Source organism: Paramormyrops kingsleyae, chromosome 6 (genome assembly GCF_048594095.1).
Source record: "Paramormyrops kingsleyae isolate MSU_618 chromosome 6, PKINGS_0.4, whole genome shotgun sequence".
Lineage (NCBI taxonomy): Eukaryota > Metazoa > Chordata > Actinopteri > Osteoglossiformes > Mormyridae > Paramormyrops > Paramormyrops kingsleyae.
Genome location: NC_132802.1, coordinates 3,589,276 through 3,659,206, shown reverse-complemented (window position 1 = coordinate 3,659,206; position 69,931 = coordinate 3,589,276). Strand labels below are relative to the sequence as shown.

Genomic DNA, 69,931 nt, shown 5'->3' with positions numbered 1-69,931 from the left:
GAGGCACCCACAGTAGCTCCTCTCATACAGCACGTCCTGGATTTCGAGCTTCGGGGGGTAAACCAAGGCCACCCCGGACGACTGTGGCTTGGTGAGAAGATTCGCAGGGAATTCCGTGGAGGGGTGGCCTTTTTCAGTGTGGTGGGATGTGGAACTGGCCCAGAGAACGCAGGGCTGCTGGCAGAGATGGCAGCACCTGTGCAACAGCGTGGAACCTTTGTACGGAAAGAGTGTAAAAGGCTCTGCTGGCTGGACAAACCGTGCAGCTGCGTGGAACCTTAGTGTGGAAAGAACGTGAGAGGCTCAGCTGGCAGGCCCAAACCGTGCCTGCTTGGAACCTTAGCACGGAAAGAACGTAAAAGGTTCTGCTGATGGGACAAATCGCGCAACTGTGTGGAACCTTAGTGTGGAAAGAACGTGAGAGGTTTTGCCGGCGGGACAAGGCCGTTCGGGCCTGGCCGACCAAAGCTTAACACAGGCACAGGTTGTGATTGTGACGCACCCCATGTCAGATTCACGTAGCGGCACACGGCTTATTGGCAATGTAGCCCGATGTGTCAGATACCTGCAGCCACTTCAGTTATCCAGCCATTACAACAGAGAGCGAAGCCAGGCTGTCCACACTGACTGCTGACCGCGTTATGGTATCCGCTGATCAGTGGTGTAGGAGAGAGTTAAATGTATTTATTAATTTTCAGTTCAATTTATTCAATTTATTTTTATATAGCATGTTTCACATCAGAGTCGCCCCAAGGTGCTTTACATGGGTGTGTTGTGATACAGTACAGCATTAAGACAGAATAATACAAAAATTGGGGGAAGGGAAGACCAAGAAATGAAAGAGTGCCAGATGACAACGGAGGAACCAAAAACTCCCAAGTAGGGAGAAAAGAATCCTCTGGGGGTCTGAGGTCAATTGGCTGCCCCCCCCCCCAGGCATGCTAACATTATTGAAAAAATTTAAAATTTAATTTAACTTATTTTGTTTATCTAGCATGAACAATGCTTACTGATCAACAGAAAACAAGATTGTAAATGAGCCAGAGTTCGCTTCATAAACTCATTTCAATCTGTTCTCCTGGGCCAGCTCTTAAAAAGGCAGCCTAGAATCAGAATCAAATAGCTTATCATAAATGTCACAATAATTTACATATATACTAATACCCAAACCTGATATTGAGGGGGACACGACTTAATCATTTAAATACAAAGATGTATTTATTATGCAGAAGAATGAATCCAAATGTAAGTACATGTCAGTGGCACTGCTTATGTGTGCCGCCTCTGTTCTCTGTAGGCTTCATCCTGATGCCATCTGGATTGTTATTAAGTGCCACAAGGAATGTGATATCTAAAGAATGAAACATATGATTCACTGTACTCTTTATGAGCGACAAGACCTAATCAGCTCTTCACTCAGTCATTTTCTCAGCTGTTCATCGGTATAGACCTTGGTGCTCCTGCAGGATAGTGATCAGGAGCTTGCACATTAACGTTATGCTACATTCGGCGTGTAATGAGCGTGATGTAAAATACTTGTGCAGGCTGTTGGTCTTGGCCAGTCTCACGGGAAAGCTTCCAGGAGTACCCAAGAAAGCTCATACCAGCTTTAATTGCAGTGAGAGGTCTTTCTACAACACACAAGTTTTAAGCATCAGTTTATAGTTTTGCTATCGTAAGCTGCTGGTAGTGCGTTTGAGCCGAGGAGCATTATTCTGTTATTTCACATTTCAAGCAAGAATTAATTTGTATTCATTTTTGCTTTTCATTCTGACATTACACGTGTGCATCCATGTTCACAGCCAATTTGATGTTTCCGTTTAAGATTAAAAATGCTAACATTTTAGTAGAAAGTCTTACTGTGATTTCCCACTATGGCTCATTAAATATGTCATGAGGATAATAAAAGGAGACATTGGACCACACAGCATTATGGGAAAAGGCATAAGGGAATAATCATTTATTCTTTATAGTCGCACAGGGAATTTTAATTGATCAGATAAATCATATTAGTATCCCAGGAATTTATGTTTATTATTCCAAGTTTATTTTTTTATAACAAGGGGTCTCGAGCAGAACCAATATAGTTTATGTCCAGGTTTTATGGCTCAGCAGTTTATGGTTGCAAAGTATTCTTTATTTTTCAAACATTTTGTGTAAGAAACAAAAACAAAGAGGCACCCAGCTTCTGACATGATTATTTTTCAACATTCCGACATGCAGGATGAGATGGGTCTATGACACAGAACCCCCCCACTTGACCCTGTAAATTTATGAACACACATATGCCTTCCTTACACTTACACTCTCTTCTGTACTCCTAACACTGAAATATTGTTGAGTTTACTGCCTATTTCAACCCCAGATTTGCTGTTATCCATTTTACATTCTAAGTACAATTTTCTCATTAAAACCAGTATACAAGTAACACGGAAATAGCATGCAGTGTGGATATCAATTAAACAACATAGTTTATGGTTATCAACGAGATAACATACTGTATGGTTATCAACGAGATAACATACTTTATGGTTATCAATGAGATAACATACTTTATGATTATCAATGAGATAACATACTTTATGATTATCAATGACATAACATACTTTATGGGTATGAATGAGATAACAAACTTTATGGTTATCAACGAGATAACATACTTTAAGGTTATCAACGAGATAACATACTTTAAGGTTATCAATGAGATAACATACTTTATGGTTATCAATGAGATAACATACTTTAAGGTTATCAATGAGATAACATACTTTATGATTATCAATGACATAACATACTTTATGGGTATGAATGAGATAACAAACTTTATGGTTATCAACGAGATAACATACTTTAAGGTTATCAACGAGATAACATACTTTAAGGTTATCAATGAGATAACATACTTTATGGTTATCAACGAGATAACATACTTTAAGGTTATCAATGAGATAACATACTTTATGGTTATCAATGAGATAACATACTTTAAGGTTATCAATGAGATAACATACTTTATGGTTATCAACGAGATAACATACTTTAAGGTTATCAACGAGATAACATACTTTAAGGTTATCAATGAGATAACATACTTTATGGTTATCAATGAGATAACATACTTTAAGGTTATCAATGAGATAACATACTTTATGATTATCAATGAGATAACATACTTTATGGTTAACAATGAGATATACTTCTCATTGTGTACAATTTACTTTATACATTATAATATATATAATATTACTGTACACAAAATAATACATTATATTATGCAGTAATGCTTTCAAATTAAAGTATGACTCTTTAAAACTGATGTGTACTGCAGGGTTTAGGTAACCAATCAAACTACCTCAATCACTAGCTACCTTACCTTGATGCTAATCAAAACTGGGCTTCGGATATATGCAAAAAGGTGTATCCAGGTTACATTCGTGTTGCGTCTACTTTGACCAATATGCACAGATGCAGAGGTAAATGGCAAGATCGACGGGAATGGACTGGATCTGGGGTTGGGGCAGGAAACGAGAGCAGGAGCCCTCAGCATGGCTTTCATATCTCTGGTAGAATCCACACGAGGTTGCAGAGATGGTGACAGGACTATTTTAAGAGGGAAAAGTGTGTTTCTCCAGTGCTTCTTAACCAAAGGGAAAAAGGTTTTGGATTCGAATGGGCTTGACTATAAGACTTAGTACATGTCTGTGTCATTGCTTTATTTTCATATGAAACAGCATGGTGTAAACCAGAGTGACTCTGGTTCTGTTCAGCTGGAAATGGTTTGACTCTGGAGCGACACTAGTTGTGACAGAGGACAAAAGGAGCCACATGATTCCATTTCTAAGTTGAAAGATGTATGGAAACAATCAGGCAAGGCCAAACAGGCTTTTAGTAGAGTTAACATAAATGTTGAAATATATAATAAAAAATTAAGGATCATGTTATGTCAGCTAACAATAGCTATCAGGGAGAGAGGAGCAATGCTTCTGTTGAACGGGGAGTATATCTGGTTGGTTGGTGTTATATAATATTTATTGAGCAATCAGGCACTCCATGCTTCATTTGTGAGTAAAATCACGAAAGCTTTTAACTGTGACTTTGGTGGTGAATAAAGCCCCGCCTTATTGCTTCATTGCAGTGGTTTGTTTTAGCTTTTGTCTTAACTTGCGTTTACTGTACCTGAACTTGGCAAGCTCCCCCCGTAGGGGCGGGTCCCTCTCCTTTCCACCTCGCTTCCCATTTACCACGCATGGCTCTTCCTCCAGCTGGGACGCGTCTCTGTCACGAGGCCGGGGTGTCCCAGCTTGTCTCGCTCAACTCAGGGCACCCTGCAAGGGGGACCTCTAGGTCAGCGTGTGTACTCCATCCACTGCCTTTTTAAAACACTGGCCTCGTTCAGATCTTTTCAAAGATAAATGTTTAAAAACCAAAGATATTTTTGGCTTGCCGTGGTTATTAGGAAGGCAATCTGACTTCAGTGTTTGAAAATGCACTTTCTGTAGTATTCTGTTATTATTATCGCTATCTATTAGCCTTCCAGACGTCTCTCTCCAACCTACTATATACTGTAGTCCCTTAAGAAAACAAAACTATTATGTTGATGTGACAGAAAAATAGACAGTGAAAGTGTTTATGAGCAGTCTGTAATTAGCCCAATTCATAAATCCTATGACCACATACCAGTCATTTGAAAGATACATTTGACCTTTCATAAATAGTGTTTAATTGCTGTTTGCTGATTATCAGTTAGTGTGTGTCATCAGTCTGAGTGAGTTTAGGGGATATTGCTCTCTACTGGAATGACTGACTACTGAAAAATCTATTTTTTTAAGGATTTAAGACTGTTTGCAGGCCTCGATTGAACCTGGTTATCTGAAAATGTTTTTGCAAAGTCTGGGCAGCTCTCTCAGCTGCACTGTGTCCATTGAGGTGGACTGCTCACAATCAATGTAGGAAAAATAGTATCATTTAGTCTGGGTAAAATAATTCTTGTAGTTAGGTCAGTTTTACTTTGTGCTTGAACAAGGGCAAAAACATTAACACGAAAGCACATACGCAAACACCAACATATTTACACACCCTTCCCATTGTACATAGCATGCATCCTCTGTAAGAAACACCAACATATCCCCTGTACAATTAGGTCAGTTTCATACTAAGATCTGCTGTCAGTCATAGTCTCTGTGATTGTTTAGCCTGCCTGTGTATGCAAACAGTTGTTTAACCAAACATACATAATCCATCCATCCATCTTCTAACTGCATATCCTGGTTAGGGTCGTAGGGGCATTTAGAGGGTATCTGGGGCAACTCAGGGCACAAGGCAGGGTAAGACACTACTTGTTTTTTTAATTAAAAGCTTTGGCATATAGGAAGATGCATCTTTAATATAGAAACTTTTTAAATATAAGTAAGTATTGCATGAATTTTAATACACTTTAGTAATGCATTTTAAAAGTTCAGCAGAAGTTTGAACGTTTGAAATTACGAAAAGACTGCCATCTAGTGGAAGAGAGTGAACCTGCGCCATGAGCGCCACTTAAGACAAGCTCTGCATTGAGGTCTTTGTCACGCAAAATCACCATTATTTAGAGTGTTCTGAGGAAGATTATTGCTATATGACTGGATCTCTGTATGAGGTCATCTAGGGGCACAGTGGTGCAGTGGTTTGCACTGCTTCCTCTCGCTGCTGGAGTCTGGGTTTGAGTCTTTATTTACACATGTGCAGTTTGCATGCTCTCCTTGTGTCGTCATGGGGTTTCCTCCAGTATCTCAGGTTCACCTCCTCTTCACACAGTACAAAAGCATGTTAAGGTGAATTGGAGTCACCAAATTGTCTGTAAGCGTGAACGGTGTGCTGTTCCCTGCCTTGTGCCTACAGCTTGTGGGATAGACTCCGGGATAGACTCCGCACCCCTGTGACCCTGCATAGGACAAGCGGTGTGGAAAATGGATGGATGAGTGAGGTCAACTAAGGCTTTCCTTTATTCCCCAGTTATTGATACATTTAAGCTAGAGAAAGGCTAGAAAGCAACTTCCTTAACATAAGTCAACGTCTTCAACTGAAAATATTAAAATGACAATGACCATAAGAATGACCATAAGACTCTTATGTGGAAATGAATACTTTTTCTAAGACGTATGAGAGGTGACCTTCGCTTGAGCGCCCTGCCCTGTGATGGACTGTCATCCTGGTCACGGTGTCCCCTGCCTTGTGCCCTCTGCTTCCGTGGAAAAGCTCCAGGCCCCGGGCAGGTTTTGGAAAAAAGACAGATGGATGGATGGATGGATGGAAGGACAGATGTTTTCTGGGTAACCCTACTTCTGTGGACCGTATCTCACACCGTGAACTGTACTACGATGTGCAGCAGATATAAGGCCTGTGTTGAGCATGTCAGGCCACCGGTTACAGCTGCAGTGGGGATTTGCTGCAGACCCACAAATCACAGGCTCCGAATGTATTTAGCGATGCTTCATCTTGGCGCAGGGAATCCGTTGTTTGAAGCCGGTTCTTTGAGCGCTGCTGTGAGGTTATTAGTGGCGGTACAGTTTGCTGTGAGCAGGTGATCATTACTGCAGTGCTTGTGTAATGCTTGTGTAATGCTTGTGTAATGATACATTCTGTTAAAAAGCTTATTCATGAACTTCATGTTTGGAAAGCCCCATATGTACAGCATGTGTGTACTGCTATATGCTATATGTGGTTCATGGATATGAGCCAAGAGGTGGTCAAGCAGTAATTGACTGGTAATCTGTAGGAAGCTGATTTAAGTATAAGCCGTAGTCTTCTGTAGGGCACTTAAGCTGAATCACAGAAGTAAGATGTCAAGCCTTATTAAAGGGTAACTATGGATGAATGGGTAGCATTTGGCTAAAAAAAGTCAGTGTTACAACAGAGAATATTCCTTTGGGAAGCATGAGAACCTGCGCAGAAGAGAGGACGTTCTAGAGAATAATGTCACTGTGGTCAGCAGGAGTCAAGATTGACTTCATGGCAACTAATAATAAGAAAACAATATTTAAAAAATAATAATAATAATAATGTTATAAGGAGCGGGCAGCGTTCTGGCAGCAAGACCTAATTCTGAGGGGGGGACGTTAATAGCTCGGCTCCTCGGCAGGTACCTGGCCAAGCTGTCGTCTTCGGGCAGCATCTCGGAGGAGGAGGCGTGCGAGAGGCTCAGGGGTCTGGCCCAGCGCCAGGTGCAGATCTGCAAGCGCAACCTGGAGGTGATGGAGGCCGTGCGCGGAGGGGCCCGCCTGGCCATCCACGAGTGCCAGCACCAGTTCCGGAACCGACGCTGGAACTGCTCCACGCTGGAGACGCAGCACATCCTTGGGAGGGTGGTGACTCAGGGTGAGCCCACAGCGCCCCCTTCAGCTAGATGGGAACATGCCGACCAACTAGCATGACCGGATATGTGTGATGAAGAATAGTGCAAGTAGATGTTATATGAAAGTGGAGTAGTAATATCACAATAGTGATTCTAATCATCATCATCATCGTCCTCACTGTCATCAAAATAAATATAAATTAAGTTTTGCGCATCATTGCAGGCTTGTAGTCCGCAGCATCAGTTCCCCTGTGTGTGTGTGTGTGTGTGTGTGTGTGTATTTCAGGCACCAGGGAGGCCGCCTTCGTCTACGCCATTTCGTCGGCGAGCGTGGCGTTCGAGGTGACGCGAGCCTGCAGCAGCGGCGACTTGCAGAAGTGCGGTTGCGACCGGAACGTGCACGGACCCGGCCCTGACGGTGAGTCACGTTCTCTCTGGATTACCCATCATGCTTTTCCATAGCATGTCACAGGTCTGCTACTATGGCCACTGCAGCAATTGGGTTTCCAAGGCGTCACTCGTTGGCCCTGTAACCTGTTGCTCACAACCCGTCTCTCTATCAGAAAGCGGCGCTGCATGTGATCTGGTAACGGACATGATATCTATTTCCATCTATCCATTTTCCATGACCGCTTCTCCAGAGCATGGTTGTGGTGAACCTCGAGCCTATTTCAGGAAACACGGGGCGCAGAGGACACCAAGAACAGGATGCCAGTCCATCTCAGGCCACACACTCACACAGAATGCAGGGTTGCTTTTATGTGGATTCAGCTGATGAGTAATTTGGCCTGTACAGCTAACCGCACTGCCTTCGCCACTCACACCAAGGGCAGCTTAGAGACCCCAGTCCAGATCACTGCATGTTCTCACAATACAGGAGGAAACCCACACAAATGTTGGAGGAACATGCAAACGCCACACACACAGAGCTGGGTCAGGGGATTAAACCACTGCACCACCTCACTTCCGTCCAACCTCCTGCACAGTCACAGGGAGCATGGAGCCCATCCAAAGCAGCAAAGGGCACAAGCCAGAAGCCAGCGGTGGATAGTTCAGGTCCAGAAAGTAAAAATCCAAACTATCTACCTGTGTCAGCGGTACATCCCAGATGGACACATACCCACACACTTCACACACTATGGATAAGTTAGAGACGTCTGTCACCCTAACTGTATGTCTTTGGACTGTGGGAGGAAACTGAAGTGCCCAGATGGAACTCTGCATGACACAGGAAGGACATGCAAACTCCACACACACACACACACACACACACACAGACAGACAGACAGACAGACATGCACACACAGACAGACATGCACACACACACACACACACAGACAGACAGACAGACACACACGCACACACAGACAGACAGACAGACAGACACAGACAGACAGACATGCACACACACACACACACACACACACAGACACACATGCACATGCACACACAAAGACAGACAGACACACATGCACACACACACACACAGACAGACAGACACACACGCACACACATGGACAGACACACACACACACAGACAGACACACACACACAGACAGACACACACACACACACAGACACACATACACAGTTGGCGTGTCATAAAAAGCTTCTGACTCCACACCTCCACACAAAACACACAAGACAAATGCAATCACATGAAACATATACGATGCTATTGTACCTGTTGACTTATTGTATACTAACAAAAACAAACAGTATATGATGCCTGATTTGCTGACAAATACTGCCCTACGAAGGCAAAACACGGTAACTACACCCTGAACCTGAGAAAGAGGGCCTCACAGTTTTTAGACTGTCCACCCGTATGTGTGGTAGGTAGATAATTAATAGTGTTTTATTCAAAACTGAGCATAGAACTAAGATATTTTGGCATAGCATAACAGAGACTAAGGCACCAGATTTCCATCATCACTCAGTTTTGGTAAAATATGCAGTTACAAAGTTTTGCCTTAGTGTGGCAGTATATATGCATGACAGTGACCGTGGTGTGGCTAAGTCTTATAAAGTAGCTGAGTGGAAGTAACAGCATAACGATGCAGCCTGATAACGACGATAATGGCTGCACGACAGGCTTCCAGTGGTCCGGCTGCTCCGACAACATCGCCTACGGCGTGGCCTTCTCCGCCTCATTTGTGGATGTTCGAGAGAGGGGCAAGGGCTCGTCCTCCAGCAGGGCACTAATGAACCTCCACAACAATGAAGCTGGGAGGAAGGTATGGTGTCGCCAGCTGAAGCACAGGACCCGGTAATGCGCCTGCTTCAGCGTGAGTGCAGGCCTGCACCCAGAGATCAAAAGCGTGAAACTCTTTCATGAAAGCTATAGGTTCTTTAGAACATAGTAAGACAATGACTGGCAACACTCAACCAAAATGGATTAATAAGCCGTAAAAACAATAATTTTTTTCTCAAATTATTTCCAGTGAGTGTAAAAATATATCAAGTAGAGATAATGGTGAGAAACAGGGCTTTTGAGATGAACTTTTAGTGTTAATTACTGTTGACAAATAAATCAACCAATTAGAAAAAGACTAAAATTGTTGGACAGATTGACAGCTACTGTAATTTCTTCACTAGCCATAAATACATAATCATGGGCGTTAGGTCCGATCGCTCCCGGGTATTTTAAGGCCGAGTATTTCAGCGCTGATGCCAATCTTCCTTCAAAAACAAAAGAAGTCAAGCCCCAGGTAAAGCTGATCTTTTCAATAGCTAGAAACTCCCTCGTACATAATTATGTGGAAAGTTAAACTAAATAATCCATCTTGTGTCCAGAAGAATATATAAACAGGTAGTGATGTATGACCTCCTACACCGAATGTATGTTTGTGTCTGCTTGTGTCGCCCCCCTCCCCGCAGGCCATCCTGAACAACATGCGGGTGGAGTGTAAGTGCCACGGGGTGTCGGGCAGCTGCGAGGTGAAGACCTGCTGGAAGGCCATGCCCCAGTTCCGCAAGGTGGGCAACATCCTCAAGGAGAAGTTTGACGGTGCCACTGAGGTGGAGCAGCGCAAGGTGGGCACCTCCCGTGTGCTGATGCCTCGGAACCCCCAGTTCAAGCCTCACACGGACGAGGACCTGGTCTACCTGGACCCCAGCCCGGACTTCTGCGACCGCGATGCGAGGAGCGGGGTGCTGGGCACGGCCGGCCGGCTCTGCAACAGGACGTCCAAGGCCATCGACGGCTGCGAGCTGATGTGCTGCGGCCGCGGCTTCCGTACGGAGCAAGTGGAGGTGGTGGACCGCTGTAGCTGCCGCTTCCACTGGTGCTGCTACGTCAGGTGCAAGCAGTGCCGCAGGACAGCGGAGACGCACGCCTGCCGGTGACTACCCCCCCCCCCTCCTGATGACCACACCCAGTATCAGTGGCCCCGCCTCCTGTGGATGGCTCCACCCTCAGCCCCCATAATATTTTGGTGAGGCTCCACCCAAATGACCACCTGCAAGCAAATGAACCAATCAGAGACATTCATGAGAAATAATGAGCCAATAAGGACACTGGAATGGTCCCATGTATGTTTCTTTGAACTTCTGTTTTTCTCAATACATCCTGGCTTTTTTTTCATTTCTTATTTATTGTTACTCATACTGAAAGAGGTACCTGAGAAATTATGTCTCCTGGAAACCTACTGACAGGAAAACAGGAAGTTATGCCTTATCATGGTGCCGTAGTCTGAGATCGGGGGGGTGGACAGGGGTGGTGTTAGATCATTAGATTTTACTGCTGCTTTACAGACTCTTTCAAATGGACAGATACACAGAAGATGACCAGGAATTTTCAATGGATTTGAGTTTTTTCTTTTTGCTAGTCACAAGTGTATCTGTGCAAAGTGTCCCGTGTGTATACGCCTGTTTGTTCGTGTACAGCAGTGTGCTGTTCAGCTACGATCCCAAACTATGGAATCACAAACAGTGAAAACAAAGCTCTGCTGAAGTGTTAAAAAAAAGGTTCCTCTTCTCCCCTACTGAGCACATTTTATTCACTTCCTGGGGTGTTATGTCACACTAAGGTGTCCCAGTAAAGAGAAGTACAAAAAACAAAAAACACTGGAACGCGACAGGTCAGGTGGGATGTGATCGTACCGGCTCGTATTTCCAGTCGAAATTACGCTGAGCTTGACAGCAAGGGTGTTTGGAAGGATCTGGAAAATCCCTCAACACTACCAGCTTGGTTGGAATAAGGCTGAGAAGCTTCGTCATTCATTACAAATGTGTGACACAGTCGTAAGCACAAGCTCTACGTCAGAAATGCCATCCAGAACTCTGTAAAATCAGATCAGCAAATACTCATGTGACGATACACTGCGGCATACCGTATTATTTGAATATATGTCAAACTTAAAATGTCGAAATATAATAAATACAGACTATTTTTTCCTACTTAGACTGAAGGTGGGTGTTACTCATTTGGGAAGGATTTAAGCTCAGCTGTCTGCTTGTCTTGCAATTCTATTCACAAAATTTCTATGTGAAAATTCTCTGAGGTAGAAGGACTACACCATGTTAATGCAGCTGGGGCTTACAGGTGTAGGGCAAAAACGGCACCGATGTAGCGTGGAAGCAACACTGATGTATCTGGGTATGAAGGGCTATTAAGGGAGTGTTATTTTACACTTATTCCAGGGGAGGTACATAGGAATTCTCTGGCCTTCTCGTGTCGCATCCTGCTCTCCCATGAGGGCGAGGCTTCGGTTCCGAGCTCAGAGTCAGCCGCTCGGGGAAAAGGGCCTTATTAAAGGCCCGAAAGTGACCCCTCTCCCGGGCGTAAGATTCAAAACAGCAACCTTCTGGACACAAGTAAAGCTTCTTAACCCACAGACTTGCACACAAATGGAGGCAGTGGGATGTGGTTACCTTCAGGCTATGAGCTTTAAAGGATGGAATACACATAAGGCAGTAAAAGTTATCTGCTTACTAACGTTAAGTTAAACTGAAGGATTTTTTTTGTGTCTTGATACATTACCAGCATAGGGAAAACATAACCCAAGGCCGAGGTGGAGGGGGGGGCATGTCACTGTGGACCACATGAGCTGTTGACCTCGACAGGCCACCAGTTCGGCCTGTGTGCAAACCAGGAAACTTTCCGTACGGCCAGTAATAATAATTACTCACAGATGCATGAGGTTAATGGAAGCTGTGCAGTTTACCCCATGTTCCTACCTTGTCACTCACATGAAATATGTGTGGTTTGTGGCAGTTTAATGGCCAAAATATCCCAGAATCCTCAAGTTAGCTCAATAGCCTTCTGTTCATCATGAAGTATGAGCTACCCGGGAGGAGTGGGGGGGAGGACGACAGGACACTCATCACAGTAAAGTCATTTTTAACAATGGCGAAGACGTTAGTGATGAGGCCTTTGCATCAAAACTCACAGATGATCAGGGAGATAAATTAGTTCTCTCATGGCCTTGGGTCTCTGGTTCCTCGTTCCATCAGCATTTTGTAATTAATGAATTGGGCCAGAGGATTCTTCGGAACAGACTGAGCGTTATTCACATTGCTATAGATACACTTTGAAGGTACAATACTCAAGTCACACACACCCAGACCTGTAGAGTTTAACGCCTCGCTGACACCTTGTTACTCATCATTTTCTGCCATTATTATTATTTTACTAATTTTTATTTTAAAATTGGTTTTTTTTTATAAGGTATCAGCTCATCTTAAGTATCAGAATGTGAGTAAAATATGAACTTGGCTCCAATAAAATTCACAAACCTCATGCCTGGCTAAAGTCTCTAGACCCCAGAGTACAAACAGCACTTCCTGACCAGCATTTCTGGGGTCTTCAGCTCCCCTCGGGGTTTTTTCTAGGGTCTGTTCATTTTCTGAAGTCTCCCCCAGAGCAGCAGAAGCTCCACCCAAACATTAATCCAAACAGCAAGTCAGCTGACCGAACTTACACACAACTACAGGGGTTTGTGCTATTTAACTGTCAGGGTAGATTTGCTGCTCTTCACTGCTGTTTACACTGAATGTGTTGAAATTTTTCCACCATTAGAATTCGGTTCATATATTTATTTTTAAATTTTTTTTACAAGGTACCTCTATTGTCAGTTCCATCTGAAGATTTATCTTCCTGCAATCTAGAAGGCCATACCTGGACCGTGGTGGGACTGCGACTGGGGCAGTAAATGAAAAGCAGGATCAGAACCCGGGGGCCCCTCCATTGCGCTCTTTCTGAAAGGGCTGCGGGGCCAAACCTTCCCAGGAATGTCATCGCGGGTGTTTTCTTTGGGCGGGACGCAGCTGCACCGAGACGAGGAGAGCCGACGGGAGACGAGTCCAGGGCTGGGATGCCTGTGACGATCCATCATGTCACCTGGGTGATTAACGGCAGTGCGGCTTCGCAGGGTGTACAGCACATTCCCCCCAGGAGGGGGAGCCAGAACAAGCCTGAGAGTGGAGCAGAAAGGCCTTTACTGCAAATGCGCATTTCACATTTAATTAGCCAATTACTGTCTTCTGCTTAAGTCTGAAGGAACCTGACATTTTCAGAAAAACCACAGAACTCTTCTTCATTTTTGCTATTCCTATAATGGGCTTGCCTTCCTTTAAAACAACAGGCTAAAAACCACCACATTTCTCCCAAGCCAGCTACAGCTACTAGTATGTTAAATATCTTGACATTCACTAGGCTGTGAGCACAAACAGGGCATGTATCTCCAGCAACATCTGAAGGGTTCTGTGGGTTCTCTCTGCACAGCTCCTGGTCCAGGCTCAGCTCAGCACATGCATGTACCACAGCACAGACCTGCCCATCTGTAGCGCAGACCTGCCCATCTGTAGCACAGACCTGTCCATCTGTAGCGCAGACCTGCCCATCTCCTCACCAGCTGCTGTACATGGCTTAGAGTCAGGCTCAGCACATGCTTAATTCAATATTATTTGTTGCTAATATGAGTAATGAATTTGCCTGTTACTACCACCTTGGATAAGATCATCTCCTACGTGGTCCACCTGGTCCACTAGTAGGAGCAGAAATGTAGAATGTCTGGCAGGGAGCTGGGAGAGAGCAAAAATGCGGACCACCTGTGGGTCCCCCAAGGACCGGGTTGGGAAACACTGCCCTATGTTAATAAAATACAAATGCCACATGCCGTAATGCAGTTTAACTAATTTGGTGAACATGCATAAGTATCAGAGTTACCTGGCCACCATATAAGGACAAGCAGTTAGGCTAATCGGTGTCTGTAAATTGTCCATAGTGTGCGAGTGGATGTGGACTGGCATTCCATCCAAGTTGCACCCCTGCCTCATGTCACGTTCTGCCAAAGTAGGCAGTTGGAAGATGGATGATTGAATGAATGCATGTGCATTTGCTTTAAATACTCACTTTTGAAATTTCTCCAATCACAGAAAGCAAGATTATGTACTAAAGCAAGGGGATCATCAATTCACAAGGGGGCGCTGTATGTACAGATGTTTTTACCCTTTGAGTCATCAGAGATATCCAGTGCTGTGGGATTGTCTGTTTCGCATGTTGCTGTTATTGTGGTTAATTTGGGGTGTTTGCAGGAGTGAACACAGGCATGGGCACAGCGTCTATCAAACTCAAACATTAACACACAGGAAATGTAACTATAATGTAAACGTTAGTTTAATATCACAAAACAAAGATTCCAAATGCAGAAAACAAGAACGAAACATTTGGTTTTGCACAAAATGGTTACAGTATATGTTGTAAATCTAAGAAAGGTTTTAAACACTCCATAATACAACCAAAACACATTTAAATAATAAAAAATAAAAAATGGTTGGAAGACATATGACACAACGCAGTGCACCATATTACTCACAATCTTGCTGTATATTGCATAAATTAATGGCAACAAATAGAGACTTGTAAACCCAGGCCAATCCTGACTCCATTTCATATAGTTTATTAATTATTTTAAACATCACTTTTAAAATACTTAAGTTCCACAGCATACTCATACAAAGGGTAATTTAGGTGAAGGCGACATATTAATCTGCTGTTAGGAATGCTTACATCGCTGCTCCATAAATCATAACGTGAGCCCTCTAGGGTCGCTAATCAGTTAGGGGAGGACATCGACAATGCTACCATTCATAAATAAAAAGAACTCCTTCAAAGAGGAATCTTTTGTTGAAATGCTAGCTGGCTTCTGAGCACTGTATGCCCACGGCAAGGACCGCAAAGAAGGCCATTAGCCGGGAAAATCACTGAGTGATATGATCTAACTCATCCTCTCATCCTAACTACCCAACTAGAGCTACTGCATGTTGCTCCTGACCAGCGTGGGGTCCAGAAGCTTCTCTACAAATCTATTACAATGAGCCAGTCATTTGTAGCAATTTTTTAAATGGATATCAATGTAACCAGGACTTTATCAATTTAAGGCAGGTCTCTCGAGGGCCCCTGGAATCTCCGGCATTCGACCCCACTGAGCTTGCATTCAATTGACCTTGATTGAGCTGATGGTTGATTCAATAATTTCATCCAAAAAAAAAATCAAGGTGATACATAATGCTGATTTGTAATTTGCGTCTAACCAAACATGACTGGGCCTATACATTCTTCATTATTTTATGGATAAATGCTTATTTAGAAAAACAGATTATGGCCTGATCAATCTTGGCTCATTAACTATTCCTACACTTATTTATATGGGTTTGCTTAAATTTTCAAAGAAATGAAACAAGAGGGTCCCATCCTCCACTTTCACCATCATAAGCCTCCCCAACTGTAACGGATCTGGCCCAGTGAAAATGTCCATAGCTAAACCGCTTGGCTTTAATTTAAACTATTAAAATAATTCCTTTTATCAACAGCTAATCAGGGCTAATGAAAAGCTGAGGGGGACGGAAGACTGCCGCACCCGCCGGTGCCCCATGAACTGGGAGGTCACAGGCAGTAGATCACTAACCTTCCAGTACATTTCAGGACATGCCTCCCAATGCCTCATCGACCAGCTCTCTCCACTTTCATCCTCACTGCTACGTAATGAGTCATTTCCTGTCTTCAATGGGGTGCGATATCTAATATCTAAATTAAATGTGGGTTTGGAGAGCAATTCTCAGACTGCTCCTGTGGGATCCACTCTCTTTGCCGCTTAGAGTTTAACCGTTAATTAAAATTAAATGCGAGCTGGATATAGTAGCTAAGAGAAGCAGGATACACATCCGTAAAAAAATAATTGTTTCAGTATTACAGATACAACTGAGTGAATAAAACTGTTGAAATAGTAAATATTTTATTCTGATTCATTGGGGTAAATTTCAGCACCAATGAAGGATTAAATGAATTACAAAATAAATGAGCAGTTCACAAATTACATTATATTATAATACCAACTTGAAATGAATTAATTGTTGTTTAATATTTCTTAGTAATGCTACATTCCACGCAATGAAGCCCCCCAGGACTGGGAATCAGCGGTTTAAAGAGGTCTCCCCATCATAATGCTAAAAGGCTGGAAATGTACAGGTTTTTAAGATCTCTTCTAATCCACTAACCATGCTTCTACAGAGAGGAGAGGCTAAATGACCTCAGTTAAGGAATTAATTGCTTCAAAGTCTAATGTGCTGAAAACCAGCCCACCAGGCCCCACTATAGAGTATGAATATGGCCTTAGCCCTCAGAGGGAATGTTAGGAGAGACGATCAGAGCAGTGCACATCTGTGCAGAAGGATTTTCGGCTTCTTGGGCTCCGGAGGCTCCAGGGCAGCCAGAATCGCCTCATCAAACACATTCTTCAGTCCTTTCTGCAAACACAGGGCACAAGAGAAGCAAAAATCTCAACACGCATTGTGGCAACAGGAGACACAGGCACTTTTATTTTGGAAAACGCACACAATTGGACACACCCGAGTACAGTGTCACGTCAAAACATCTTCCGCTGAGCGAGAGCAGAAGGTATGGAACCTCGGGAAGGGCAGCTATGCCATTTTAACAATCAGGAACCAATAAGTATTTCGGAAGCAGAGCAGACTGGAGGGCAACATGAGATATGCGAGACATTTGAAGAGGCGATGTCACATAAAGCGAAACGTGACAGGCTGAGGGCATCATCCTCAGAACCTCCCTTCTGCCACACAGCATCAGTTTGAACTAACAGGCCATATAACTTTTCCCACGTGTACAGAAAATGCTTTTATTCCTTGAGTGCTGTAGTTGTACTTCTACAACTAAACTTTACTTTTGAGTTGTACATCATATTGAAAACACTTAAAGACAACAAAAGGGTCCGCAAATACTGTCAGTTCTCAATTGTGATGCAACAAATAATCGTAAATACATGCATACTAATAACTACCTTAGAATATGCAAGCCAAGTTGCTTGATATTTAATTCTGGTAACAGCGAACAGGATTGTTTAATGCATTTGGGCCCTGAGAGGGATGAAGAATGTTAGGACTACATTTGCTAATATTCACACGTTATCATTAAATCCATAATTGAAACAAGATGGTTTCTGAACCTGTTCACAACTATTGTATTTCAATTGGATCACAAATCTTAAAGCAAAGGGTTGATTCGGTCATACACTGCCAAAGGCCTAACATACACCCATAAAAGTATCAGATGGACAGAATATAAGTGATTTCAGTTTTCCTTTATTCAAGTCACATTGCACATGATCATACTTTTCATTTCCAAAATCTTGACACTTATCATCCACTGACCAATTGTAGCCATGGATTATATTAGAGATTTATTTTCTGATACAATAGTAAAAAACTGAAAATACACTAAAATAAGTTATGCAAAAATCTTAACAAAAAACAAACTTCACAATGCATTCATGAAGAAACGGCTTTCTTAAGGTTTGCCAAAATTCACACTGAGGTCACAAATAATGTCTTTTAAAAATAAAAATTTAAAAGTTAACTATCCACAAACTGCCTAGTCTACAACTTAATACTAAGTGCAGATATAGAGAAGGTATTTCCATGGGCAAAATGCACCCAGCTACCCCTACATCAGGTGATTCAGGAAACATGTGAATACTTAGAGTAAGGCCGAAGAAAGAAGAGGAACGGCAGCACACAATTACTAAAGGCAAGACGTTCTTAAAGGACAGGATAGAATGAATGCATTTTAAAAATAAACAAAACAAAAAAAACGCAGCAGCTTGGAAAAGTATACGATGGACCTTTTTACAGTAGTGGATTAAAAAAAACAGCAGCTGGGAGGAAAAGTGGAATTAAGAAATGGAACAAAAACGGCATTTTAGAATATACAGCACTTCCGCTTTCGCTGGGTTTCTGGTGGCTCAAGGGCAGCCAGGATGGCTTCATCAAACACATTCTTCAGACCTCTCTAAAAAAAAAAAAGGACAGGGAAAGGGAGAAGTTAGTGGCCAGTGATCAAAGCAAGCAAGGCGGAGCCATTGCACCAAGAAAAACAAGTGCTGTTAAATCAGTAGGTAGCGTAGCTGGTTAAAGATGTAGCCTTGAGACCCAAAGGCTGTCGGTTTGTGTCCAAGGTGGGGTCCTGCTGTAGGACCTTAAGGTGAGGTACAGAACCCCAATGACTGTCTAAATGGGTAAGAGTCAAGCCATGCAAACATACTACACAGTAAGCTGGAACTAGCATGTCGACAGTGCAACTGTCAGACCAAGCGTCTTCGGAGCTCTCAGGATGAGAAGTGTGCACACTGGAGGAAAGGCACCTGTTTGATAATTATTCTACAAAATGCAAAATGGAGAACAAGATGTGCAGGAAAGTGCTTTGGCTTGGAATTAAAAAGTATTGTTAAGTGGTAAAACACAAACATCTATGATCAAAGTTTTTTTTTTTTTTTTTTAAAAAAAAGGATAATAGAATAAAAAGTATAATCTTAATGGTACAAACAGTCTTCTCTATACATGATATAGATGAACAAAAGGAGGCTATCATCTACACTTTATCACAATCTGGTTAAAACAATGGAATCCAAACTAATCTATAAATCACACTATCTGATGCTTACAATGCTATGCTGAAATGTGGGAAAAGTAATATCATTAGAATGAAAAAATCTTAATCAACAATGCATACGTTTAAAGAGCAATACAACTAGGATGCAGCCAGTCAGTTTATAGCTATATAGGTACATACCACCCACTCGCAGATTTGTGGTATTCTATTAATAAAATATGATTTTACACAATTGCTCCTAATGCCTGAAGACCCCTCATCAAAATTCCAAAGATTGTAAAAATGCCCAAAGAATGAGCACAGAAAGCACACTATATACGCAAACATAAAAATTTATCACTGCCCTTTGAACATCTGCCATCTGAAAGTACCAGCAGAAGACTTAGACTTAAGATCTTGTCCTCTTCGCCATCAAATATTTTCACAAATCAAAAATGGTAAACCAGGTGGTTTTAATATTTTCACCAACATTTCAAATCCACATATTTCTAGTGAAAAAAATGTCTTCAATTAAAATACGAATGATCATTTGAGAATACTGGTCTGTCAATGGAAGAGCGACATGCTAATATAGAATCCACCTATTTTTATACCACTTCTCTTGCCACAATGCAAGCTTTAAGTGCAAGTTCAGAAACTCACCAACAAGACAGCCCTCAGCCATTCTGGCACCCAGAGAAAATCAGCACGAACAATCACACACCTACTGATAACTCCATGTCTTTGCCATAAGCAAGTCAATGTCAACAAAGGCACTGAAGTGTTGTAAAGCTCAATTCAATTAATCATAGGCCTTGTGCCTTGGGAAGAATTGTGTAATTTTCATTTCAGAGAAGGTGTTTTCCCAAATTAATACACTCACATGTCAGTACACAAACCTTGGTATTTATTAGCTCTCATTCTGTGTGAAAAGTGCTGATTCAAAGTTGGGTTAATGGGTGTGGTGCATTGTTCCTCTTACCTGCGTGAGGGCAGAGCACTCAACGTATTTCACGGCCTTGAGGTCACGGGCCAGCTTCTCGGCTGTCTCGGGGGTGATGGGCTTCTGTTTGTTTTTGGCGAGCTTCTCGATTGTGGAGGGGTCATCCCTCAGGTCAATCTGCGTTCCCACCAGCAGAAACGGGGTCTTTGGACAGTGGTGAGTTATTTCAGGTACCCACTGTGAAAAAGCAAATTGGATGTCAGTACTGGCAAAAATGAAAAATGTATTAGGATTCTTCTGTACAAGACACCCTTCCTGTGCTTATGAAACAATAGGCACTTTCACAACAGAGGAACTTTTTTCCAGAACCAGGAACTTTTGTCAGATTCACACCAGAGAAATTCGGCCCGACTGCAGTTCCTCGGAGGCAGTTCCAGAACCCTTTTTAGTACCTGCTCCAGACTAGGTACTTCTTGTTTGAACACAAACTACTGGGGATGTTCTTACAGCAATAGCTTGCCGATTGGTTGACCACAAGCACTACTGTTAACTTGGAAGTTATGCTAAAAAAAAAAAAAAGTGTGGGGAAAATAGATCTAACTAGCAAAGCAAACAACTGGGCAGATGGAATTATTCTTGTACTTCATTTACATTTCATGAATACATTTTTTTGCTTCCGTCTCCATATTTCTGCATTGGAAAATTTGATCAATAACCAATATGCTTTGTTCATTATCGATGGTACCAGCAGTGAAACTTGCCAACACTTAGCAGAATACATTTCACTCAATTAAAAAATGGTGTAAATGGAAGATCAATCTGTGGGTCAGATTTAATAATGAAATATACACATCACTGGTCATATATGAAAATATTTAAATAAAAGGCCCATTTTGATCACAATTGTTCTTCAAAAACTAGCAATTTAACAAAACACTTGTTCATCCTCCATTGTTTTGGGGTCTTTGTGTAGTTTCGAACTGTGAGAAGGTTAACCTATGAGCTTTTTGTGTCTCAAATGCTTATTTAGTATTAAGGTCCCAGTTCTGTTGTGCAGTGTGAAAGTGACACACAAAAGTGGCCAAGAGCTACAAAAGTCCCTGGTCAAGACAGTCCGGGAACTTGTAACCAGGCACCAGGTTCTGGAACTTCGGTGTGAAAGTACCTGATGTACAGTAAATAATCCCTGAAAAACTTGTTACTAGATATTGTCTGATGTTCTGCTCTATACTGTAACTGCAGAGGTTCCTCCATAGTACAATAGCATAACTTGTCACCATTAACTTTAAACTCATACTGTTAATAATCGCTTTAATATCTACCATTGTAAAATGCGACAATTCAAAGAAACAGCTGACTTTTTCTATTTTAAAAAAAAGATAACTATCAACAGCACCACACACACCTTTTCCTTAACGTTTTCAAAGGAAGAGGGTGAAACGACTGAGAAGCAAACTAAGAAGACATCAGTCTGGGGATAGCTCAGAGGTCGTAACCTATCATAATCTTCCTGACCTGGGGAGAAAAAAAAAGAACCATGTTATTTCACACTACAGCCAGAGAATACTAGGGATGCACAAGTTAATCCTCAGATTTCAAAGGCAAATACAACCACAAAAGACAAACACTTATAGAACCTTATTTTACATTACCAACACTTAATAATTAGTAAGAAAGGGGTTGCACTATACCTGCAGTATCGAATAATCCTAAGGTGTAAGGTTCACCTCCAATCATAACCGTTACGGCATAATTATCAAAGACCTGAAAGCAAAAAAGGGTCAATAAGTATGCTGAAGCACAACTTAGTTTCCTTATTTTCTTCATTCTACAGGTGTCTATTTGAAATATTTAGCCTACATTTGACTTGACACTGTACTACTTGATTACTAGAGTTGTACTTGTATACAACAAAAGATGCACAATATTTCAGTTAATATATAACATCGGCCAAAGTTCGTTTAATATCAAGACATGTGTCCAATCGACCAATGTGTCTTGGTCGATACTGCTGTACCATATTTAGTCTTTAGTCAATCAAAACTAGCAGCACCAAGCTGAAGGATGAAGAGCTTTGTCAGCTCATTCACCACTTAGAACCTCGCTACAGTCTCCTAAGGTGGCACTTCTACCCTGGTGTCTCACTGCCTGATTATATGATGTGATTGCTACGCATTCACAGGATCCTAAAGAGGTCATATCATCAACATCACTTTCATTACACATTTACGGAGCTCAGAGGCTGGCCAGTTATCAGTAATTAGACAAAATATAAACATTTTGGCAAAAAAATCCATATTGGTGCACCATTACTAGATACATTTACACTCCTAATACAAATGAAAAAAATATATATACGCCATTCCATTTTAAGATATGATAAATGACTTACCGTCGGTACATACTCAGATGGAAACTTGTTCGTAGTGTATGAGATTAAAAGGCAGGTTTTACCAACAGCACCATCGCCTACTACAACACACTTAATAGTCTGCATAGCTGTATTCCTTCAGGATGCACACTTCTCATTCAATCTGCAAAACAATAAGATCAAATGAGCTCTGCAAAGAGCTGCCAGACAGAAACCCAGTCACTGCAGATTCCACTGCTGACCAATTCTTGTTCTACATAATTCACAATTTGTTTATTTGCCCTACATTTACAAAAATCTTGATACATAACAGCCTGGCTCAAGACTTTCTAGGACTGAACTAAAATTAAGAGCAAACATTTTAGATTTAATAAAAAAAATGAATGAAGTCATTTCCTCTATTACATTTAAATCACATTTGTTCTATATAAGATCAGTTTACAAAGCCAATATGGGAAAAAAAAAAACTTGTCCAACAAAAACCTTGCTCTGAGCTCTGAAACACGTCCACCAGATGGAAACGTGAAATAATGCACCCCATATAAAGACAACACTATAGTAATGAGATACCTAATGATGCCATACTGGGGGAAAAAAAACACCCTTCTAAAACAATTTACCTTGGTGTGAGCAGCCACAATCCTGAGGAGCCACATTCTGGTTGACTTTCAGCTTTTGTTACCATTTGGATTGCTAGTCACTTCAGCAGCTCTCGAAGGCATTTTTAAAAAGCGATATAAAAATGTTCGAGGCTGTGGCTCAAGAGGACTAAAGCTGCCAGTCTAATTTAATTTGTGAAAATGTGAAGGAAAAAAATGTTAGACTTATTTAACTTGAAAATGCCTCTATTTTACAAAGGAGGCAATTTAGTGTTTTTAAAAAGCAACACTCATAGGGCGCGGTAAAGTGTTGAAACCTTTGGGTACTGTTCCTGCTTACTGCGATCAATGAAAGACATACAGTACCATTTAAAATTCCATATGTCTGCCTGGTACATTAGAAGAAAAAGTTGGTGTGCAGTGATTCATACTTTCAGTATGTGTGCCTTTTTCCTGAAATTGGGAAAGTTGAAGCTTTAACTGTACATTTAAGGGGATACATACCAACAGGCCCAATTCCGGCATTACGCATTTACCAATTGTAGAAGCACAATTCCTTTCTGTATCAAAGCTCAGCTCACAGGAAATGCACTCAGAGGAGTTTGGCTATGACTGGCCTTGTCGGCCGCGCCGCACCCCACCCCCCCCCCGACACTCAGCTCGTTTCCTCACCCGGATTCACAGGTTTCCTCACAAATCTATACACGCCTTGCTATTCCTGACTGAATGACTTCCCACCGCCTACAGCTACATCTGCCTCGGAGCGAACCGATTTATCCGTCGGCTAACAGATCTCCCCTCCAAAGGCGTCCAACAGATGGCTGCTTACTATTCCCCGGCGTGAATGCATGGAAGCTACAACCCTGATGTGGTGGAATTAGTTTTAAGTAGTTTGCCCGAGGCGCGGAGACACCAATGCACACACCCAACTCCCTGCTCTACAACATTACGTATAATGTTACCATGATTAACTCACTCTCGACAAAACAGTTTGCAAACTTTCCAACTGACATACAAATACGTTGTTTTAAACGGCCCGGAATTCAGGTTTCCCATAATACAGGATACGAAAATTGTACATCCTTACAGCTTCCACTGCGCATAAAATGCCATACATTAACGAACAACCTCTTCCTCCAATCCATAAAATTTTCCATACACCGACTTCTAAACAGAATGCCTGCTCCATTATTAAACACCTTATTTACCTCGGACTGCCTGGATCTGATGACAGAGGCCGGTGTCCCACCGAGCCGCGCGCGAGCCAACGCAGTGCTGCATCCCGACAGGATCAGCGCGCTTCCGGAAGGGCATTTAACCAAACCTAATGCTAGGCGACTGTCCCTACAAAAGAAGGTTTCAACCCGATAACTAGGTATCTAGTTATAATATACAACGTAAAAGTCGTGGGCAGTAACTATTATTTTAGCTAAAACGCGAATCAATCCGTTTTTCGCTCAGTGCCGTGACATCACTGTACACCGCCTGACCGGCCATGGCAATTCGGATGAAAACGAGCCAAATACCGAGCTATTTTCCCAAGTGACATAAAATTTGGACGGTCATTACTAACAGCCAATTTACGTAACCGTTGGGTAGAAGAGAGATGTACATTTACCCTTAACCGGTCGAACACATCACCATTATAACGATAACTGCCCGATTCAGCGGACGCTAGCTCGGTAGCTAATTTCGTCGCCTATCACAAAATTTGCCAAAAACCAATACTTTTAGAACGCAATACATTGCTGCTTACTGTGAGAATACTACACGTAACAAAAATCACATCCGTCTGTTAAATATTTACAAAAAATAAAGGGAAGAAATTAGTATTTGCATAACATTCCTTACCGTTGGAAGCCTGACCGCTGACGGTTCTGCGCCGGGCGTTGGCAGCACGGGGTTTCCTTATCCCAACTGCAGGAGTGACTTGTATTTTTTTTTTCTTCTCCTTTTTTTCTTTTGGCGCATGGAGGTTTAACAGCTCTAAGCACGTTGTTGCCACCTACTGTACAGGATGGTCACAATCAGAAATTTAAAATACTTGCAAAATTTCAAAGAAAACGTCAGTTGACCAGGCAAAAATTTGAGGGAGACGTAATGTATTATGTATTAGTTAATAGACTAATCTGAATTCGTTTTACATAACATTTGCCTTTATTTATAATCCTGAAATAAGTTTACATTACACATCATTCTTCGTACAACCTACTGTTGTTTTATCCACGCTGTATTAAAAGGGACCTAGGCACACATATTTTGTAAACAAGTAAGATCATATAATAATTATACTTCTAATGGATGCGAAGACATCCTGTAAGAAATGAAGGGGTATTGTTTTTTAAGAATTTGAAGGAGAATGTGATTTACCCAAAAGTAACACATGGGGGCAGAAGTGAATCAAAAACACTCTTCCTATACATTTGTATGGTCCAATCCCCACAAGGAAATTTTTTTTTATTAAAATAAGGAATGTACTTATAATATTACAAAATTCTATTAACATTTCAAAAATAATCTAAATTTTATTCTCAGGGTGAATACTATGTATTGCTTCTACAAGAAATCATCAGTATTCATCAATGAGATGTCTACAAGCGAACATACTGTGTTTTTTCTAATACGGCTTGCTTTTCTCTAAAATGAGTTTAATGAGTAATATATTGCCCTTGTTTCACTCCCATCCTGTAAGCCACGCAGAAACGGAAATCGCTTCTGGGATTGTTCCATTGTGTCCACACATGTAGCCAAAATGTTTAAGGCTTCAGTACTTAACCTGTGAGCCAATGAGATGTAAACGAGATGCAAAGTTACACCGTTTTAGACCGCAGAGTTAAAGGTGTGACTTTTCCCCCTCCAAGTCATTGTCCTGGCGGTCAATAGCAAAGGGAAACTTTGTTTGAGTACCCGATGTATTGTTCCACGCGCTTATGACCAGCTAAAATATCGTTTTGCATTCAGATATGCGTATGTCACTATGTGTGAGTCTGTATGTGTATGTGAAATATGCATAAAAACCCTGTACATAACATAGTTATTAACATGTCCATGGTTCTCATTTATTATTTTATATATTTATTTATTATTTTTATTTTTGGAATTGTTAGGGATCTTTTGTAATTTATGTTTTTGTTGTGATATTCCCCTCTATGTCCATCATTAATTGAAGTTACGTTTTTAAAATCCCTCTATTCTGTTACCTTTGTTTATGGTTGAAAACCCTATAAAAGATATTAAATATTATTTACTCAAATTTACATTATGCTACTTATATACCAATTTATTGTACGTTTTTTGATTTGATTCCAGCTCTAGACCTCAGACCTCAAATGACTTGCTATTGCACTTTGTGGATTTTCTGAATTTTCTAGAGGGAGGGGCTTCACAGCTCCATTAGCCAATCATTCTTTTACCCCTATTATACTCTGCAGCTGTAAAACCCATCATGCATTTCTGTTACCAGTTTTTTTTTTTTTGCCATTGCTCCCCCCACGCACCAACCAGACCCTCTGGATCATGACAAGAGAGCCTCGCTGACTCTAAACAAACATCTCCTGATTCCTGTCAGCTGCTGCAGACACTATAAGAGCAATTTCTGTTGAAACCACAGCACCACCACATAGAAGACACACAGAAGACATAGATACCAAGGTGCCAGCACTTGTCGCTTGGAAGGGAAAAGCCTAGTGGTGTTTGAAATACACGGAAAAAAGTGGAGCTTCAAATGACAGTGTGCTCTGCTGATGGACAGCACTGGAAATTAGGCAGGGAGAAAGACACCATAAGGTGAAGTATTGGGCTTCTGTTTTCCGATCCTGTTTTGGCACCATTTTTTGGTGATTTCTGGTGTGGAAATGGGCAAGGAGACTCTGCAGATGTTTTAGCACTGGTTCATTTGTTTTTGCAGAAAAAGAAAAGACTTTATTTATGCTGTGCCTAGGTACTGAGTAACTTTTTGACGCCTGTTTTTGAAAAACCCCCCTCCCCCAAAAGAGGAAAAGAAGAATAAGACTTAAGTAGGCAGGCAATATGGCCAACTCTGGGTTCCAGATTCTGGGCTATTTCCTGGCATTGGGCGGATGGATCGGCATCATCTCAACCACCGCTCTCCCACAGTGGAAGCAGTCATCTTACGCCGGGGATGCCATCATCACAGCCGTGGGGCTCTACGAGGGGCTGTGGATGTCTTGTGCCTCGCAGAGTACCGGCCAGGTTCAGTGCAAGGTGTTTGACTCTCTGCTGTCCCTGGATGGTGAGTAGGGCAGGTGGGGGTCCCACACAAGCGGCCCTGATTCTAACCCTCTCTTGCTCACACATACACCGCTGCATAGTTATACTCACGTATTTTCCACAGGTAATTAGTGTAATTTCTACTTCCTCATCCTTCTAACCAACTTAATACTTCTCACAGTCTTTGCCTTCGGTTCTTTTAATCTGAAAATCATCTGAATGGTGGATCCATGACTTTGTTGGTGTGGTCAGAATTATTTTTCGGTAAAAGGAATAGAACATCAGGAACATAGATGTCATAAAAGTTGGACAGTTTCCTGCATGAATCGTTTGACCAACTGTAAAATCACTGGTATGCTTACAATAAAGTGTATCATAAGAGCATTTGGTCAAATGGCATGTGAATGTTAAACTGACAGAAATCAAAGCAAAGATTTAATATTTGTATTAAAATTTGTGATGAAAATCTGACTAAGTTCATTCATTTATAATAAACCACACCACTTTCTTGAAATTCTTCAAATAAGGAGACAACCAATGACAGCTGGTTGAAATTAAATTGATTTTTCTCTAGCTTACACAACTTGGCATTTCGGAGTATTATATAATCATTAATATAACCGTGAAATGAACTAGGAAAGATTAAACAAATAAAGTATTTGAGTAGCTCGTCCCCCATTCAAAATGATAATGAACTGGATGAAGTACAAAATGGAGGATCAGACGTTGACGGAGCAGCCCAGATTTCTGCGCCTCAAAGGACAGTAATTCCTTCCGTTCCCACTAGGTGGTGCCAAATTCAAACAACCGAGATTTAATGACAGTTGTGCATGTGGAACAGAGTTCCAAGAGATTAAAGGCAAAGCAAAAAAAAAAAACTAAATAAATCCACTACACATAAAAAGTTAAACATATAAACAAACAGAGACGTGAAGTGGGATAGATACGTGATAATTAGTGGAAGGTCTGGCGACGGGGGAATTCACCTCGGAGTCTGACAAAGACCGGCAGTATCCTGACACTTTCTTCAAATCTCTCTATTGTTGCCATGTTAAGTCATCAATGGGACAGTATCGTCAATGTTCTTCCCGCCAGCGTATAGAAAGCCATACAGGCCTGTATTGTTTACTTCCACTGGGGCTCCCTGGCCTTCCTCAGTGGTTATAATTCCTATTACTGTTGTAATTATGGCTGTCAGTGGAGATTTACACGATTCGACCACAGACTCCAGCACTGAACTGGCTACTAATTTTGACGCAGTGGTCTGCAAAGAATTTTAATATTTTATAATATTTATCAGACAACACATAGGGAATTTGGTCAGACCGGATTAGCAGGAACATAAGCTGTCGCCGATCGGATTCTCCCACTTTGCCTTTGAGAACAAACAGTCAGTGAAAATGGACACGCTCTCTGTAATCACATTTGTTATTGATTTAAACGGCAATAATATATATTAAACAGTTCAGCAAAATAGGTAAAATTAGGTTTATGCAAAACCTCTGTACCACACTTAAATATATTTCAGACTAGAGACAAAAACTAGTAATAGCATTTTATATCCATTTAAATTTACTCCCGTTCATTAATAAGTAAAATCATTCTTGATTTAATCACTGCCTTTCCATGTGCAAAGGAATTAAGAGTAAGACCATAAAAAGAGGAATAATCTAGTAGTTAAATGGATTTTTGAGCATTGCTGAGACAGTGATGTTGTACAGCTGTCAGTGCCTTCAGATTGTAAAAGAACACAATGAACAATGCCCTGTACAGTCCTCCAAGTCTCTGCCTGCTCACGGTCATAGATGTTTGCAGGCTCTTCCTTAACTTGCGCCTGGTACCACCAGCCGAACTGAAAGGCTGAAAAAGGAGATTGTAGAAATTATGAGAAGCTATTAATCTTCAGGGAACAGTGAGCATAGAAAATGAAAATGAGGATAATGACACTGTTAACCAGGTTATTCAATAACATAATAGGTTATTCATAGAATCAGAATACTAATATGCTGTTATGAGCCATTTACTATCCATTATAGGCTTGTAGCAATATAAATTAAATATAGCAACATTATTTCCTTAATTGTTTCTGTAAGCATACTATCATAATCAAACAAACACATGGTGACAACAAATGTTAATAAACAAATAGTGTAAAGTTGTTGATAAAACTATGCTATGGTCTGTAAAGATTAATAGTAAGTAGTTAAAAAACTACACAAACCCTTTACTACTGTTCTACTGGAAGTGAATATTACTCTGAAAAACCACCCAGTGTGAACTCTGGTGGAGAATGCTCTTTCATTAAAGTTCCTTGGTAAGGCCGTGTTCATTTTTGCAGGCACCTCAAACAGATACGTGAGGAAGCAGAGATGTTCCTTCAGCTTTGAAATCAACACATCCTTCTCTCACGGTCCCTCCTGTCTCCCACCACCCCCCCCCCCCCCCCCCTGCAGTGCACATCCAGACCTCCCGGGGCCTCATTGTTCTTTCTGTGCTGATGGGCTTCATCGCCATCATCATCAGCGTTGTGGGCATGAAGTGCACAAGAGTCGGAGACAATAACCCTCTCGTCAAGAGCAGGATTGCTATTTCTGGGGGGGTCCTCTTCCTCCTTTCAGGTGGGGTGTATCTTCAGTGCTCACAGAAAAGTCTTGGGAAACTTGCTTAATTCAGTAAAAATATTGCTTTATTTTACTTTCTTTGTATTTTATCACTTTATTGGGCAGTGGTGTGTTAATGGTCAGGGAAGCGACACTTGTAATTGAAAGGTTGCTGGTTCGAATCCCTGACCAGAAAGGCACCACGGAGGTACCCTGAGCAAGGTACCGCCCCCAAGCACTGCTCCCCGGGCGCTGAATTAGCTGCCCCCTGCTGTGTCACGACGTCACATATGGGTTAAATGCAGAGGACACATTTCGTTGTTGCGCACTGTGTGCTGTGGTGTGTCAACAATGACCACTGATCAACAAATTTATTCATTTGTTTATGAAAAATGTATATTGCGTTAGAAACAGCCTGTGGTTTTAAGTAAAACATTAATTTCAAGTAGGAATAAACTGACACCCAACTTATAGTTCGAAAAGAGCTGTTTCTGAGTTTAAAAGTTAATCGACAAGCATCACTGGGTGCTTTTTAATTAGTAACACCTCTGCAATAACATAAAACACCAAACATTTGTGTTTAGTATCCCTTTGGGAGTCAGTGACTACAGTAGTAATTGACAGTAAAATGGCAAGAAAAGAACTGAATGGGTCAGTCAAAAAAATTCTGATCTTAATAAAATTAATATGTACAGTTGGATATTTGGAGCAGCAGAAAACATTTTCATTTGATGAATATCAAGCTAAACTGCAGTTTGGGTCTCAAAATATGATACTACATGTTAATGTGAAACCACATTATTGACGTATATAGCAACAGCTGAGAAAACAGGAGCAAAGCGGCGATGTTGATTTGGAGATGCTGCTCTCTCCCGCAGGGCTGTGCACATTCGTCTCGGTCTCCTGGTATGCCACACAAGTGTCCCAGCAGTTCTTTAACCTCAACACACCCGTAAATGCAAGGTAAATCCTCAAATCTAAATGTAATTTTAAGGTAACAGAAATGTATATTGTCACAGTCATGAACAACTGAGTAGAATATAATGAGTTTGTTGTAATTTTTAAAGAGTCAACTAGACTAAAGAGTCTCTTTTTATTGTTCAGTGCCAAATCAGTCTATATATATTGCGACTGTATGTTGGTACGTTTGATGTATGAAAAGTACATGTAGTTTAAACCACCATCCTAATCTGAAGTGTAATATACATCATATGGACAGAAATATTGGAACACCTGGCCATTACACTTTTATGACATCACATTCTAAATCCACAGGCATCAATATGGAGTTGGTCCCCCCTTTGCAGCTATAACAGCTGCCAGTCTTCTGGGAAGGCTGTCCACAAGATTTTGGAGTGTGTCTGGGGGAGTTTTTGCCCATTCATCCTGGACAGCATTTGTGAGGTCAGGCACTGATGTCGGACGTGAAGGCCTGGCTCGCAATCTCCGTTCTAGTTCATCTGTTCCAGCACGACTGTGCCCTAATGTACAAAGCAAGGTCCATAAAGACATGGTTGAGTGAGTTTGGTGTGGAAGAACTTGACTGGCCTTCATAGAGCCCTGAACTCAATCCCATCAAACACCTTCGGGATGAATTAGAATGGAGATTGTAAGCCAGGTCAGTGCCTGACCTCACAAATGCTCTTCAGGATGAATAGGCAAAAACTCCCACAGACACACTCCAAAATCTTGTGGAAAGCCTTCCCAGAAGACTGGCAGCTGTTACAGCTGCAAAGAGGAGGACCAACTTGATACTGATGCCTGTAGATTTAGAATTGGATGTCATGACATTTCCTGTGGGTGTAATGGGCAGGTGTCAGTGGGGGAATATGATCAGATGAGAGCCACAGCCAGGCACAGTGGCTCTGTGGGCAGCAGTGTTTCTTCACACCTCCAAGTCAGGGCTTTGGGTTGGGCTCCTGCTCTCTGTGTAGAGTTTGCATCTGAGCTTTGTTTGGGATTTAAAAATGCTGTCAGAAAGCATTCTGGTGGTGAATATGGCTTGACTGTTTCATGCCGCTGTTATGAGCAGAGCCTTGATTTTGTTCTTTGTAGCTGATTGGGGTCTCACTTCTCTTATAGGTACGAGTTCGGCTCGGCTCTGTTCGTGGGCTGGGCGGCGGCCAGCCTGACCATGCTAGGGGGGGCCTTCCTGTGCTGCTCCTGCCCCCCAGAGGAAGGGGCCGGCCAGCAGTATTACAGGCACTCGCAGTCCCAAGCCTCCACCGCCAGGGAGTATGTGTGAGACCAGGAGGCTGCTGAGGGCATTGAATGCCAGTAACAAACACAAACTCACACACTTACAACACAGTCACACACACGTAATCTAGCATTTCTGCATTACATATAACCTCACGCTAGTGATAGACAAAATGACACCACATGAACCTTTTGCTGTATTTTTTAGCCCACTAGATGGCAGTCTTTGTCCAAAAAAGGGCACAAAGTCTGATTTAAAGCAAACCAAGAGCACCATCTAGTGGGGTCAAAAAATACAGCAAATGGTTCATGAAGGGTCATTTTGTCCATCGCTACCTCACACCATCAAAATGGAAACGCAACTTTTTTGGCAGCTTTAATTTCTTAAAGATGGTGTAAAAGGCCATTTCCTCTTATGACATAACGTCTTTTCTAAAGGGATATATAGTCTAATCTGGAAGCAAAACCTAAATTATTAACCCTTGATAAAGACAGTAAAATCCTTACATACAGTACAATAACACGTTCACACCAAAATACACAGAGAAGTACATGCACAAAGAAACATTTAGCTAGAATTTTACAGGGAGATAAGATTAATGTTATATAGTCATATATTAGCATCATATAATCTAATATCATTTATTGTGTTTGGAGAGTGCTAAATTGCTGCACTGCTCCACAAAGAACAGTTGGTCTTAACATAAAAATATTGTTTTTTCACCTTCTAAATCCAAAGTTATTTTGCTGACCCTTTCCGAACTACACAATTGCTTTTTTTGTAATTAGTTATGATAAATAGTGTATTTGTTGTTTAATAAATATGTACAACCTCAGCATTTATCAAACGCGTTTGCTAATCGAAGACTGCAGATAATTTTACTCGGAAGGGTTGATTGACACAGTCACAGTGTATAACACATGTGGATATGGAAGATGATAAGCTTTTTGATTTTTTTTTTGTCAAGATATTCATAGGAAGCTGATATTTGTTTTAAATAAAGACGAGGATTTCAGAAAATGAACAACGATATTGCTCTCAAACTGTACTAATTCTATGTCATGTTCAGCTCTGAGCTTGTTTCTGGATAGTTTACACACGGGTTTAATTTAGATTAACGGGGTGTAATTCAATATGCACCATAATTAAGGCTGCAGTAAGTGTGTCGGTTTATCTCCGGCACCTAAACTACGTGCAACACATTTTGCCTTTTGGATTATGTTTTGAAAGCGTACACAGTTTATGACTTAGGAGACTGTGTTCTCTAAAAAATACCGCACCCGCCTTAAAGTAGACTAGTAACGGCGGTCTCGGTGTGACTCTATATACGTCGTTTAAAACCGAAACCAGTAATCATTTTCATTTTTTACTAGCCTATATTTTTATGATCCATAGTCTTACTTAAACTAAAAACAATCACCTGAGAACTAAATTACAAGCACACGTGATGCATGCTGGTTTTAGCATATTAGTAACTGTAAAAAAGCTGTTCTATTCATATTAGAATGAAAAAGTTAAACTAGTAATTATTAGTTATGGTATCAGTATGTAGTGTACATGAAATTCATTAATCGACGTTCACAAAAATGTCAATATAACCATTTTCAGTTTTATTGAGATCTGGTCAGACTTCTTTTTCCGTGCCGCGGTCTTCGGGTGTTGAGGCGGTCAGTCACCATACATGCGCCAAATGTTTGCTTCCAATTAAATCGCACGCACAGAAGTTGTATTGTTGGACAAGCACTAGTGCCAGTAAATTGCAAACCCAGCTAAACTAATTTATTCCAGCTGCAATATATAAAAAAAATTGTTACTGCGTTTCATGCATTTCCCTGATAACCAAAAATTACATCAGTGGGGTGAAATTATAGTCATGCTATTCCTAAACCCAAGCATACTTGCACGATACTGTTTAACCAGTCCTGTTTCTACTGAGAAATGCGTAAGATTCCATTTACATTTTGAAATAAAACTGGGTTTTTAAAACGTTGTGATGTGATTCTTGTATTTTCTATTGAATAGTTAAAGGTACCCTGGCTTTTCTCAGGTATCATTATGTTGCTCCAAACGGAATAGAGGAAATAAAGTGCATCTTCTTTCTTTATAATTGATTAAATCTGGACCACACCATATTTTGTAAGTCTGATATTGTCTTCTGATTTTAAAATACTGATAAAATAAATATAAAACTCTAGTGTGAAATGAAAGGCAACATGCATTTTTGAGTTTTAATAGTATTCCTAGTCTGTATCGGGCCTCTGTGCCTGTGATCAGAAGGTTGCTGGTTCAAATCCCATGGTCGGCTGAATAATCAAGACCCTTAAACCCAAAAATGCTCCAGTGGTCACTGGATAAATGGGAAACCCTGCTGTGAGATCCGAAGCTTCATTCTCAGCTGTATGTAGGTGCAAGTCCCAATAGGAGAACAAGGAGGGATATACAAAAACTAAAGAATTCATGAACTCATACTATACAATAGGTAATGCAATTCATTTTATTTGTATATAACGCCTTTCACAACACAGTCGCCCCAAGGTGCTTGACAAGAGTGCATGGCGATCCATTACTACATGATGTGTACAAAATGGTGCATGAAACAGTGAAAAGGGATATAAAGAATGCCAGAAGACAACAGAGGTGAGGAACCAAAAACTCCCAAAGGAGAAAAACATCTGGGGCAGTGATCGTCAACGTGTCCGTGGCGAGACTGCTCTGTGTTTATGGCACAATGTTTCGATTGAGAAAATAAAACAGTTGGCTACTTTTTTAAACACCCATATCTGAGATTAAAAAATGCATTTAGATCAAAATGTCCATCAGAATTGTCCAGTTGTCCATGATCGACTGCTGGCCCAACACTGCAAGGCAGGCTAATATTATAAAATACAAGGAAAATTAGCCTGTTTTAATTAAAACAAAGATGTAAACTATAGTCATAATCTGAGGTTTTTTGAAATTTTCTCCACGCAGGTCTGGGTAAGCAGGCAAATCACACAGGCCACATGCTCAATATCACAGTCTGTAAGCTTCCATAATTTAGCAATGGCATCACTATTTTGTAATTATTGAAATGTGTAAACTTCATGAAAAATTAAGCATAGATAAATTTCAGGAATGATCCTATACAATGAGTCCTAATTCTACTCACTTTGGGAAAATGTGACTATTAGAATGTGATGAACTTAAATGGAACCTAAACTAGCAAGATCTGGCAGATCTGCCATATATATGTGTATATACACATACATACATACATACATACATACATATAAAAAGCGGATGTAAGGATCTTTTAATCTGGAAAAAATACAAGGTAAATGCAAAATAATGGTATTGAAATTACAGAAGGTTTGAAAAAGTTTTCTTCAAAAACAGTGACAGTTACCCAGAGCATAACAGCGTAGGGGTTAGTTTGCTACTCGGGTGCTACTCTGAAATAGTTCTTTAAACACTTTGTTCAGATATTTTTATTCAATATTATCCTTAATAATGTTGATGTTTTTGGTCCAGAGGGGTAAATATTTGCTGTCATGGTATAATTAACTGACAGATCACAATCCACTTACATATTATAAAGAATTATCAAAAAATGAATCGGTGTTTTACATTGGTATATTACAAATAACTGAACAGGAAATGTAAATATCTTAAAAGTGATAAAGTTAAGGGTACGGTACAAAAACTGACCTAGGGCTTAACTCAGAATCAGTGTTTGTTAAAAGGTTACATTAGAGAGAAACGGTGCAATAGTGCTGTTTTTTTTTCTTCTTTGTGCTTTCTCCAAGAAGAAAATTAATAAAACATGTTCATATACTTTTAAATATGCTTCAGTAAAGTAGCAGACTGGTGTGGGTTAGACATTCAATCATGTATAAAACCATAAATGATTCCTACATTATGACGTACAACTTATGGAATGTGTGAAGATGTATGTCTTTGTTCTGATGGAATTCTGATGGAATGTTCTGGTCTATGGTAGGGGATGGACGCCAAGTGCAATGAAAGCAGAGGTTACTGGGTTTGTCCAGAGCAATAAGGGAAGAGCTTCAGTGAGAAGCCCACGGACCACTAAAGGGCTTAATTTTGATTAGGTTGCTTCCATATCCCACTGTCATTAACACATCTGCAGACAGCAATTCCAGCTGCAGAGACGAAGCCCAAGAATGAAACTGTGTTCTAATAAACATGGTGAAATCATGTACGTGTATTATGGAAAAATGATTGAGCTATCCGGTTCTAATGACATGATGTAAGAGCTTCTGTCAAAAATCATCTTCATTAATTCGAGAAGTTGAAAGGTTATATTGCAATTCAATAATGTCATATTTTTTGTCACAGTTTTGATCATTTTTTTGAGTCAGAACCACACAGTGGCAGTAATCAGTCCGAACACCCCAACCCCCACCCCCCAGAATGTCAGACAGAGGAAAATCACCGGTGGAGGACGTGTAGGAGTGATGCCCGAGGCCAGTTACCCTCAGAGTCGTAAACCTCCTGTTTGGAGTCTAATGGCATCTTTACAGTCGCTTCATGAGAATTCAGGGCACACCTTTCATACATTGAGGTTCAAAAATAGCGGTGGAAAAAAACAAGGGTTATTTATTTTGGGTGGGAGGAAGGCAGGAGTGGGGGATGGAGGAAGGTAATGGAGTCTTGCATTATTCAGAAGAGGTTCTCTATTACATGTAGGCCCAGAATCCGCCTCGTTCTGTCGTGCTTGACCATCTCTTTTTTTTTTTTCACCCACAAATCTGTCTAGTTCTCCTAGTCACACAACGTGTGGGAGTCAGGTGTTTTGTACCGGCAAACCTTCATGTAGAACCTAAGCATGAGTCCTGCCTGCTCAAAGTGGAGGTAAATCTTAAGCTTTCAAACTTGTCAATCTGAACTGATGCGTTTATTTTGAAATCTGTGTTGTGCTTCATTTTGCATGCACGTCATACGCTTTATTTTAATAGTACAGGTTCTTTGTACTGTGTGTGTTCTGGGGCTGTAGGAGATAGTGATGTATCTGCACTATCTGGCCATAGATTATCCACAAAGCTTATTTGTACTTGTTATTGCTGTTGCTGTTGTTATTTATGGATGAAGAGCAGTGTACTGAAAGCCATCTTTTGCTGAAGGAAATCATTAAAAAACCAATTCAGTGACTCTGCCTTTTGTTTACTGCTTGTACAATGCTATTGGGGTCCATGCTGTCACAATACACCCAGTAAGTTGGCTTTTCCTGGGTTGAGAAATCTTGCATGTCCTTCTACTTCATGTCTGGCCTTTTTAATACAAGTCGTTAGATGCTTCTAATTGTGTTTATTGCTAAATGGCTTCTCTAACTGAGGTACCAATGGGATAGTCAAAAGTCTGATTGGACTAAACAATATGTAATAAATCATGGCAACATTCAGAACTGTAAAGTCTGCACTGTAATGAGAGGAAATGAGAATAGTTGTGGTATGATTTCAGACACTGTACTGGTGCCATGTTTAATTTGTGTAAAGAAATTAAAGGGAACAATGAGCATTGCACTAGTTTGATGTTTGCAAGAACTGTCTGGCAAGAATCATCTGGAGTTTGTTTAGATGAAAATATTTCATTTGTGTCTTCTGGTAAAAAAGTATTTTGTTTTTGGAGTCCTCCAGAGTTGAAAATGATCGTGGTTCTCCAGTTCATGGCATTCTGTCTGGCACTGGTGTCTACAGTCTTCCTGATAGTGGCCACTTGGACCGACTGTTGGATGGTCAATGCTGATGATGATTGGGAGGTGAGCAAAATTAGCTGCAGGATTAATGGACAAAAAATGCATCTGTGCAAATCATTTGTTGGCCAACATTTATTTTGGCAAACAAGTTGCTTCTGTGATGAAACTGCAGGTAAGCATTTCCGAAAGAAGATGCTTGACAAATATGCATAAAGAAGGAGGTTATTGATACACATATGCACATTCACACATAGGTATATATACAGGTACAGCAATGGCCTATTGACACATGACCTACTGCATGTTTCTGCTGTGCTCTTTTTAATTTAGGCTTTCCCGAAAATGTTCTTCATGCAAGCAAGATTGTTCTGTTCAGTCTTTTTACATTAAGACTGTCAAGAGTGTTAGTTGTTGCTCCACAGTCCTTGTGTTCACAAAGAGTTCTTTGGGCAAATTCCCATGTAAGGGATGTGTATGTTTGTGTTTAAAAATACATACTGTGTTTGTGTCTGATGACATGGAACCTCACAGCCTTCCATCAATGTCTGCTGACCCGTTCCAGGTCAGCCAAAAATGCCGAGGACTGTGGTGGGAGTGCGTGACCAATACGCAGGATGGGATCCGCACATGTGACCAGTATGAGACCATCCTTGCTGAGCATCCGTGTAAGTTGACAACTCCCCGTTTCACACATAACTTTTCCAAGTGTTAGACTGGATACAGAATTCTACTGTTGGACTCTCTCTGTAACTATTACATATTCATCATTTCATCATGTTTTCCCTTGTGCAGTTATTCATTAATTCTGCTTACGTAAAGACGGCATACATAAATTTAGAACTTAAGAAGACCATGCTACATTGTCTTTCCTGGATTATAAAGGGAGCGTTGTCTTCTTAGTTATGCGAATTTTGAACCATTTTTACTGGCCATCATTACAGTACTTGTGGACTGCTGCAGACAGATACACAGATATGTCTATAGGCGTCTTCTGTGATGGAGAGTCTCAGGTCCTTCAGACAGTGTAATGCTGCTCTGCTGAAGCCACCGGTGGTGTTTTGCAGTGAAGATCGTGTTGACCCGAGCCTTGATGATCACTGCTGACATTCTGGCCAGCTTTGCACTCATCATCCTTGTCCTGGGCCTGGATTTTATCAAGCTTCTAAAGGAAGAGCCCAACATCAAGCTGAGAATATGCTACTTTGCAGGCTTCATATTTGGACTGGGAGGTATGAGGGCTGACGAGCCCAACAACTGTCAGCCTATTTCTGGAATCATCAATGAATCTGTTTTAATAGCTTAAAAAACACATTATCTGTCCTTTTTCATCCAGGCATCCCAGGAATGATTGGTTCAGTGTGGTATGCAGTGGATGTGTACGTAGAGAGAGCCACCTTTGTCCTGAAGAATGTCTACTTAGGAATGCACTATGAGTTTGGCTGGTCCTGTTGGCTGGCAATGGCTGGGTCAACAGGATGTTTTCTAAGCTCGATTGTACTAACATGCTGCCTGTATATTTTCAGGGGTGAGTTCAAAATAAAAGTCTCTCACTAATTTTAATGCCAGTATAAACATGCATGGAATTATTAAAGCATCAAATATTTCCCCTCTCCTGGTACAGATGCTAGATCCTCTCAGTACCACAGGTCCATATACCAGTATGGAAGGACAGCAGCAGGCAAAAAATACGCCATGGATTCTCGTGTCTAAGGAATGGATGGCAGGAGTGACTTCAGAGGTGATGCGGATGAGGAGCATAGTCACATCGGACGGAGGACTTGATGGCCGCCGAGGGGATTCTTATTTTGAAGTGTTTTAGCGGAGCCTTTTAGACGACTGGCAAAGAGGGATCATGGCACCAGCTGACCTGGCTTGAGAGATTAAGTGTGTTGTTAAAACACATCAATGTCTTTTATATCTCAAGATGAACCTGAGACTTTAAAGATTCATTTCTTCACTGTTAAATATTGTAGTAGGACATTTAAATTCACTTACACTGCCGCTTAAACTACAAAGCATGGATTCCTTTAAGCCATGGATTTTTTTTGGTTGTTTTTCAGTTTTTCTGAACCGAATATGTCATCCAAAATAGTGAATGTAGCCCATTTTAGCAGCGGAAAAAAATTGACCAAAGAATTTTATATACATACACATATATCCACCACTCTTTCCGCAATAATTTTGTTAAGCTGATCTTGGCAGGTGGTCAAGATTAGAAATGATTATTAGGCTAACACACAGCCATACTTGAAAGTATTGTCTGTATAACTGATTGTTAAAAACTATAACATATAATTATTTAAATACACAATTACAAACCTTCAGAAAAGCCTTTGTATAAATGTTATCAAAAGAGACAAACAAAATCAACTTGTTCTGTAATATCTTTGTACATGTATCTGGTTTCCATTGCAATGTAAAAAGAGAACTGTTTCTAGTTCACATAGATATATGTCAAACAGGGAACATTTATGAAATAAAATATTTAAATGTATATTGACCAAAAGTATTGCTTTGAATAGCACCCATGTAGTTGTGATTGCCCATTGCTCGAGATTTATATTTAAAGGAAATACCCACGGCATAAACAAGGAATATTTAAGGCAGGGGTGTCAAACTGCAGTCCTGGGGGGCCGGAGCCCTGTGTAACTTAGTTCTTTCCCTGTTCCACCACAAATGATTCAGCTCAACAGCTGTGTGGTAATTAGCACAAGGAGTTGAATCAGGTGTGTTAAATGGGGGGAAACCCAAAAATGTGCAGGGATCTGGCCCCCCAGGACTGGAGTTGGGCACCCCTGCTTTAAGGTGCCATGAAATTACATTTCTGTTCAGATGACCCTGACATGTTTTCCAAACACCACAAATCCTTAATGGTCAACTTGGTGGTTGTGGGATTGCAGAAGTTTGCCAGAATATATTTATACAATGCTGTGTAATTCTCCAGCACAGAGAAACAACCATGGCAACAATAACCAAAACTGTATTTGCAGCAGACCCACACCCCCGTACAATTTGCACGAAAACACACACACATTTTTCAGTTTCCTTCCTTATATTCTTCCTCTGGACCCAGCAAAAGCAATTAAAGGTGGATCATCCTTTGGACTGGGGGGTGCAGAGCCTCCCGCCTACAAATACTCACCCCGTGTTTAATAAACTACGGCGGATTTCAGAAGCTAATAGGAATAATCAGACACAAAGCTGCTTTGTTTATGTATTTACAGACATCTTTACAGATTTTAGAAGTATTCTATGAATGTTTCTGTTTTTAACCCAATTTATTTACAAAATTACCCTTTAACTGATTTTTTTCACATCAAATGCTGCTGAGTTTATAATTGTTAGCTAAAATTGCATTGGTTTATAGCAAGTTAAAATTCAAGATCAGAATGGCATTTTTGGTTGACCTTCCTTCAAAGACTGATTATGCCTGATTATATCTGTCTAGTGAAACAGTCAAAATGTGCCCAAAAAACTTAACAAATTTAGTTAGTCAGACTAAATACATAGAAAACTGACTATAGTTCATGAAGGCCCACTTCTGCCAACCACTTACAAATTCTTACTAAAATCAGATGTTTACTAAATCATCAAAATTAACAGAAGTACACATTTACAGCCCTTCTAAAGTATTCATAGCAGTCTTTTGAAAGTGTTACAGTTTGACTGTACTGTATGCCAAAGATGGGAATAAAGCATCCTGTCTGTTCACAGAAGATAAAGACACATTTAGTGTCAGGTGAGGAAAGCGGATGTCAGTGTGAACAACGGATCCCTGCAGCCACATGAAAGGTGCATCATCCAGTAGCCTTCTGGACACTAACAATCACAACACAACCTAGCAAGGCACCAAAGAGGATCCAACGCAGAACTGCCCATATATCTTGAAACTTAAACTTGAGCTCGCTGTGTCAAAGGGAGGTAGGATTTAAAGATCAGAATCCATTTATTCATTATAATACCAACCATACAAATAATAATCAGGTGTAATTAATATCAAGAGCTAAAATGATTATGCATATGTCAAGGTAACACACATGGGCGTTTATTTATACATGTTTCGAGAATACTTATGTTTTATACAGTAAAGTAGCCTGTTGTAGGTGTTTACTATGAGTTAGTAAGACTCACGGTGCTCTGCTGCCCCCAGCTGGCTTGGAAGCTGTAGTGTTCACTGTAGTAGCATGAGCTGGTCTATCTGTGAAGACCAAATTGTCAAAGTTTTTTTTTATTTTTTTTTTATGAATCACTACGTGTCGAAGATATAAATCACATTATAAATCAGTGGCAATTGAAGACCCTATTGAAGTTTCATCCACATGTCATTCAAATGTTATTGTTGGGGACCCGTTCTGTGTGTGGCAAACATTACTGGGGCCTCAACTGCCATAGGGGTCAAATCCTTGGATTGTCCCAGTTTAAAATCCTTATTACTGCTGTACACACAGACACACACACACACACACACACACACACATATTTGTATTCATATCTTTGTAGGGGCCGTCCATTCATTTCTATGGGAAAAACCCTAATCACAACAAAGACACCCTTAACCCCTACCCAGCCCCAACCTTAACCATAAGTTGCCAAACAAAAAACAAGACTTTTGGCATTTTTAGTTTTTTGACTGCATTCACACATCTTTGTGGGGACCTGAAAAATGGTTCCCACAACGTCAAAATAACAGGTGTTTAATTATATTGTGAGGAACACTTGGTCCCCACAATGAAATAAAAACATAATCCACACAGACACACACACACACACATATACGCAAATGCGGCTAAAATGAGTGCAGTGTATCAGAATATACACTCACCTAAAGGATTATTAGGAACACCTGTTCAATTTCTCATTAATGCAATTATCTAATCAACCAATAACATGGCAGTTGCTTCAATGCATTTAGGGGTGTGGTCCTGGTCAAGACAATCTCCTGAACTCCAAACTGAATGTCAGAATGGGAAAGAAAGGTGATTTAAGCAATTTTGAGCGTGGCATGGTTGTTGGTGCCAGACGGGCCGGTCTGAGTATTTCACAATCTGCTCAGTTACTGGGATTTTCACGCACAACCATTTCTAGGGTTTACAAAGAATGGTGTGCAAAGGGAAAAACATCCAGTATGCGGCAGTCCTGTGGGCGAAAATGCCTTGTTGATGCTAGAGGTCAGAGGAGAATGGGCCGACTGATTCAAGCTGATAGAAGACCAACTTTGACTGAAATAACCACTCGTTACAACCGAGGTATGCAGCAAAGCATTTGTGAAGCCACAACACGCACAACCTTGAGGCGGATGGGCTACAACAGCAGAAGACCCCACCGGGTACCACTCATCTCCACTACAAATAGGAAAAAGAGGCTACAATTTGCCCGAGCTCACCAAAATTGGACAGTTGAAGACTGGAAAAATGTTGCCTGGTCTGATGAGTCTCAATTTCTGTTGAGACATTCAAATGGTAGAGTCAGAATTTGGCGTAAACAGAATGAGAACATGGATCCATCATGCCTTGTTACCACTGTGCAGGCTGGTGGTTGTGGTGTAATGGTGTGGGGGATGTTTTCTTGGCACACTTTAGGCCCCTTAGTGCCAATTGGGCATCGTTTAAATGCCACGGCCTACCTGAGCATTGTGTCTGACCATGTCCATCCCTTTATGACCACCATGTACCCATCCTCTGATGGCTACTTCCAGCAGGATAATGCACCATGTGACAAAGCTTGAATCATTTCAAATTGGTTTCTTAAACATGACAATGAGTTCACTGTACTACAATGGCCCCCACAGTCACCAGATCTCAACCCAATAGAGCATCTTTGGGATGTGGTGGAACAGGAGCTTCGTGCCCTGGATGTGCATCCCACAAATCTCCATCAACTGCAAGATGCTATCCTATCAATATGGGCCAACATTTCTAAAGAATGCTTTCAGCACCCTGTTGAATCAATGCCACGTAGAATTAAGGCAGTTCTGAAGGCGAAAGGGGGTCAAACACCGTATTAGTATGGTGTTCCTAATAATCCTTTAGGTGAGTGTATATATATAAAAGAACCCAGCTATATTAATGTGTGCCCTTGGCTTTTTCTGTAACTCTAAAATGTCTTGATGTTCCAGGTGGAATTACCTGCTTTTAAAACCTGCAGGAAAACTCCAGCGAAGATGTCTTTCAGAGTTATGGAAATAGCACACCAGTACTTTCCACTGTCTTTTAGCTGCAGGTCGTGGACAGTCACTGTTAAGACTCCGTTGTATCTGTCATCACTCATGGCAGTCCGGTTATTTGTATTGGACCCTGTGGTTTTCACTACTGCCCTGCAGAAGTCACGTATTGCCCCTCTGCACCAGTACTTTTCATGATTCCTGTAGCGGGGGTCATAATGGCATTGAATGGTGACAGACTCCTTGGCGATGGCTGTCACCAAACTTGGTGCAGAAATTCTAGACTTGGCTTCAGAAGATACTGTTGGTGAAAGGAAGGACATTTGATAGGTCAGGAAATATAAATAAAGGAACCTAAGACAAAGGTTTGCATTGCTGATTTTCTGAACAAAGATATCCTTAATTACAAAGCTGGAAAGTTCATGCTTAGAAAGTGCAAATCTAGACCAAGGTTTTGTTTCAGCCAACCAGTTGAGTATAATGAGTCACTTTCACGACACAAAATATTGGTCTGGATTTGAACTTTCTGAGCCTGAACTTTCCCTCTCAGCTTAATTAGTAGTAGTACCTACAGCGACATTTGATTAAAAGTTTTATATACTTTACCAAGGAAGAAGCAGATAAAAAACACACAGGTCCTCATGTCTGATATAAATCAGTGAAGGTCTGGAAATCGAGTGAGAGAGTGGTTTATTTTATTTCCTTCCTCATTGTTTTGTTGTGCAATACGTGTACTTTTTCTAAAATAACATCTGATCCCATGACTCTGACTTGCGGACTTCGTTGTTTGTGCATTTACGCTTGTGACACGTACATTCAGTAGTTTGTGTGGCTAACCTGTTCCATTGAGGATGCTTTACTTGTTGTTGACTTTTTTTTTCATTTTCATTATGATAAAATGTGAACAAAAATGACACAAAACAGAAGTGGTGTTTGGGGAGCATCTATGTTATGCAAGAAGATCACTATATCCCTTTGAACAGCAAACCCCATTCAACAGCAGTGGTGGAGGAAGTACTGAAGCTTAGTACTTAAGTAAAAGTACAAATATCCTGCAAAATATGTACTCAAGTAAAAGTAGAAGTGCTACATCAACAATCTTACTTAAGTGAAAGTACTAAGTACTTACTTTTAAATTTACTTTAAAGTATTTTTTTAAGTAAAAGTACTCACACAATGGTTTGTCTCAACGTCTGGGGTGTGCCATTTTGTAAAAGAATAGTAGATATACTGACTTACGCCTCTACAAATGTTATTGCGCGTAATAATTACTAGCAACGATACAGTATATGTGTATTGGAAAGTTTGGTGTGCTTATGGTGCATGTACTCTGCAATACTGTGTGTACCCTAACTTAGAATTATGGGGATGACAAGTTATCTACTAGGTATTACCCACTTATATACCATTAAGATAAACCAATCAGGACATGATATAAATATAAATATAATATAAATATATTATATATAATATATAATATAAATATAATATATATAATAGTATATAATATAAATATATAATATAAATAAATATAAATAAATATAAATATCAATCATTTGTGTACTTGCAAAACTATTCAATCTGTTAAGAGCAGTAAATGGGAAACACAACAGTAACCAAACACTAGTGGTGGGGTGGCGCTCTCAAGAATATGGCAGTATGAATATGGCAGTATGAATATGGCCCTCTGCCATCATTGGAGCTAATAAAGCCACCTGATTGGTAGGATATGGCAAACAACGCCAGAACGCAATAGGCTAACTATTTTTTCATGCAAGATTCTGAGGAAATTGTGTTCATAAAATGTAACGCCTAACGGCATAAATTGTAGAAATGTAGTGGAGTAGAAAGTACAGATAATTGCCGCAAAATGTAATGGAGTAAAATAAAAAGTATGCATTATTATTTTTACTTAAGTAAAGTACAGATACTTAAAAATGTAATTAAGTACAGTAACAAAGTACAAATACTTTGTTACATTCCACCACTGTTCAACAGTCATTCCTGGTCTCCTGAGTGCTTGGAATTTACAGACGCGTCGGCAGTGCCTTCATCACAACCAGGCAATGGTTGTGTTTTTTTTCTGTATCTGCAGCAGATTCCAGTGTTGAAGCCTCACTGCTGGAGAGTCTCACACATAGTGGCTAAGGATGGAGCAGTGACCCCCCCAGTGTGAAAGGGTGTCTATCCAAGTTTTCAAATATTTCAGGTTAGTTGACTAAAGTTTGGTTAATGACTAACCAAAGCAATGCATATAAAAAATATAAAATGGCACAAAATATATTTAACTTATGTAATCATCCATCTCATCATGTGCGCCTTATTTTCTTCCATATCTAATTCACTTGCATCACCTAAAATGCACATTGTGGGTGAGGTTGGGATGTGACAATTAAACCATATTGATAAATCTTCACATATCCTCTGCCAGAACTTCTGCACCGGTGTGCAGGACCATACGGCATGCATGTGGTTCTCTACAAAGTTACTTATGGGTGCATAAGTTTGAGTGTATTTGGAACATCCTTTGTCCTGCGAAGTGTATTCTATGGAGAGTTTTGTATTGTACTAGTTGTAAGTTGGGACTTTTAGTCATTTGGAAAGTGTTTAAACATATTTGTTTCCAAATCCATCTCATCATAACCACATAGTTACAGTGAGCCTGGAGCTTATGACAGGAAGCACAGGCCACAAGGCGGGGGACACCCTGGGTGACATCATGGTGCAAGGGCGTAGTTTTGGGTATGGATGGTAGGGAAACCATCCATGTTTAGGGGATGGGGGGTTTGGGGCTGATTTAGTCCTTGCCAATACTGATATCAAAGCAACACCCTTGTTATTATGTAATCATGTATATTTACCTTTGTTTTCTCAAAGGAAACAGAGATAAATGAGCGATATCAAAGTTTAAGTATGAAAGTGCGAAAATATATTGTGCAAACCATGTTGTGCAAAAACAGGATAGATAGGAAATAAATGTAAATTAATTAATGACGTACATAGTACAAGTACAATTATGTACGGTAACATTGCTTGTTATTAAACACTGTCCTGTGTTGTGTTGTGTCTGGTGCGGTGAGAGCTGGCATGCCAGGAGGAGGTGCGGTGGCACCTGATGGCAGAAGATACAAAGGATCCCCAGAAATGCTTCTGAGCACACCATGGTAGCTAAAGCCAGTGTTTCCCAATCCGGTCTTTGGGGACTCGCAGACAGTCCATGTTTTTGCTCCCTCCCAGCTCCCGGTAGGGAGCAAAAATGTGGACTGTGTGACAGGGACCTGGGAGGGAGCAAAAACATGGACTGTGTGACAGGGACCTGGGAGGGAGCAAAAACATGGACTGTGTGACAGGGACCTGGGAGGGAGCAAAAACATGGACTGTGTGACAGGGACCTGGGAGGGAGGAAAAACATGGTCCATCTGTGGGTCCCTGAGGTCTGGGTTGGGAAACACTGGCTAAGGAGTGTAGCCCATGTAGCAGATGGGCAGATTTGCTCATGATGTTCATTATGGCAGTTTTGTCACATCTGCTACTCTGCAGCTACCTCTACTGGGTCCTGGGTCAGTCCTGTGATGGAGCTGACTTTGCTAATGAGTTTGTTGAGGCGAGTGGCATTACCTAAACTGGAGATGTTTCCCCAACAGACCGCAGCATAGAGAAAAGACTGTGAACACATTAAGTCTGAAAATATATCTACAACATTGTGAAATGTGCTTCAGTATACATGCGTGATTTTTACATTAAGAACTATATTTTTCTCACATACCTATTTCTTTCATGTTTTTGAAAAATTCTACTTTGCATTGTATGGAGACAAAAGGACATTTGACCTGTTCTCCATGATAAATCAGTTAGATAAAAATGTGCATTAGCTGCACCATATCATTTACTAATATGGCTGATATTCTAACGTGGCTATCTGTTTTTGAGATAGCCCAATCTCTTTGAGATAGCCCTATCGGTTATATAACATCTACTAATTGTTCAAATAATACAATTACATTTTCCAGACAGGTTGTATATCTGTTTTCTCTTCCCCAAACCTGCGTTTATTATCATAGGTAAACATATGGACATATGACCTTCATTTTAACAATATTGAGAAACTAAGGTAATATAACTAAACAAATTAAACTGAAGAAGTCTTTAAAAAAAATGTAAAATGTAATTAATAGAAAAGCAATTTCTTGTGAGGAAACAGTTAGGGCAATTCCACATTCATTACTACTTAACATACCTGGAATCAGATTCAGGTGTTCCACATCAGGTACTAACGATTATAGCATCGTTACAGAGCATTTTAGAGGAGTCTGTCTTATCTAAACCACAAGAATATGGAGAACATCTAAAATGACTGCCAACGAGGCCAGGTCAGGCCGTCCTAGTAAGTGCAGCCCAAGAGCAGACCACAACAGAGGACGTGTTTGCCGTAAAACAAAGACAACATTTGAGTAAAAGGGTCTCATACCAACTGTGAAGCATGGGGGTGGAAATGTCATGGTTTGGGGCTGCTTCGCCGCAGCAGGACCTGACCAGCTCACCATCATAGAATCCATATGAATTCTTCATTGTATCAAAGGGTGCATCTGTCCAAAAATGAAAACTGCAGCAGAGGTGAGCCATGCAACATGACAATGACCCAAAACATGCCAGTAAATCTAGCAAGGAGTGGCTCAAAAGACAGAAATGGAGAGTTCTGGAATGGCCAAGTCAAAGCCTGTGCATGCAAGACACCCTTCAAACATCACACAGCTTGAGGAATTCTGCATTGGAGAGTGGGGAAAACTTTCTGCCGGTCCATGTCAGGGACGGTGGTTATAGAAAGATGGTTATAGAAAATGTCTCACTGAGGGGAACATACTGGCTATTAGGACATACAGAGTCCTAACTTTATCTTCAGTAGGAATTGACATCTTAGTTCATTTCTTTTGTTAAAGAAGTAAATGTTGTTTTTGTGTCGGTCATGCAATAACATCACCTTTATCTGTAAATATAATTTGAAAGAAGATCAAATATTATGTTGATATTTCTGAATAAAGAACTAAATATTTAATATTTATTCACATAAATAGTTTATAGTTATTCACATGACTATAAATTATAGATTTTTATTGACGAATAAAATCCCCAATAGGTATAATTCATAATCTTAAGGATAGAGTATCTCTGTATTACAGAGAAGATATTAAGTTACTCTTACTTTACCACATACCCGACATACGCATGCAGAAAAATGTTTAGTCCAAGGTTTACAGAACTGAGTAGTACTTACTTTTCTTCCTAATTTTTCCTGTTTGTCCTTTCTTTCACAAAAATAGGCAAATTTCACTGAACTGCGTATCTTTATCTTACCACGTGGTTATTTAAAGTATAGCAGTCCGGTGTTTGTCGAAAGAACAGTGAAAACATGATAAGTGATCAAGCAAAGCATTATTAAATCATAATGGACCTCAATCTTTAGTAAATATTGTGGAAAGAGGTACAGAGTATAAAGGTGCGACCTTGCAGACTCACTTTTGTACTGGGCTATCATGGGGAAACTACTGCTTTTTTCGGGTAAGTCGCTACCTTTGGGTAAACTGGCATATTTTTCACTCTCAGGGTCATAACTGTAAACGTAGCTGGCAGCTTTGTACGATGTGCTGTTTGGAGTCATGATGCTGCAGGATGTTGTCACCATTCCACAGAACGTTCTGCATGTTAATATGTGTTTTTGTCTGGCTTCTCCTTCACAGCTGTGGCCCTGCTGCTCAACGCGCAGCTCGGTAAGTGAAACTGGCTCCCAAGTTCCTTCCCTGTATGTTGTTGATAGACGGTGTATCATACGTTCACGTCGGGAGTCCACGTAAAATTGTTCAACATAACGTAATTTAATATAGTTTTAATTAAGTTATATTCTGGCCCTTTTCTTCCTTTTCAGCATTTGTCTAATACATTGTTTCCCAATCCGGTCCTCTAGAACCCACAGACAGTCCACGTTTTCTCTCCTTACCAGCTCCTGGTAGAGCAAAACTTGGACTGTCTGTTGGTCTCCAAGGACTGGACTGGGATACCACTGGTCTAATTCATAGTTAAGCAGTGCATAATACTACCATTTTCCCAGTGTAGTTGAGAATCCAGTTGCAGATTAGTATCTCACTCTCAGAATGACATTACACACAGGTAATACGCAAGTCTCTACATATCTCTCTCGCACCCAAGATCTTCAGAAGAGGCCAAATCCATAAAATCAGGACCTCCATGCGCTACAAAGGAACTCCAAACAGAAAATACCAAGGTGTAACTTAAATACTCACTGCTGATTAAATAAATCAACTCATTTACTGGTGAGAGAGAGAGAAATCCAAAAGTTAGCCCCTAGCTCCCTCTAATGACCAGAATGAGAAATGACAAGCTAATATTAAGTAATCTTTCTAATACATTATTTTGTGAAATAAATCCAGTAAATCCAGTATTATTATTTTATTTATTTTTATTTACCTTTATTTAAACAGAAACATGCAATCAAAGGAAAATAAATATTTAAACAATTAAAGCAGTGCATTTACAAACAATTGCATGAACCCAACTCATGCCTTAAAGCCCTTATCATCACATATTTAAACATATCCAAGGTAACAGGTGTCTGAAGTTTGGAGCATTTTCCATGCAGCCAGAGCAGCAAGCCTAAAACTGACCTTGGTCAACGTGGTGGACACTTTGGGAACTAGCAGTGCAAGGAGTAGGTATCCATCTTGGAAATGTTCAAGTAGACAGTCAAGAAAGGAATTGGCCAGTAATGGCTTTATATGCAAATAAAAGCCAATGAAATTGCCTACGCATTTCAGTACTACTGAGGAAACAGAGCATGTAGAGGAAATAACAGGGAAAGGTGACATACAGAAAGCATGAGTGGGATTCGCTCCCATCCTGCAGGTATGAGGTGACACTTCCCCCAGGAACCAGCATCAGGAAAAAAAACATCAGCAGTATAGATTTTCATCTTAATATTAATAAGTCAACGATTCAATTTGAATTCCGCTTCAGTGTTCATACTATATACTGGCATCCTGATAGGATTGTCCCTTATTATGTATCAGGAATGCCCCAAAAAGTGTGACAAATGCTTCTTGGGTGGAGCTCCAGGTCCACAGTGGCCCTTTACTCGAGAAGAATTTAGACAAAATGGATGGATGGATGATCGCTATATATCTCATTGATTTTTATAATACAAGGGTATTTGTATACGCAATTAAATGTTATAAAGCCCTTTAGTGAGCATTCATGTAATTCATCTTGTGTTATGTAGTTCATGTTGCATGTACAGTCACTGTTCACCCTGTGAAATAGAATTATACTACTTGACATGCTGTATAACTTATATCCAAAGTCTGAGGACCATTAATGTGGACCAGACACAAAAAGAATTCAGTGAACCAGGGGAATTTGTGCTGCAAATGTCTGAACAGGAAGAGCAGACGACTTTCAGCAAGGTCAAAGCTGGCAGAGCTGCTGGATACGATCACATCCCTTCATCTGTTCTAAAGACATGTGGAGCACAGCTGGCCCCTGTTTTCATTTGATATCTTCGTCCTTGTCCACTGGAGAGGAGCCAACACAATAACCTCACTCTGAACGTCAATAAAAAAGAAGACGGAGCTCTCGAATCACATCAGGAGTCACAGATTGATCACCATTGCTGGCCATCCAATGGGAACTTTCAGCAACTTCCTTGGCGTCCAGGTCCCAGAGAGGCTAAGATAGACTGGGAACACTGGATCGGACCTCATGAAAGCCAACACTGGATCGGACCTCATGAAAGCCCGTCGTTTCCTGAGATAGCTTAAGAAGTGGGGGATGAGCACAGTTTAGGGTTATGAGGTCAGCCCAGAAGATTATGTAACCAAACTGCCATCCATTGACTGGATATGCATCAACCATTGATCCAACAGAGTGTAGTACATGACCTAAATCACCAAAGCCACATTCCTGAATTTCCACCTGGGATCAGTTAGGATCAAGTCCACCTCAATCATACTCTTTGTCTTCTCACCCCAGAGTTTGATAAGACGTTTCACAGTATCAGAACGATGGGTTCCAGATTCAAGAGCAGTTTCTTCCCCCAAACCATCTGCTTCATCAATATTGAAATCTGAATGACTTGCAGCTGCACTTTATGGGGATTGTGATGTTGAGGTGTTTTCATTGGTCTATTGCACACGTGTTATGTATTGATTGGTATACGTTTCCTCGTACTGAATCGTCACATGTTCTTCTCCCATCCAGGCTCTTCCTACATCCTGTCCTGTTACTTCACTAACTGGGCACAATACAGGCCTCCTCCAACCATCTACATGCCCACTAACATCGACCCATGCCTGTGTACCCACCTCCTCTACGCCTTCGCCACGATCACAAACGGCAAGCTCGCCACTTACGAGTGGAATGATGTGACTCTCTACGGGCAGTTCAACGACCTTAAGAACCAGTGAGGGAACCACTGGCCGCCATTCTGCAGATGCATGCAACCTGTCCCGGATACAATTTTTGTCCCATTCATGTCCATAAAACGTCCAGTTGCCAGCCAATAATATCAATTCTGTTCACTCTAATTTTGCAGGAATGGAAACATGAAAACCCTGCTTTCTGTTGGAGGCTGGAATTTCGGCTCCTCTGGGTAGGAAGTTCGACATTAATTTACCGCACACATTCGTCGAGTGTGTCATGTGGGGCTAAGGTGCCACAGCGGCAAACTCACCATGAACATGAATAAAACATACAGTGCTGTTGCCTGTTTGCTCTGTCTTGAGCACCACTATACTAGACATCTTACTAATAATAAATGTTGATAAATAATGAAGACCAGGATCACCATTACCTGTCTTATCTATCATCAGCAATATCCTTTGGCCTTTGGAAATATTAAAATAAAAAAGTGCTTCTTTTAAACTAGTATAGAGAATATTTTATTATGCTGGCTAGTATATTTAAAATTAACGTCCTTTCAATGTGACTGTAGCTATATTAAAATTCTGAAAGGAGACTTGGTCAATTTTAGTTAACCTTTTACATGTAAGTGCCTGTACTACACAGTTTTGCACGTTTGCATAAAACTGGCTTTTCTCCCCTTTTTAAGATTCTCTGCTATGGTGGCTTCCTCTGGTACCCGTCAAACCTTCATCGACTCTGTCATCAGCTTCCTGAGGAAGTATCAGTTTGATGGTCTTGACATTGACTGGGAATACCCAGGCAACAGGGGGAGCCCTCCACAAGACCAGCAGCTGTACTCTGTCCTATTGCAGGTAATTCTGGGACTAAAACAATAGCCTGGCATATTTCACTGGCTTATGTGGTTTATTTGTCCTATGTCCTACCAGTTCTTAATAAGTTTGGCCACTCTGTGAAAGTTATAGATTGACAGAATGTATTTGCTACGTTTGCGTATTTACTAACAGAGATGGTTAATTCAGATCCAGAAAGTAAAAATCCAGACCAAGATTTTGATTCAGCCAACCAGTTCCATAAACCAACAATAAAGAGTCACAGTCACAGAGTACTCAACTGTTGGGTGAAGCAAAATCGTGGTCAGGGTATTTTGCCTTTCTGGACCTAGACTATCCACCTCCATCACCACTTAATCCGGAGCCTATCCTGGGAACAATGGGCGCAGGCAAGAAACATCCCTGGGCAGCCACCACACCGCAGGGCACATACACTCACACAACTATAGGGCCAGTTTAGACTCGCCAATCAACCTGCCCTACGCGCTTTTGGACCGTGGGAGGAAACCAGAGCCCCTGGCAAAAACAGGGAGCGCGTGCTAACTCCACACAGAGAGGACCCGGGACCGGACCCGGGACCTTCTTGCCATGAAGCAGCAGCGCTAACCACTGCGCCGCCATGCTGCCTGACCATCCACCACTCTTAACTAAATTGGTAATTAATTGATTAGTCGGCTAACTGATTTCAAGTAAATTAATTGATTTCTTAATTTAATTCTAAGTGAATCTGACTCTGGGATGGAAATGTCAGGGACAGGCATCTGTAGTTTAATTAGAAAACAAGAAGCACCATTTTATATCTGGAATAGGCTGCAGGCTGCTTCCTGTAAATGTGTTAGACGACAAGGCTGAATTCTTCCGAACATAAAACACACATGACCATAAAGTTGAACTCATGTGAATCAGGAAATGCCCAAATGCCCAGTGTGTAATGAAAGGTTCATGGAACAGCACGGCAAATTCTTTAAGTTACAATTTAGCATTTTACAAAAATGTTTACAAAAAACTTATTTGCAAAATCTGGTACCTTTTCCTATTTATACAGCCAAGTATGTAAGTGTGAAATGCAGGACCCATCCTATAGCAGACCGGCATGACCTCTAAGTATGGGTTTTTGGTTTGACTGTGGATAACAGCTCTCTGTGTTTGTTTAATAGGAAATGAGGGAAGCCTTTGAAGCTGAAGCTAAGCAGAGCAACAAGCGGCCACTGCTGATGTCCGCCGCTGTCTCAGCTGGTCGCGGCACCATCGACACGGCCTACCAGATACCCGAAGTTGGAAAGTAAGTGTCATTCTTCAGTGTCACCCATGGAATTAAGCCAGACCTAAAATCTATAGCACTCTTTTGAGCAAAGGTCCACATTAGATTTTTGTTCAAAGCCAGTGGTCCGGAACAATTTTCAATAACAAAACAGTATTTCATGAAGTTTAATGATCTGACAATAACTTTCAGGTTGATTGGTGAGTCTAAATTGGCCCAGTAGTTGTGTGTGTGTGAGTGTGTGTGTGTTGGCGCCCGCCCAAGGTTGGTTCCCACCTGCGCCCGTTGTTCCCGTGATAGGCTCCAGTCCCCCATGCGACCCCAGTTGGGATTAAGCAGTTTCAGAAAATGGATGGATGGATGCACAATTACTTTCTATATAAGGCAAATTGATTATCAAGTTTGATCCGTAGATTGTAATAGGGTACCAGGTACAGTGCCCAAGAGTGAGAACTTCCCATAAACCTGCAAGAGAGACGTGAGGCTTCCAAGTAAATTAATAAGCACAACTTAATTTAGTCCCATTTAAATAAAAGACAAAGTGTCCAGTGGACCAGCTGAGGTGTAAAAGACTGTACTGCCCAACATGCTGATAGGTAGGTAGAAAACTTTATTAATCCCTCAGGAAGGTTCCACTGGGAAATTCAGTTAGTCTCATGATGGAGAAAGGATGATGTTGCATGTGACTATCTAAGGATCTCCAACTGTATTTACAGTAAGTGCTATTTCTACAAAGGCAATAACCTGGGGGGGAGGGGGGGGTGCAAGTGGCAACAGGACAAGTTGTTGCCTCCCTTCTAGTCACTTGTAGAGTCGCGGTCGACACGCTGGTGACAACTGACCTAAGCCATGGTCCCCTATACAGCTGCCAGGTGGAACCCCTCTGAGATGGCACCATGTCTGAGGTGGCACCACGTCTGAGGTGGCACCATCCCACTATGCCGTGCCGTGCCAATGACAACCGTCAGCACAAAACGTGTTTTATCCCACCCAAATTCTCCCTGACTAGCAACACAGGAAAACTCTACATGCTCAGGCATCTGCTTGAAATGGGCAAATAAAAATGTCTTATGTACAGTAGCTAGCTATTTTTGTCATATTTTCCATATAATATACATTATAGCTTACTTATTTTGGGACCTGGGGACAAGAAAATTCACTAAATGATCCAGTTACCATATCTGTCCTTCCCATATATTTCTGTTCCTTGTATAATCAGGTACCTTGACATGATCAATGTGATGACCTACGACTACCACGGCTCCTGGGACCCCTTCACTGGGGAGTGCAGTCCTCTGTACAGGGACTCCTTTGATTCTGGATCCTACATCTACTTCAATGTGGTAAGTAGGAAATTCATGAATGTTACTGAGTATATACACAAAAAATGAACGGCCTGAGACATATTTGTCTAAAAACCCCATAGTTGGTCTCTAGAGATCATGAAAGTTGTTTTTTTTTTTTTAATAAAAATAAATTTGATTTTCCAAAACGAAAAAAATAATTTCCAAAATGATTCTTTAACAACCCACGGGACAGTGGCACCTATGAAGGGGCAGTTGTATTTATGGGGGCGGCCATATTATACAATGTCCCTTCTATGGTCCTGCACAGAAAATAAAACAATCCATATTTTGTTTTTATTATTTTATTATTATTATTTTATGTTGGGTCACCCCTGCCACCACAAACCAAAAGAAATTGATTTTTTAAAACGTACTTGGAATATTAATATTAAGGAATTTCCCAGTTGGGATCAAAAAAGTAAATCCATCCATCTATCCATCTATCTATCTATCTATCTATCTAAAGTTACAGAATATAGGGCTGGTACTCACTGCTGTTCATCTTAGTATGTAATCTTTATTTTTTATAGGACTATACAATGAACTACTGGAAGAACAATGGAGCACCGGCTGAGAAACTGCTAGTTGGCTTCCCCACCTATGGCAACACCTTCACCCTGAGTAACCCGGCCAACCACGGCATCGGCGCTCCGATCTCAGGGGCTGGAACTGCAGGAAAGTACACGCAGGAGGCTGGTGAGCTGGCCTACTTCGAGGTAACCACGCCACGGGCACTGAGGATTCAAGTTGGGAAGAGATTTCCGGTTATCAATACTCCTATTTTATGGATGAACATGGTTAATATTGATGAATATTTGGATGGCATGGCCACCTTGTACCTCTGGAGACCACGGTTCAATTCCCCAGCTCTGTATATGTGGAGGGCGATACTGGGGTTTCCTCTGGGACCTTCATTAACCCCCCATCCCCCCCCCCCCCCCCCAGCTCAAAATTGCCATATGTGTGTATGGACCCTAGTCAGTTGGTGCTCCATCATGGCTTATTCCCAGCCCTGCATCTGTTGTACCCAGGATAGGTTCCACAACCCTGTATAGGACAAAAGCAGTATAGAAAATGAACTTGTTAATGGCTAGACCAGGACATCTATGAGGTCCTCAGTGAATTTTTAAACTCTTTTCATAGATCTGTGGCTTTTTGGATGGAGCTACAGAAGTCTGGAACACTGAGCAGAATGTGCCCTATGCCTATAAGGGAAACCAGTGGGTTGGCTATGACAATCTCAAGAGCTTCCAGATCAAGGTGAGGCTTTGATGAGTGCACAGGAACTCATGAAATTGAAAAAATATGTACCTGTCAGTACATGAAGTACTTGTAAATGCTAGACAAATCTATGGTATATTGATTTGTATCTGGACACATAAACTTACAGACTGTGTGAAAATAATGAACTTTTTAACTGGCATTATTTCAGGTAAATAAAATACTGTCTTAACTTACTAACCGAGGACAGCGTGTGGCTCAGTTGGCTAAGCCTCTGTGTCTGTGATCGGAAGGCCACCAATTGAAGCCCGGCCTCAGCACATCTGCGGGTCCTTCAGCGAGGCCCCCAACCCCCAGCTCTCTGAGTGCTCCCTCAACCCCCAGCTATGGGTGGCTGCCCTTCACAGCCAGCTTGCTCTCACCCACAGAGAGCAGGTTGGGGGAGGGAAATGAGAATTTCCCCATGAGGATCAATAAAGTATCAATTATTATTAATTGAGTCTAGGCTTGCATTGATGTTAATAAATGGTTCCTGTAGCTAAATAAGTAGAGCATTGTGTTAACAACAGGAAGGTTGTGGGTTGAACTACTGGGGACGACATAAATTGTAACCCTTGCCTCTACTGTAAGTCACTTTGGGTAAAAGCTTTAGATAAATGATTTAATGTAAATGGACCTTAGTAGCAGAATAGAAACAGCTTTCAACTGTGTTACGTCTAACCCCTTGACAAAAGCTCAATGGGCTCCTTCTAAATTATTCTGCCCATCATCTGTAGGTTGACTGGCTAATGAAGAACCAATTTGGAGGAGCCATGGTGTGGACTATCGACATGGATGACTACATGGGAACATACTGCAACCAGGGCAAATACCCACTGATCAATGTCCTCCACAAGGCTTTCGGCTTGGGTCAAGGCTGTAAGTCTCTCGCTTTTCTGCAGCTCTGTTGTTGAATGTGCCTGATGACACAAGTATCTATAAAAGGCACTGAAGAGTGACTTGCCTGTAGATAACATTACTGATGTCACTTCACAAAAACCCTTTGCTATGAAGTAGGAAGTGTGATGACCCCCCTCCCCCCACTTAAAGGCTTAACCAACTGGGCCACGTTCAAACAAGTTATAAGTGAAGGATCTCTGGGAATGACTTTAATTTAGAAATGACCCTGATGATTACAATAATAATGCTCTGTATATATATATATATATATATATATATATATATATATACAGTGTATATATAGTGTGTATGTGTATGTCTGTATTTATATATGTATATGAATTGTTCTCTTTTATTTTTTTTTTAGCCTGCAAACCACCTGCTACCCCTGTGCCCCCCATTCCAGGACAGTCCACCACCACGGTCGCATCAAGCTCTACTGGAAGCAATTCAAAGGGAGGCAGTTCCAGTGGTGGCAGCTCCAGTGGTGGCAGTTCCAGTGGTGGCAGCTCCAGCGGCACCGGAGGCATGAACAGCAGCTTCTGTACAGGCAAAGCTGATGGAATGTACCCTGATCCCACCGACAAAAACAAGTTCTACGAGTGCAGTAGGGGCAGGACATACTTCCAAAGCTGTGCTAGTGGCCTGGTATTTGATACCAGCTGTTCCTGCTGTAACTGGTCCTAGATCAAGGAGTTGCACTTAAGGGAGGGGGGCAGTGAAAATGCTTTTGCTTTTGATGTCCACCACTGCTCTACCTGCCTTTTGTTCAAAGCCCCCCCTTCCTGTTTTACGGACGCAGCTCTTTAAAACAGCCGAGGGTTAACAGAGTAAAATTTTTAATAATTTTTTCTGGAGTCAGGAAAAGCATTCAACAGTACCGTGGGTTTTACTAGACAATGTCTTTCAGAACCATTTGAAATCAAGCTATTAAAGAATTTAATAGAATACCACCAGAACAGTGCACCAGTAATATGTATTGGGTACCATTTCTGCATAACACCACTGGTTCCCAAGTCTGAGATTTTACACACCTCCTGTAACATGTCTAGTACTTACCATCACCCACTATTTTGCATTTACAATTAATTGGATGGTACTTGTTTTTGTTTGTTTTATAAAGACAGATGGTTTTTATAATGTCAGAATTGAAGAGGTTTGCATCCTTGGTTGTACCCCAGAATGAACATGCAAAAACAATAATATCATTAAAATAAAGCAGTAAAACAGCATTTCCAGCCTTCTTTGTTTTTTTTTCTTTTCTGTTTCAGGCACACATTTAGTAGAAATACAAAGGTTGGTGACATGGGCATTTTTATGATTAAAATGTGTCTAGAAATTCATATATCTTAATATTTTATAATTACTTGAACTCAAAAAATGTGTTGAAGGGAAAAATAATTATATATATCTGCGATTTTACACATGTAAAAACGTCGGTCCTTCAGGGCCCAATTTCACTTTTTGGGACATAGTATTCAAACATGATACTTTATTTTGTCCAACTTGTTGCCTGATTACTTAAAGGGTATTCCCTTGGGTGTGTATGGGAATGTACGACTGGACGCATCGCTGCTATTTGAAGAGTTAAATTAGCTTGTTTTAAACTATGCACCCTGTCTCTGACCGTATAGTACTAGCTGCATGGCCTCTTTTTGTCTTATCGTCAGTGTCATCTCAACCTATCCGAGTGAGGGGCGCGTTTTTGGGGCGGGGACCTGCTCGTGAATGACAGCGTCTCCGTCCAATCCGGAGTTGGAAAATCGTTCGAAATGCCCAGTTTACGAATTCGTGTCAACAAATTCTCCAGTCAAATATTACAGTGGGAAGTCCTTCCAAACAAATTCCCGCCTAATGATAGCGGTTTGGTTGAGCTAGGTCTGCAGTTTCAAATTGTTTTATTCACCATTTTGTGTAGGTAGCTGAGGGTATTTTTAAATATATTCTCTTTAAGATTTCAGTTATTTTAAATTTTTGTTATTTTTCCCTCAAATTGCTGAGTTTATTTTAATTTTATTTTTTACATTTAAATACGTCGCTCGAGCTACCCAGCAAGCTAGCTCGCTAGCTGGCTAGCCAGGCATAGTTTAAGCTATCTTACATCGAAAGGAATTTTCTCCTCAGATTTTCAGTTTTTCCTGTAGCTAATTTAAGTCTCATTATTTCAGCAGAATGTCAAGACCAGTGAGGTATGTTTACATACGTTTTTAGTCGCTAGTTACCTTAACCAGTTGCATTGCATGTTGGCACAACTAGCGCCGTTGCGATGTTAACGTTATATATGCGAAAAAATGTAGCTAGCATGCCTGTTGGCCGCCCAGCATCGGGTGATCGCCGTAATAAAAATATGTCGCTGATATCGCGGCACTGCTGGTATTTTATTTCATGCGCTCATCCAGGGAAATCGGCCGCAAAATAATAGGCACGGTGACGATTGTTACATTTACATTTCTCAACGCAGCAGTAGCCGTAGCCAGAATATGGCTGCTCATTCATCCATGATATGCTTGCACACGGTTGCATGTGTTGACTGGCCTTAATGAGCTATGGAGCTGGGCGTCTTTTAACTCTGTTTTTTGAATGGGTCTTGTTCATGCGTGCTTAACTACTATAATGTTGCGTGTGGACAGTTGCTTGAGCTACCTTGGCCATGTCAGCTTTGTATCAATGACATCACACGCCGTGCATTTGCTTATTGCGAAAACATGGGTTTTGTGCGAATTTGTGTGTGTGTGTGTGTGTGTGTGTGTGTGTGTGTGTAAGAAGGCGGCGTGGTATTCGGCTGCAGAGAAGGATCGAAAGAGATGAGCAAACATTCCATTTATTTTATTATTGTTTTGCAAAGAGCCTCAATGTGCACATAAGGGTCGTGCAACTGGTGAAACTCAGTAGTGGCTTTTGAGTAGTTTTTTTTTTTTTTTTTTAATCAGAGATTTTTGTTTGGAGATGCGCATGGATTTCAGTGGTATTGCAGCAAAACGAAAAGCTCACCCTTTGGCTGCAGTTATTGAAATAAGATGATGTCCTGTCAAACATGTCGGTACTTGATTGCATTCAGATGGAGCGACATTACATTTCGTGTTTTTTATTTTTTATTTTGTATTTTTAATCCTATGAAGGTGAGTTCTGTGTAACCCCTATACGAATTAGGCCCGCCTTTTCTCCCATGATTTCCGACTCTGCCCATTTTTTGAATATTAACCCCGCAGTCGGTTTAAGGAAATTCGGTTGCAGAGTTTAATGACTGGGGGTATTTTAGAGGTTTACGTGTGTATAGCAGATCCTAAAACGACGCCATTAAGCCTTTAATTCCAGTTCTTACATGGCTGATGAAAATTTGAGGGCAGACCACGACCAGTAAATACGTATCAATCCGTGTCTGGTTCCTCAAGTCTCCAGTTACATCCCGAAGTTTTCTGTTTCATGCTCTTGAGTATCAGGTCTCTGTTTGCATGCTTATATTTCCCTATAGTTAGGATCAGTTTTCTGTATCCATACATGAGTTTATACACGTACATAATTCAACGAGTTTGGTACGTTAAACATATTCTGTATGCATATTATATGGATTTGCCAGTCTATGTATACGTACATATGCACCCATATAAATTACATATGGCCGACCGTACATTGCTTCCAGCATGTCTAATATCTCATAATTTCTCAATTAACCAGAAAAATGCGTCAGTAAAGATTTATCATTATGTATTATTACTAATGACGATCACAGGTTGCTTAACAGAATCTTTTAGTTTGGAAAACTGGAAAATACGATCAGCAATAACCGAAATAAAAGTATTTGTTCAATGTATTTTCAGAATTTCTTTGTGGTTTGAGTAGTGGCTATGGGCAGGCCATGCGGCTCGCGGATATGGTTGTAAGGGGGTTCCCAGTACTAAAACATACTGCAGCTGCGCTAATCGTTTATGTTGATGAACATGTGCGACATTCTAGATATATGCTTAATATCACTTCCCACTCTGTTGATATGGAGACACCTGTTCTTTTGTGGAGTTACAGCATAATTGTAAGTTGCTCTTTACCTTCATTAATTTAAAGTACTGTTGTATCAGCCATTAGAACAATCTTTATGTTACGTATTGTAAGTTGTATATAAACGCTAACATGTTACGATTATGTAAGAAACAATCTAAACAAAAGCATGATCTAACAAAAAATACAGCATGTATAGTGGGTGTACTTTTGTATTAATAGATAGATGTGTCTTGTGGAAGAAGTTGTAGGAGTACAGTTTTCGTTGTCTAATATGGAAAAAATGACTTGTAATCACTATCAGTCAGTCATCAAGATATGCAAGCAATTTCTTGTATGATTCACAGATCATGTAAAGGTGTAGGATTTACGCAGTGCTGTTTTGGTGATTATAAGGTGTAGGGCTGTATACACTACTGAAGTTTTGTATTTTTAAGGCTTTATTTTTTTTATTGGAAATATAAACATTTTCTTTTAGCTCTAACAAAAATGTCGATGCAGATGCATAAAATATATATCAGTTTTGCTAATATTTGTACATTTTTTGTTGCTTGATAAGACTAATTTGCTTTGAAGTCCCTCTGAAAGCTAAACATTTAATAGAATTGATTAGACATGGCCTACCTTTTGATTAATATTTTTGCAGTTTTGTATTTTGTGAATGTATTTAACTTTTTGGAATATTCAGCTATGGTGTTCTTAATTAGCTTGCATGGAAAGGCATTTGTAGTGACCTGTTTCGAACCAAGCTGGTCTGTAAGAATTTTTGCATAAATATTCATCCTGCTTTTATGTCATGGGGCAAAGTTTACCTGTCAACTTGTTCTTTAACATACTTTAATTGTATGATTCAAAATAACAACAGCAAGTTCCTTTTCATGCATGTAGTAATTGTCTTGCGAATGTTGTAACTATGCATAAGTGTGTATTGCCAAAGTAGTCATGTGATGGCATACTTTTTATGGTTTTATAGGAACAGGAAGGTTGTTGATTATTCACAGTTCCAGGAATCTGATGATGCAGGTGAGCAACATCTCTCCCTTGAATATAACATAAATGTAAACATCTGTTATATGTTATTGTGCACATGCTGTTTTCGGTGTATTGTATTACTATTTTTTATGTATCCTCCCTGTATAGATGAGGAGTATGGAGGGGACTTGGATAGGCTTAAAAAGGTGAGGTCCCCTAAAGAATCTAAGAACAGGAAGAGGTCAGGCAAGAACTCGCAGGAAGACAGGTGAGCCAGCTACTTTTTGGAACATATCTTAAAAAAGTGATTTGAAGAGTAAAAGTGGCATGAGAAAGATTTAAAAGTGGAGAATTGGGCAGAGGTTATAGGATCTAGAGGCCGAAATACCATAATTTCTTTTCTTTAACTCTTCCAGTGATGAGTCTGAAGACAAAGTCAAGAATGATGATTCTGCAGGTGAGTAAAACCACTTCCATCGTTCTTCCACCATTTTAGTCACCTTCAGTCCTTTGGTTCTTGCTTTTGAAGTGTTTTTCTGTCATTGTCCAGTTGGTTTGGATTAAGGGGTATCAAAACAGGCCATACGCATGTTTGTAAAGGCCACCCTAGCACCGTTATTTGAACTTTTGAAATATTTGAAAGATTCTTCAATACCGATATAGTGAAAAGACAGATGGTACATTTTAAAAACTTGGCAATTAAGTGAATAGCAAGGAATGTTCAATTCAATTTTCAATTCAATTTTATTTGTATACTGCATTTTCACAACATGACATTGTCTCAAACACTTTACATTAACCTTGCCCAAAGCCCCCAAGTGAGCAAGCTGAAGGTGACAGTGGCAAGGAAACTCCCTAGCAAGGAAGAAAGCTTGGGAGGAACTAATGTGACCATCGTTCATAACTATTTTGGACTGTAAACTTTATACGTGTGACTTTGCTATGCATTTCTACTTGAAATTACAAAAAAAACATGAGGCCAGGAACTTGGTAGAAAAGAGCATGGAAATGTAATAGATTCATGCATGATACAAGCTAAATACAATGCTTAAAAAATCATGCACGTTTCTGGTCTGCGCCTGCCCTAGGAATCGGTTGTCAATTCAAGCGTAATTTTTTTTTTCCTGTCTTCTCTGTCCTTTTTTAAGATGATTTTGGCAGCGAAGAAGACAACGACTTTGAAGATGAGGAGGAAGAAGGGGGGGATAGTGACTATGACAGCAAAAAGGGCAAGAAGGGAAAGAGAGGCAATGAAAAGCCCAGCAAAAGGGCGCAAAAGAGGAAACTGGATGGTAAGACTGCCTGGAATGGAAGGTTCCGGTCAATCATTGCTGATATAACAGCAGGGAGCTTTCTGTTGGTTATATTTAGCATTTGCTTGTAATTCTAATTATAACCAGTAGAGAATTAAGATGGCACCTTAATTGCTTGTGTTTGATATAGTAGAATTATTTTCAATGGAGGCTCACATTGAGCTGTGCTGTGTGCGCTTCTCTGTATACGACCATGCCACTGTCAGTGAAACATTTCTTCATATGAGTAGTTTTATAAGTAAATGTTTTGCCTGCTGCTGCTTTTAGATTTTGTCCTTTACAGCAGCAGTTTTCAAGAAACATTGTAAAAGCTAAATAAGCGTAACGTTCTTGCATCTGCTGATTTGTCAGTCAGAAATGAGGTTTGCTGTCTGTAGCCCATAATGTCTTGTGCTTCTGTAGCTAGTTGTGCAGTATAATTTGAGTGTTATAACCCTAATGCTTTACAGTTCAGTCGTGGAAACGGCCTAGTTGGACAACCATGAATATGGTCTCTACTTTTGAACATTAGCCAGTGTATTTTCTTGTGTTGAGATTACTGCTGCTTTTAATCTAGTGCCTGGATGTTTTGCTATGGTATTTTATATATGCTTAGAAAAGATATAATTTATTTGCATTTTTCAAATCAGAATTGTGACCTTGTGCTACATAATACTGTTAAACATTTGTGCATCCCCCCCACTCTCTGAATTCATGCACTTTTCTAATGTCAAGGCCATGCAATACATGGTGGCAGCTATGTAGGCCAAGTATCATTGTAGAAGTCACTCAAATGATAAATGGGACTTTTCATGTGAATTTTACCATTCTGGTAATGGTACTGCTCCATTTCTCAGTTTGCAGTATACTTGTGATTCGATTGGCATGTAACAGTTTTGCAACACAGTCGGTAAATTGAAAACTTGTATTTTTTTTAATTTTTTTAAAGGAGTTTTAAATGCCCTGACGTTTGTTTGGTATATTCTAACAAGTACAGTCAACCATGCTGGGCTAATAGATAAACTGCTCGTTTTTCTGTTTTAGACAGTCTTGCACAGAAAAAGACTAATATATTTGCATCATTAAGCATCTCAGATTGCTGCATCTAGTTTGTATCTCTTCATTTGCATTGTGACTTTGTCATTATGTGTTTCTTTGCAGATGACAGTGACAATGACAGGGAGGTGAGCAAAAAGGTTAGGCAAGTACGGCAGGCAGCCACTAAGGCCGTGTCCAAGCAGAGGGAGATGTTGCTAGGCGATGGGGGCAGTGAGGATGAGGAGAAGGATGAGGAAGAACAGGCCTATGAAGATCGTAAGTATTCTTTGGTTCAATATTTTAACGCATGATTCTATTTAATTTTAGTCTCTTTGCCTTAAGCTGTTTGGCCTTTCTCTGTTGGACTGTATGTCCTTCTGCACCTGTCATAACATCAACAGCCACTAGATGGACAGCTTGTTTAAGAAATGGACTTATTTATTGAAGAACTTCCGATCATTGTATGAACTTGGAGGAACTGCTTTGATGTTATCCTCCCTATGTGCCTTGTGAGAGGAATAATCTGGAACTCCGTTCCAGTTTGTACGCTTGCTGTCTTGTAATAAAGGGTAGATTTTCATGGTTTTGACTGCCCCCCCCCACCCCACGCTGACACAATGCCTTAGAGGAATCTGGCAGCGATGAAGACTTCATGATGGATGATGATGACGACAGTGACTATGGTCACTCCAGAAAGAGGAGCAAGAAGGTGGTCAGGAGAAGCAGGCAAGAGAAGAAATCGCCCAAACCTCGGCTAAAGGCCACAGGTACAGCCCGTGGAAGCAAGGCAACTGTTCAGGGGTCTATGGGGGCTTAAGGAAGTTCCGTCTGTATTCAGTTCTGGAAGTCTGCCATTAACAACACCGGCAATTTATCTTTACATTTTAGAATTTACAGAAACAAAAACACTTTTTTTAATATATTAGTAATTCGTAAGTAGATTTTTTTTTTGCCTCCTACAAAATGAAAAGAATACATATAGACAACTTGCATTACAGTCTTTAGAAAATATAAAATACATTTTTGACTAACTTCATCCATGTAAAAAGAACGTAAAATGGATGTAAGGAACTGAAGAACGTGCCAGTCTTGGCATACATGGGTCAGTCAGGTGCATTTCTCAGATTGGCCAGGAGAGGGAACTTGACAACCTCATTACTCACTGTGGAATATATGAAGATAGATTTAATGGACACAGTGAAGAGAAACCTCCTTGCCTGTCTGGCTTGGATTTTGCATCCTAAGGTCTATGGGGCATTGCTGTTTAGCCTGATGTACACTGTAAGTATTACAGTGACTAAGCAAGCCTGACCAAGTCTAAGAAGTTGCTTGGTATTTTCTTTTCCCTGCACAGTGGTCCCCTCTCCCATGAAGGGTAAGGGAAAAGGTCGACCCAGTGTAGGTAAGGCTGTTGAAAAATCCTCCCCTAAAGAGGAGGATGATGATCCTGAGAGCCCCCTGGAAGAAGAAGAGCCAGTGGCTGAGAAGAAAGATTCCTCTGCCCCCAAGAAAGCTGGTGAGGCACCTGAGGAAGAGGAGGATGTGTCAGAAGAGGAAGCTCAGTCAGGGGATGACTAACTGTCTTCAGGCTGAATCTCTCTTTGCTGTTTTGTTTTTTTTTTTCCTCCACCTCTGTTTTTTTTTTAATTTTTTTTTTATTCCCTTCCCCCCGCAAGAGCTTTTCATGTTGGCCTGGCTCAACGGTTTGAACCGCATCTCATTTTTGTTTTAAATCTGTAGATACATCATGAAAAAGGACTTTGGGCTCACATTGATCCAGGAGGTGTGTTTAGAGGAAGTTGTGTGTGCTTCTGTGTGTGTAAGCAGGAAAGGTTTTGCTCACAGATATGCTGAAATAAACACCGGGGCGCCTCTAGTTTGAAGAATAACTGTTCATTTTTTTTTTCTTTTTTTGTTAAGCTTTCCCTGCCCCTTTGGATAAAATGAAACTAGCTTCTTATGTTATGGACAACGGATCATTGTTACGGTTGCAGAAATGTAGTCAGTGATGAGGCATAGATTTGGCTCTGAAAATTTGGTTCTTTTCTCACCATAGATCTGCTCCAACATCCTGCTCAGTTTTTACTGCCTAAAGAAAACCCTTAAGATCACTTAATGTTCAGGTTTCCTAACATTGTTTCGAACTGTTGTAACGGAGAATGAGATTGTGGGGTGTGTGTGTCCGTTTGTGTCTGAGAGCTTGCTAACTGCTGACAGTGCTGTCCTGTCTTTGCTTCCACTTCATTGATTGTCCTAGACATCTTAATCCAAGAATGAGACAAAGTGTGCAATATTGTTATTAATGTTCCATAAGAAGGCAAACGACAACCATTTTAAATACTTAACTGTGCACATTATTGGATTTGTCTGGATGTTTAATGATTTTGTTTTAAGCTTTGCTGTTTTAAATAGTTGGGTTCGAATGATATACTTAGTTGATCGTGTTGCATTTGTACAAGATATCTGGGTGTTTGCGTTTTTGAGATTTTCTCAGATGAAGCCTAACGTTGATGTACTATTTTGCTTGGCTTGCACCATTTCTTTTGGTGGTCGAGAGCCATCTGCATTAACCTGCTGTGCTGTGTGTGACATACGCAGATGCGTACTCACACAGCACACGTAGGTGAATTTGTCCAGGAGAGTGCTGATACTTGTTGGCTGAGCATTCAGGCATGAATATTGCAGCGTTTAGGACGTCTCTGTGTCAGGAACGAGCAGTTTTGTTTTTTTTCCTTGCTCTTTCTTTGGTGACGTGTCTCGGAGTGACAGTGAGCCCTCCGCTTTATAGCGAGAATATAGTTGCCGTTGTCAACATGCCAGGCTGTCGCTCGTATTTCAATCCTTTGTGCCAGGCTTATTTTTCTGTTTCATTTTTTGTTTCCATTTCAGAATTCAGAAATTTCCAAAAAAGATGTCATTTTTTTTTTTTTTATTTGCTTTTTTTTTTCCTCTTCTCCAAGTTTTTGTAATGTTTTTTTTAAATGGGAAAAAAATAAAATGTATCTTGAACTCAAAGGAATGCTTAACCCTCTCTTCTCTACAGTATTGGATAGAGTCACGTAATCTGGCCAATGAAAAGTTCCTCCGCTGTTATGTGGCTGTTTCATTACATCTCTAAACGTGTTACTGAGCTTATTTCTTAGTAAGTTGTGAATTTGAAATGTGATTCTTCTGGAAGGCTTCCCCCTCTGAAAGCTGTACTTTTCCTACGTGCTCTGGCTGAGATAACCACAGTTAACCATTTTTATAGGCTAACATCTGTGATGGGGGTTCTTCCAGTTCTTTATACGCATGTAGGTACACTTTCTGCCTCATGGTATGAGCAAACATTGGCTCAACTGCCTGGCAATCTTAAGTTTTTTCTTTTCTTTTTTTAAAGACCATTTTTGTAGAACATTTTCATCGTCAGTTCTGTTTTCTAGGAATGGAACCATCTGAAGATTAGTAGCTGTTTCTTCTATGTTAAAATTCGGATTATTACAAAGATTTTGCATTTCGCGCTCCCAGAAACTTCCATAGCAACAAACAGCATTTTTATGAGCAAACATGTTTTGGATGTGAAGTAAAGCAACAAATTTCAGAACAAAAATGGATCTTTTTAAGATTTTAAAATACGAAATTAGGTCCACCTGAGTAAAGGGGAAAAAAAACCATGTAATCAGTCTTCATAGACATTGTTTGTACGATAATGTGAGAGCTGTACTTGGGCACTGTCAGTGGGTTTTTCGACGGGGTCATTGGCACAGAGAACAGCTTGCAAGTGGGAAATATGCTGAACGGTGTTGCAATGAAAAGGTGTTTAAGAGGATGTCCAATAAAGTGTATTTTATTACTCCCTTTCTCTTTGATTGAAACTAGCGTGTTTGTTTTTATGTGTGGTGTTTTTGTCAGTTGACAATTCTGAATTAATCCATATGGCTTCTAATTAATTAGTCGGGCCTGTGGTTCCAATAGAAGTTTAGGGGTCATCGTGGCTTTAGAAACGTTTAAACCATCTTAGAATAAATCACACTTGAGACTAATTTTGCTAGTTGTACAAGAAATTCCTTCGTTTTCACCTAACTTGTGATACAGCACATATACACAGGGATGCACATAACTAGTACTCAAGTATGCATTTTCCATGTAAAGTGATTTGTGGCAATTACTTGTAGTAATAGGACAAATGCGTACTGCTATGAGAAGTTGCTATGCATTTTAACCTACATACTGTGGTCAGATCAGCCGTGTCAGTGTTAAAATGCCTAGTCATTTTTTGTCGTAGCAGTGGAGATGCACATGAATTAGGTATGCACCTGCACTGTTATGACAAATTGTCATGTATTGCTTTATAAGGCAAATGCATACCAGTTATGCGCATCCCTGCGCATATATTCAGGTGAGAACAAAGCTGGGGGTCGGAGCGCAGGGTCAGCCATTTACCCAGACCAGCAGTCCTGGCGCAGCTGGAGTCAAGGGCCTTGTTCAGAGGCCCAGTGGCGAAACGGTTCCTCTGCCAGACCTTCCGCACAAGGGTACAGATTGCTAATCCACAGAGCCCAGCAAATGGGCTGGCTTGCATAGACATTTTTGCAGTGCAGCATTTCTCATGACA

The 69,931-nt window shown here is 40.7% G+C and overlaps 7 protein-coding genes across 12 annotated transcripts in view; 5 read left to right on the top strand and 2 right to left on the bottom strand.

The window, feature by feature from the left end:
- Positions 1 to 11,735, top strand: part of LOC111834401 (protein Wnt-4a-like) — a 15,958-nt gene extending 4,223 nt beyond the window's left edge. Inside the window, exons 2-5 of the mRNA XM_023793654.2 lie at positions 7,118 to 7,353; positions 7,617 to 7,748; positions 9,425 to 9,567; positions 10,211 to 11,735. Of these exons, the coding sequence (XP_023649422.1) occupies positions 7,118 to 7,353; positions 7,617 to 7,748; positions 9,425 to 9,567; positions 10,211 to 10,678 (979 nt within the window). The 3' untranslated portion in view covers positions 10,679 to 11,735. The remainder of the gene's footprint in view (positions 1 to 7,117; positions 7,354 to 7,616; positions 7,749 to 9,424; positions 9,568 to 10,210) is intronic.
- A 3,198-nt stretch (positions 11,736 to 14,933) lies between these two features.
- On the bottom strand, positions 14,934 to 25,090 carry LOC111834408 (cell division control protein 42 homolog). 2 transcript variants are annotated; one of them, XM_023793662.2, is made up of 6 exons: positions 24,982 to 25,090; positions 22,553 to 22,694; positions 21,852 to 21,924; positions 21,566 to 21,675; positions 20,200 to 20,397; positions 14,934 to 17,080 (listed from the first exon to the last, which is right to left on the bottom strand). In XM_023793662.2, the coding sequence occupies exons 2-6, from the start codon at positions 22,655 to 22,657 to the stop codon at positions 16,979 to 16,981; spliced, it is 588 nt and encodes a 195-aa protein (XP_023649430.1). In that variant the 5' UTR covers positions 22,658 to 22,694; positions 24,982 to 25,090; the 3' UTR covers positions 14,934 to 16,978. The 2 variants fall into 2 exon arrangements, with proteins under 2 accessions (XP_023649430.1, XP_023649431.1); XM_023793663.2 differs by lacking the exon at positions 14,934 to 17,080 and adding an exon at positions 17,913 to 18,638.
- A 1,510-nt stretch (positions 25,091 to 26,600) lies between these two features.
- Positions 26,601 to 34,150, top strand: LOC111834407 (claudin-19-like). Its single transcript, XM_023793661.2, has 4 exons — positions 26,601 to 27,382; positions 29,814 to 29,978; positions 30,839 to 30,923; positions 32,043 to 34,150. Exons 1-4 carry the CDS (start codon positions 27,160 to 27,162, stop codon positions 32,203 to 32,205), a joined length of 636 nt encoding a protein of 211 aa, XP_023649429.1. The 5' UTR covers positions 26,601 to 27,159; the 3' UTR covers positions 32,206 to 34,150.
- Positions 34,151 to 34,640: 490 nt separating this feature from the next.
- Positions 34,641 to 44,714, bottom strand: LOC111834409 (CMRF35-like molecule 8). 2 transcript variants are annotated; one of them, XM_023793665.2, is made up of 4 exons: positions 44,622 to 44,714; positions 43,981 to 44,316; positions 41,987 to 42,053; positions 34,641 to 39,722 (listed from the first exon to the last, which is right to left on the bottom strand). In XM_023793665.2, exons 1-4 carry the CDS (start codon positions 44,656 to 44,658, stop codon positions 39,671 to 39,673), a joined length of 492 nt encoding a protein of 163 aa, XP_023649433.1. In that variant the 5' UTR covers positions 44,659 to 44,714; the 3' UTR covers positions 34,641 to 39,670. The 2 variants fall into 2 exon arrangements, with proteins under 2 accessions (XP_023649433.1, XP_023649432.1); XM_023793664.2 differs by lacking the exon at positions 34,641 to 39,722 and adding an exon at positions 41,115 to 41,761.
- Positions 36,925 to 40,349, top strand: LOC111834405 (claudin-16-like). Its single transcript, XM_023793659.2, has 6 exons — positions 36,925 to 37,014; positions 37,789 to 37,918; positions 38,418 to 38,520; positions 38,920 to 39,084; positions 39,189 to 39,380; positions 39,477 to 40,349. The coding sequence occupies exons 1-6, from the start codon at positions 36,989 to 36,991 to the stop codon at positions 39,563 to 39,565; spliced, it is 705 nt and encodes a 234-aa protein (XP_023649427.1). The 5' UTR covers positions 36,925 to 36,988; the 3' UTR covers positions 39,566 to 40,349.
- A 4,832-nt stretch (positions 44,715 to 49,546) lies between the features above and the next one.
- LOC111834377 (acidic mammalian chitinase-like) lies at positions 49,547 to 59,190 on the top strand. 4 transcript variants are annotated; one of them, XM_023793602.2, is made up of 12 exons: positions 49,547 to 49,571; positions 49,751 to 49,780; positions 52,281 to 52,482; positions 52,615 to 52,671; positions 53,131 to 53,296; positions 54,433 to 54,557; positions 55,756 to 55,879; positions 56,413 to 56,598; positions 57,026 to 57,142; positions 57,880 to 58,021; positions 58,410 to 58,465; positions 58,499 to 59,190. In XM_023793602.2, the coding sequence occupies exons 1-12, from the start codon at positions 49,547 to 49,549 to the stop codon at positions 58,727 to 58,729; spliced, it is 1,461 nt and encodes a 486-aa protein (XP_023649370.1). In that variant the 3' UTR covers positions 58,730 to 59,190. The 4 variants fall into 4 exon arrangements, with proteins under 4 accessions (XP_023649370.1, XP_023649369.1, XP_023649371.1 ...); XM_023793601.2 differs by having other exon boundaries at positions 57,880 to 58,018; positions 58,410 to 59,190; XM_023793603.2 differs by having other exon boundaries at positions 58,410 to 59,190.
- Positions 59,191 to 59,880: 690 nt separating this feature from the next.
- Positions 59,881 to 69,185, top strand: LOC111834378 (nuclear ubiquitous casein and cyclin-dependent kinase substrate 1). Its single transcript, XM_023793604.2, has 8 exons — positions 59,881 to 60,231; positions 63,009 to 63,058; positions 63,176 to 63,275; positions 63,424 to 63,464; positions 64,156 to 64,299; positions 65,461 to 65,613; positions 65,964 to 66,104; positions 66,692 to 69,185. The coding sequence occupies exons 1-8, from the start codon at positions 60,215 to 60,217 to the stop codon at positions 66,913 to 66,915; spliced, it is 870 nt and encodes a 289-aa protein (XP_023649372.1). The 5' UTR covers positions 59,881 to 60,214; the 3' UTR covers positions 66,916 to 69,185.
- Positions 69,186 to 69,931: the final 746 nt, after the last annotated feature.

Excerpts from the sequence above, each read along its gene's own strand:
- LOC111834408 (XM_023793662.2), bottom strand. The coding sequence starts at position 22,657 with ATGCAGACTATTAAGTGTGTTGTAGTAGGCGATGGTGCTGTTGGTAAA. Across the intron at positions 21,925-22,552 it reads CATCTGAGTATGTACCGACG|GTCTTTGATAATTATGCCGT; the intron begins GTAAGTCATTTA and ends TTTTGCTTTCAG. Across the intron at positions 17,081-20,199 it reads AGTGCTCTGCCCTCACGCAG|AAAGGACTGAAGAATGTGTT; the intron begins GTAAGAGGAACA and ends CTGTGTTTGCAG.
- LOC111834378 (XM_023793604.2), top strand. Across the intron at positions 63,465-64,155 it reads CAAGAATGATGATTCTGCAG|ATGATTTTGGCAGCGAAGAA; the intron begins GTGAGTAAAACC and ends TCCTTTTTTAAG. Across the intron at positions 65,614-65,963 it reads AGAACAGGCCTATGAAGATC|AGGAATCTGGCAGCGATGAA; the intron begins GTAAGTATTCTT and ends ACAATGCCTTAG.
- LOC111834377 (XM_023793603.2), top strand. The coding sequence starts at position 49,547 with ATGGGGAAACTACTGCTTTTTTCGG. Across the intron at positions 54,558-55,755 it reads CAGATACCCGAAGTTGGAAA|GTACCTTGACATGATCAATG; the intron begins GTAAGTGTCATT and ends TTGTATAATCAG. Across the intron at positions 57,143-57,879 it reads TCAAGAGCTTCCAGATCAAG|GTTGACTGGCTAATGAAGAA; the intron begins GTGAGGCTTTGA and ends CATCATCTGTAG.
- LOC111834407 (XM_023793661.2), top strand. The coding sequence starts at position 27,160 with ATGGCCAACTCTGGGTTCCAGATTCTGGGCTATTTCCTGGCATTGGGC. Across the intron at positions 27,383-29,813 it reads CTCTCTGCTGTCCCTGGATG|TGCACATCCAGACCTCCCGG; the intron begins GTGAGTAGGGCA and ends CCCCCCCTGCAG. Across the intron at positions 30,924-32,042 it reads AACACACCCGTAAATGCAAG|GTACGAGTTCGGCTCGGCTC; the intron begins GTAAATCCTCAA and ends CTTCTCTTATAG.
- LOC111834409 (XM_023793664.2), bottom strand. The coding sequence starts at position 44,658 with ATGAGGACCTGTGTGTTTTTTATCTGCTTCTTCCTTG. Across the intron at positions 44,317-44,621 it reads TTTTATCTGCTTCTTCCTTG|TATCTTCTGAAGCCAAGTCT; the intron begins GTAAAGTATATA and ends TTTCACCAACAG. Across the intron at positions 42,054-43,980 it reads CCTGCAGGTTTTAAAAGCAG|ATAGACCAGCTCATGCTACT; the intron begins GTAATTCCACCT and ends TGGTCTTCACAG.
- LOC111834405 (XM_023793659.2), top strand. The coding sequence starts at position 36,989 with ATGAGTCCTGCCTGCTCAAAGTGGAG. Across the intron at positions 37,015-37,788 it reads CCTGCCTGCTCAAAGTGGAG|TCCTCCAGAGTTGAAAATGA; the intron begins GTAAATCTTAAG and ends TTGTTTTTGGAG. Across the intron at positions 39,085-39,188 it reads CTTCATATTTGGACTGGGAG|GCATCCCAGGAATGATTGGT; the intron begins GTATGAGGGCTG and ends TTTTTCATCCAG.